The sequence below is a fragment of the Acomys russatus genome, chromosome 11 (genome assembly GCF_903995435.1).
Source record: "Acomys russatus chromosome 11, mAcoRus1.1, whole genome shotgun sequence".
Taxonomy (NCBI): Eukaryota; Metazoa; Chordata; class Mammalia; order Rodentia; family Muridae; genus Acomys; species Acomys russatus.
Window position 1 is genome coordinate 35,106,800 of NC_067147.1, and position 72,089 is coordinate 35,178,888.

At 40.3% G+C, this 72,089-nt stretch overlaps 1 protein-coding gene across 1 annotated transcript; it reads right to left on the reverse strand.

The window, feature by feature from the left end:
- Positions 1-29,362: 29,362 nt before the first annotated feature.
- On the reverse strand, positions 29,363-42,325 carry LOC127195176 (sulfotransferase 1C1). The gene is made up of 7 exons (XM_051152593.1): positions 42,154-42,325; positions 40,165-40,293; positions 38,806-38,903; positions 35,486-35,612; positions 33,957-34,051; positions 30,331-30,511; positions 29,363-30,114 (listed from the first exon to the last, which is right to left on the reverse strand). The coding sequence occupies exons 1-7, from the start codon at positions 42,323-42,325 to the stop codon at positions 30,002-30,004; spliced, it is 915 nt and encodes a 304-aa protein (XP_051008550.1). The 3' UTR covers positions 29,363-30,001.
- Between the last annotated feature and the right edge of the window lie 29,764 nt (positions 42,326-72,089).

Sequence of the window (72,089 nt, forward strand, 5' to 3'; positions counted from 1 at the left end):
ACTCCTCAGTGTGAGCACTTAGATCAGGCAGATGATGGGCTCGGGATTTCTGCTGCTGAGGCTTTTGCCTGAGTTATTCTAAGACTTCGTAAGATGACAGACTGTCTTGAGAAACTGTTGCAGTTCCTGTCCATCCAAGTGCTCGAGGGATACTTTAGTCTGTCATCGATATGTAGACATAAACCATCCAGCTGGATGCTGCTAGCTGCTGTAAGTGGGTCTTTGGAACAAAGTGGTTATTGTTCATAGCGTCTTGTCTCAGGAAGTCGACTGCTTTAGTGTACTCTTGAATTATTTGCTTTTTAAAAGCAAAACCTTCTATTTTTCAATATTAATTAAAAGATAGTGCCTTATTGTATGTCTAGCATGTTCTAGGAATCATTTTTACAATGTCATTTATATCTCTATTAGTCATGTGAGATTGCTGCTATTGCTGCTCCACCCCTTGCCACAAAGACACCAAGGCAGCACATACAGTGAAAAGAGATTGGAACTCCAGGCCCTTCTCTGTCTTTTTGTAGTAAGCAGCTTTCTCACCGAACACTGCAGCTGCACAGGCATAAAGGAAACTTCTACTTTTGATGATTAACCCAACACTTATCTTCTTTGGCAAATGCCTGAATACAATTCTGGCTTCAACCTGTAACCTTCTTCCTCTATGGGCATCACTCTTTTATCCTTGGAATCTCCTGCTGATTGCAGAAGGTCATCTGATGATTAAATACAGGGAACACTTCTCTCTCTCTCTCTCTCTCTCTCTCTCTCTCTCTCTCTCTCTCTCTCTCTCTCTGTGTGTGGTGGTGTGTATCTCTCTCTCTCTCTCTCTCTGTGTGTATGGTATCTCTCTGTGTATATGGTCTCTCTCTCTCTCTCTCTCTCTCTCTCTGTATGGTCTCTCTCTCTCTCTCTGTATGGCGTCTCTCTATCTCTCTCTGTCTCTCTGTCTCTCTCCCTCTCTCTCTCCCTCCCCCCCTCTCTCTGTGTATGATGGGATCTGGACCTCATGTATGCTACTCAAAAATTCTGTCCTTTACTTATATCCCAGAACAGTACCACTTTTAAAAACGATTTTTTGCAAGATGGGGTCAGGGCTAGCTGGAGAGAGGGCTTGGTGGTTAAGAGCACAGGTTGCTCTTACAGAGGGCCTGGGTTCCATGACCAGAAACCAGATGGAGGCTTAGAACAGTCCATAAGTCCAGTTTCAAGGTACCTATACATTTTTCTGGCTTCCCTGGACATAGGAAAAACATTCATACATAAAAGAAACTAAGTCTAAAGCAACAAAAACAACAACAAAACAAACAACATTTTTCTTGTTAGCTAAGATAATTTGAAATTTTTTCTTGTCTACTAAAGAGCCAACACAAGCACTCATCTTTCAAAATTAATAGCCTATTTTCTTATATTTTTAGGTATGATCCTAGCCTTAATGGCTGAGCCATCTATCTCTTAAGCCCTAATAGTGTATTTTCTATTTAGTGTTTAAATCCATTAATTTAAAGGGATAATTAAAGCCAAAGCTATAATCTATCTTTAAGTACTTACAGCTATTGTGCAAACACACTCAGTATCTGCCAGTAACCCATGAAAAGTGCACTTCTTGATTTCTGAAAGAGTCTCTTACCAGGGTCCTCCTTTAGCTTAGCGGGAGTCCTGATCCAAGGTTTACTGGCAGCACAGGAATCCACCCACACTGGCCCACTCCTGGAGGCACAAGCTTGTCTTGGCATGAATGCTTTGGCTTTCTTCAGGAAATCACTTTCCTACATAGCCATATTGTATTCTGATTAATCAGCTTACTTTTGATAATATTGGCCACACCTAGGTTTGAAATCAGGGTTGGATTTTTGTCCTTTGGAGAAAAGGACACAGATGTTGAATTAATTCTCAGTGTGGGAGGAAAGAGACAGAAGCATAAAGAAGAGCAGGTTTCAGGGGAGGACAGTGCAGCATCTTTATGTCTTTTGAGACTTAGAGGGGCCACTGATGGTGGCTAGTGGCTCCTGGCATCATGTTAGAATTAGAAAGCCAAAAGGTGCTGCAAACAGGTAAGGGGAGTGTGGGGATTCTATGAAAAGGTGGAAATAACCTTAGAAAATACTCTTTATAAATAAAAGACAAAGAGATAATTAGATTTTTCTAGTAACTGGTGATATCTACCATTCATTTATTCAATATTGGTTGATCACTAGGAACTGTATTAGACATGGAGTGTGCAAAGAAATAAATCTTTATACAATTTTTTTACTGAGTTTTTTAAAAAATTGAAACCTCTTTATTCTGTTACTGCTCTCAAAGCCTTTTTAAATTTTTTTATTATTAATTTATTCTTGTTACATCTCAATGTTTATCCCATCCCTTGTATCCTCCCATTCCTCCCCCCCATTTTCCCATTATTCCCCTCCCCTATGACTGTTCCTGAGGGGGATTACCTCCCCCTATATATTCTCATAGGGTATCAAGTCTCTTCTTGGCTACTTGCTGTCCTTCCTCTGAGTGCCACAAGGTCTCCCCCTCCAGGGGACATGGTCAAATGTGAGGCATATTTTTACACATATATTTATATTATCACACATATATACAATAAACTACCTACAACAAGAAGAACCACAAGCAACTAGGAATTATATATATGTTACATTCATAATGTTTTGGTTATTTGTATTTGACAGCCTTGAAGAAAACATCTTTCCTTTCTTGGTGCATTAAATTTGTGCATGTAAATCAATCTCCATCACATATTGTCATTATCAACTTAAAACATCTATCTAAACCTAAAAACATCTTAACCTCTAAACAACTAAGTTTAATTGTAAAACTAATCTGTCTGGTCTTCAATCACATCAAAGACTTGAAAAGGAATAAAATTAATTACCTGCGTAGAAAGGGAGTGCAGGTTAGCAGCTTCCCAAATGAGAAGATGATAAAGACTGTTTGCTGCCTGAACAGTCACCCAAAATTCTCTGTGACATTGAAGCATCATCTTCAGCTTCTGGCCCAATATATCTGACAGATATATTTGCAAGACAGGCACTTTTGAGGACTTGCTTACCCTGTCTTGGCAGAGTTCAGCTGTTGACTCTTTCTGCATCCAAGCTTGCCCATTTTAGGCAGAATTCTGTCTGTGGTAGAAACAAGAACATTTTGCCCAGTGGCTTGTTTGCCACATTTGAAGTTAACTCCATAAGGAGGTTCTTTGATGCTAATTATCTTCTTTGAGGTAGGCTGGATGTTGTCAGTACTTACCCTGTGTCATTGTGAATGTATATTTAAAATAATAAAAACATGTTTAAATGCCATATTATGTATGTCTCTGAAGTTTTTGAAGACCATATCTAATTATTTTACCATATCTTTCTATAGAATCAAATCTATCTGTTATACCTAGGATGTATATTCTTGTGATAAAAATAGACTAGTAATTGATATGATCATGATTTGATCAACTAACAATTAACTTGTATAACTCACATATCCTAAATAGCCTGCAATAGCCCTTTCAAAGTATTAGAAGTAAATCTTTTATTATAATTGAGTTATATGGGTACAATACTGCATATTAGAGTAGAAATATATACAAGGTGTGTAAAGAATAGTCTTAAATTTGAATTCTATACCAATGTATCTAAAATTAAACTTATTTTGCATCTATATACAAAATTCCATATGAGTGAATTAAAAATAACCTTGTGAATAACAATTAAGGCATTACAATTCATTAATCTACTTTTTGTCCTATCATCCCTATATATTTCTATATTTCCCCTTCTTTCTTTTCAGTCCCTATCTCCAAACCTACGAATGAAAGATAAGGAAAAGGAGAGACATCCCAGAGTCCAACCTTGTTTTCTCTCTAAATAAGACCAATAATAACTTATAACAAACTCCTAATGAAAACAAACATCTGTTACCCAAGAACGCAATCCAAAACCTACCCAGCTTCATTTAGGGTAAATGGGGCATCATTCTGTTAAGGTCCTCAGAATCTTAATACAAATGTCTCAGAAGCTTCTGTGCTGTGTGTAGTTATGAGCAGAGAGAGTCCATGTTTCCTTTCTAGTCCTCCTGCTCATCTAAAAGACAGGTGGAGCTCTGGAGACAGGTAAGATTGAATACAGCACAGGGCAACATGTTCCCTTTGTTTCTTCCATTTAGATCTACTCTCTGGCTATTAACCATGACTGTCTTTCTGAAAATCTTTAATGGTGGTACCCTCTACATAGCAAGGGTCTTGGTTTGTTTTCTCTCCGTATAACCAAATAGCCTCGACTTGGTAATTTGTCAAGAATAGAGGTCCTCATGCTCGGTCAGGAATGAGACAGAGACATCACACCATGAAGCAGAGCAAATGTTCTGGTCCTTGCCTTATAAAACCACTGTTACCATTCTGTGACTTAACCCTCATATTCTCACCCAATCCCATTTACTTTCCAAAGCCTTTCTAAGAAACATGAGAATGTGAATGTGGGAAGACTCTTTCTAGCTCATGGATTTGGAGATAAGTTTTAAACTTAGCCATGAGGAGCAGACATCCATCTTTGAGGAGGATTATGGCCTTCCTTCACCTGGGTGTAATTGGCCATTGGCCTATGGGGACAAAGGGAACAGAAGCAAGGAACAGGGTTTGGATTGCCATGAGTACTCAGAAAAGACTTCCAGGAGTCAGGCTTCAGAGAGACAGCTCACTTTATTGTTTTAGGGATAAGATATTTAATGGCTCTTAGAGCATGAACAGGAAGGACTGATTGGTTATAAGACAGTAGCTAATTATCAAATGGTCAAGAAAGGCTGATTGGTCATTGTATAGAACCTAATCGTCATATGGGCAGGGGGAAAGAATGGGACTTCTGTGCTGTTACATAGCAAAAGTAAGAGATCCTGTGCAAGGTCATCCTCCAAATAAGTCCAGGAATCTTTGCTGAGAGATACTCCCCAGATAAAGTCAGGCAGAAAAGAGAAAGCCCTGCTGAAAAGGAAGTCCTCCATTTTGCGCTGAGCTCAGAGAGCTATCCAGTCATGGTGGACTGTGTGCCCTTAATAGCAGGTCCTTCAATACTTATGCTAAATATGGTTTACCGATGATATGGTAAATTTTCAACTACACAGTTCTACATTGACTGTGAAAGCAGGCACAGTCCCGCTAATTGGTTGGGCATTACTATTCCAACAAAATATTATTTCCAAATAGAGATAGTGAGCTGTAGTTTGCCCATTCTGGTATACAGACTAAGAAGAAATCCTTGCACTGGAACAACACCTCATCTTGGCAGTAAACATTTCCTTAACCCTCTTTGATGTCTCTGCCACTGTTCTTCTTTGTTACGTGTTGTGTAGCCATCATCTGAAGGCCTTGGTGTTTCTGTCCTTTCTCTATTTTTCTTTTCTTTTCTTTTCTTTCTTTCTTTCTTTCTTTGGACACAAGTTCATGTAGCTGAGGCTATGTAGCCTAGTCTAGCCTTTAACTCCTCTGCTTCCCCTTCTCAAATGCTGGAATGTAAGTGTATTCTATCTCATTTTCATTACCTATTTTTTCTTTTCATAACATTTCATCTGGGTGTGGTTTGGACACCATGTAAATGATGAATGCATGAAATAATGCGATTCAATAAGCCCTAAGGACTTTCCTTTTAAACTTACCTTCATTTTGTCCCATAGATTTGGTATATCATGTTTTCATTTTCATTCAGTTCTAAAAGGTTGTAAATATCCTTCTTGATTTCTGTCCTGACCCAATTTTTATTCAGCAGTGATTTGTTCATTTTCCATGAGTTTGTTTAATTCCTACTATATCTGTTGTTCATGTCCATATTTAATATGTAATGGTTAGATAGGATGCATGATGTTATTTCTATTTTCCTATGTTCATTAAGACTTGATTTATATCCTAATAATGTGTTTAAGTTAGGAGAAAGTTTTATGGTCCATTTGCTTTATGATATATGTAACTCCAGAGTTTTTGTGTTTAGTTTTTGTGAAGGTAACCTGCTTATTGGTCAGAGAGGGTATTGAATCCAGGCCTTATATATGGTTTTAGATATTATAGTGTTTATATTATGAAAGCAGATGTTTTTGTCTTTGGTGCATAAACATTTAGAATTGTGATATCCTATTGGATTCTTCCTTGAATGAGTATGTAGCATCCTCCCCCATGCCTTCTGGTTAGTTGTTGTTTGAGGTATCTTTGTCAAATGTTAAAACACCTGCACCTTCTTGCTTCTGGGTTCCATTTGCTTGAATACATTTTCCATCCTTAAACACCTTGATGAAAAGGTGTGTTTCTTAGAGGCAGCAGAAAGATAAATCCTGTTTTCTCATCCAATCTGTTAGTCTCTGTTTTTTTTTTTTTTAATTGGGGGAAGTAAAAACATTGAAAGTTATTTTTGAGGAGTGTTTATTAATTCATGATATTTTGCTGTGCTGCTTTTTACTTATTAGACCTCTTTTGGTTAACTGTTCTGGGATTATTTATTCTTTGTGTCTTCTTGGGTCTATAACTTGTACCTTGTGTAGAATTGATTGGTGAACATAAATTGCTAAGATATGTTTATGTTTTTATCATAAAATATTTTTCTTTATCCTTTGATTATCTTTGATAGTTTTACTGGGTATAGTAGTTTGAGTTGGCATCTTGTCTTTCAGACCATGTAAGCTATCTATCCAGGACATTTTGACTTTCAGAGTGCCTTTATCATAGAAACATCTGGAGAGATTTTATACATGAAAGCTTTTGAGAAACAAGAAGTAACAACACCTGAAAATCATGGATAGGAAGAGATAATCAAACTCAGGACTCAAATTAATAAGATAGAAACAAACAAAAATCAACACACAAGGAATCAGTGAAATTAAGAACTTTTCCCTTAAAAATATGAACAAGAATGACAAGTTTTGTTTGTAAATAAAATTACCCAAGAAAAAGAAAGGACATTCCCATTAGTAAATTTAAATATAAAAAGGGAGACATAGACATTACAACAGACCACTGATGAAATTCAGAGAATCATAGGGACATACTTTAAAAATTCTTTATTCTACAAAACTGGAAACTCTAAAAGAAATTTATGAATCTTTTGATGTTTACAACTAACCAAAGTTAAACAAAAATGAGATGAACAATTTAAAAATACCCCAACCCTCAGTTAAATATAAGCAATAATTTAAAATCTCCAAACTAAATGAAGCCCAAGGCCAGGTGGATTCAGCTCAGAATTCAGCTAGACATTCAAAGAACTGACACCAATCCTCCCCAAATTATTCTGCAAAATAGAAACTGAAGGAGCATTACCAAACAATTTTTATATGGAGCCAATATTACCCTAATACAAAAACCACAAAAAGACTCAGCCCAAAAGAAAATTATAGACTTTAAGAATATAGATGCAAATGTTCTCAACACAATAATGCCAAAATGATTCTAAGATCACAACAAAAAATTATCTTCTATGATCAAGTTGGCTTTATCCCAAAGATGCAGTGATGATTCAATATATGTTAACCAATAAACAGAATCCACCGCATAAGCAACTAAAAGAAAAAAAAAAAACATGATCATCTCATTAAATACTGAAAAAGCCTTTAACAAAATCCATCATCTGTTTATGATAAAAGTTTTTGGAGAGAGTAGGGATATGGATGAATATCTCAGTATAATAAAAACAATTTACAGAAAGCCCACAGCTAACATCAATTTAGAAGAAAAGAAACTCCAAGCATTTTCACTAAAATCAGAAACAAGGTATGAGTGCTTTCTACTCTTTCCATACCTGTTCAATATAATGTTCCACATCTCAGCTAGAGCAATAATTATAGAAGAATACTGGGATATAAATAGGTAAGAAAGAAGCCAAGCAATCCTTTGGTGTTGTTTTCTTTCTTTCTTTCTTTCTTTCTTTCTTTCTTTCTTTCTTTCTTTCTTTCTTTCTTTCTTTCTTTCTTTTTATCAAGATGAGATATCTCTGTGTATATCCTCGGATGTCCTGGAACCATCTTTGTAGACCAGGCTGGGCTCAGACTCACAGAAAGCCACTTGTCTCTGCCTCCCAAGTGCTGTGATTAAAGGCTTGTACCACCTTGTCTGGCCTTTTTGTTTTGTTTTGTTTTCAAGACAGGAACTCACTTTATAGACCAGGTTGGCATCTAATTTGGAGAGACCTGCCTGCCTCTGCCTCCTGAGTGCTTGGACTAAAGGTATATGCCACCATGGCCAGGCACCAAAGTATCCTTATCTGCAGACATTCCAATCTCAAAGATGTTACCAGGGAACTTCTCTAGCTGAGAAGCACACTCAAGGTAGCAGAATACAAAATTATCACAGAACCGTGAGTAGCCTTCTGATAAACAAAAGACAAACATACTGAGAAAGAAATCAAGAAAACAACACATTTCATGATAGCCTCAGAAATATCTTAGAGCAAATGAAATATATGACAATAGAAATGTTAAGACATTAAAGGACGACATTAAAAAGTATGAAGACCTTCCATGCTTGTGGATTAGTATGACTATGCCATAAAACAAATATCTTAGCAAAAGCAGTTAACAGTTTCAATGAAATCACCGTTAAAATTCCAATACAATTCTCCACAGAAATCTCATAATTCACATGGAAACAAAAAACCATCCAGGATAGCTAAAACAACCTTGGATGATGATGATGATGATGATGATGATGATGGTGATGGTGATGGTGATGATGATGATGATATAAACTGGTGGATCAGAGAACACTGCCTAAGATGGGGTAAACAGACTGTAAGAACTGGAGGAGGAGGGATCTTGCTGTGAGGCTGTGTTTCCCAGTGCCTTTAGAAGCCATCTTACCAATAGTACTCTCCAAACACAAGCTGAACAAGGATAATAGCAGATGTGCCAAAAAGTCCATGGTGTCTCAACTTTACACAAAGAGCGACCGGCTACTAAGGAATGCCGGGTACAGGTGAGATTGTCATTTTGAAGAAAGAAAACATCAATTGGTTGTTCATTAGAAATGGTCAGTCCAGCTAATGTACCTGTGAGTGCCATTGTTCAGACTGAGCAGCTTATGTTTGGGAGTAAATTTGGTTTTTTTATGTGTGCGTTAATTTTTTTTTAAATTTTGTTTTACTTTTATGAGAGAAAAGAATATGAAGCTGGAGAAAATCTGCGAGTATTTGGGGGAACATGATCACAATGTATCGTATGATTTTTAAAAAATGTTCAATTGAGGGATTTTTAGTATGTTCACAGGATTTTGCCGCCGTCCATGTTAAAACATTGTCTTCACTCTGCAAAGAAGTCCTGTGGTCTTCATATATGCTCTGAGTCCTTCCATCCCCAACCTGGCTCTAGGAACCTGTGATTTTTTTTTACACCTATAAATAGATTTGCCAATTCTACATATTTCATGTAAGCACAGCCACTTATTGTGAGTTGTTTTTTTTTGACTGGCTGCTTTTACAATCTCAAATGTACAATTCCAACTTTATAATTTTTTCGAGGTTCAACAGTATCCTGGATAATTTATTTTCAACTTGACAGAAGTTGGAGTTGTTTGGGAAAAGAGATTCTGCATTTAAAAATGCCTCTATGAAATTTGCATGTAGGAAAGTCGGTACAGAATGTTCTTAATTAGTTATTGATGTGGGATGGCACAGCCTATGGTGGGTGGTGTAACCCCTGAACATATGGTCCTGTAAGAGAGCAAGCTGAGCAAACCAGGAAGAGCAAGCCAGGAGGCAGCACTCCCTCAAGGCCTCTGCAGCAGCTCCTGCCTCCAGGTTCATACCCAGTTTGAGTTCCTGCACTGGCTTTCATCAGTCAACTATGACTCAGGATATGTAAATGAAAGAAATGTTCCACTCCAAGTTGCTTTTGTTCTGGTAGTTTCTCAGAGCATTGGAAACCCTAACAAATTCAAGCAGTATTGTAGCTTTATACCTTTCATTTTTCTTTAACCATTAGCCTCAACTTCTAAAACTCATTTGATGAAATCACTCTGTTAATTCCGAGATTCACCAGAGAAGTACCAGTTCCACCATTTTAGGTCAAATTTAAAGCAATCTTTATTAAATATTAAATACTGACCAAAAGATGGGCTTTGGTCAGAACAATTCCCTGGAATCTCCCAGCTGAAATGGCCCTGAGCCATATGTTGCAGGGTTTATAAGGACAAACCTATAGGCCATAGTACTTTCTTATGAGGCTTTGTTATTTTCCTATAACTATAGCTCCCAGCATTCCAGGAAGTTACTTGGTCTTTGGGCTGGTGGGACTCACAGGTTTATTTTGGCCATTCCAACTACATTCCATAGTGCAGGGTTGGGCATCACCATTATCAGTGTGTTAACACTTAGCTTCCTGTTCATATTATATTTTCTTTGTGTAGCAGGATACCTTTGCAGATTGCTTCCCTCTCAAAGTCCACTGCCTGGGTCACTGATTACAGTAGTCTTGATGGATAACATGTTTACTCAATGACGCATGTAACTTGGGCAGGAGAAGATATAATACTTAAGGGCTTGGGACATTATATTAGTGGAGCTGATGTGCTTCGCAGGGGGGCTGAAAAAGCCACAACTTAGACACATGAGCATAGTTGTTGTCAAGTGGTTTTCACAAGCAAGAGAAGATTCAGAATTGTGTCTAGGATGTGATAGTGGCTGCCATCCTCATTTCTGCTGTGGCCTTTTTATTGGCTTCAGAAAATCAGGTCAATCTTTTCTATATTAACACCTTTCTCCTTGTTCTCTTTTATACCTTGAAATATTTTCCCCTCCCACAGATAAACTAAATATGAAAGATTAGTGTGTTTGAATGTTTTTAAACTGAGATATTTTCATTTTTACCATCAAACTCTTTTATATAATCCTCAAACCAGTTCTTCTATCAGATATGGTCCTGTCTTGTTGCTGTTTCTTCTCAATTTTATGCCATTTTTTTCGGTAGTATCTTTGAAGCATATGATTTTTGTGTCTTACAGTTTATTTTAGTTATACATTTTAATTAAAATATAATTATATCACTTTCCCCCTTTTTTTTCTCCCTCCAGCCCCTCCCAAGTGTCTTCCTCGTAACTCCTCCCATGCATCCCACCTCTCAGATTGCTAGCACTTCTTCCCCAGTTATTGTTACATATGCATGTATATTTGTGTAGGTACAAATATGTAACACAACTCACTGAGTCTTTTTTCTTAGGTGTGTGTCTAAGGTGTCAGGGCTAACCACGTTGTCTTGGACAGTCAATTGTTGAGCTTACCCCTGAGGAAGACTGATCTCCTCTCAGCAGGCATTAGCTGACATACTGATCCAGGGATGTCAGGAACTGTAAGGAGCCGAATGTCTTCATGCGTTGTCAGAAGTCATTCAGAAAAAGGAGGTTCAATAGTTTTGTGGAATTTCTGGAAGATAATCTGGTATTTTACAAGGTCTGTACAGGAATACACCCCAGAATTTTTCCAGCCTCTGACAGCTCCTCTTTGTGCTGCTGTATCTTTCAACAATCTGGCATGGTGTGAACAACCACTTTCTTGGTATTTGCCCACTCTGATTGATTGAACAAACCTCCTACAGGATCTTTATGAAGCTGCACTCCTGTTCAGATGAAATAATTCCTGATAATGGAATTCCTGATTTAATTCAAACAATTGCATAAGCAAAAAAGTTAAATAGTTGGTAGAAAGTTTATAGTTGTAATAAGTAGTTTTGTGGACCGCTGGATGAGACAGATTTGTACCTTCAGATAAGCTTTTACTCTGGAAATGGTACCACGAGTCCTGGTATGTACCATAAGTATATACAAGTTCCCATGAACATTCCATGAGCCCAGAAAATCATTGGACTACCAAGAAATGTATAAATTAAACACAAACCTTAATGTCAAAAAATACAAGCTGCTTCGTTATAATTCCTTATTCCTTGTCTGTTTATAACATAAAATATTGTCATTTAAATCTGTTTTGTATCTTGGAATATAAGACAAGATGTAGAAATGTTTAGCTTAGTTCCAAAACATGCAATCACTAATATCTCTCCCATTGTAACAGTTTTATTTGTCTCTATGATAAATCCTTTTGACTATGAGGTAACGTTTTCTCTGATGTAGAGAACTCTTGGTCAGGGTATAGGAAGTATAACCAGGGCTGTAAAGTATATTGAGGCCATTTGCCTCATCCATTTCTCACTCTGTGTGTGTGTGTGTGTGTGTGTGTGTGTGTGTGTGTGTGTGTGTGCATGTGTGTGTGTATGCGTGTGTGTTTTCTATCTCTTTCTTATTTCTTTTTTCTTTTTTAATGTTTAAATTTTACTTTATTAATTTATTCTTATTACATCCCATCCCTTGTATTCTCCCATTCCTCCCTCCCTCCCATTTTCCCCTTACTCCCCTCCCCTATGACTGTGACTGAGAGGGACTTACTCCCCCTGTATATGCTCATAGGGTATCAAGTCTCTTCTTGGTAGCCTGCTATCCTTCCTCTGAGTGCCACCAGGCCTCCCCATCCAGGGGACGTGGTCAAATATGGGGCACCAGAGTATGTGTGAAAGTCAGACCCCACTCTCCACTCAACTGTGGAGAATGTCCTGTCCATTGGCTAGATCTGGGTAGGAGTTTGAAGTTTATGGCCTGTATTGTCCTTGGCTGGTGTCAAATTTTGAGCAAGACCCCTGGGCCCAAATCTGCCTATCATAATGTTCTACTTGTAGGTTTCTAGGACCCTCTGGATCCTTCTACTTTGGTATTCTCCCATGCTTCTCTCATCTAGAGTCCCAATAGAAGGACATCTTTCTTATTTCTTATTCCCCTGTAGATTCACAATCACTGCCAATGCTGAGCTATGTATCTCAGTGGTATTCTGTGGATGCCAGGGATCACCAGCACAGGGGCATGACCTTGTGAGATGTCTCCTTTTCCTCATTAGTGTGGCTTTTAATATTGCTATGTTCAGCTCTGGCTTATGCCACCATTATGATGAGAGACTGCTTCAGTGCAGATTTCTTGGTATTCTGGATCTTGGAGTACCTCTACTGTGATGTTGCCTGATGCACAGAGCAGGAGCTGTGATGCAGAGGTGTCCACTGGCAATAGGATTTCTAAAGCCTGTTGATCTCTGTATTTTTGGATCCAGTTGTTTTCTGTGTGATTTGCTGTAAAGAAAAGCTTCACTGATGATGGGTACTAATTACACTTAGATGTGAGTACAAGAATATGGTTTAAAATGTAATTAATAATTCTGCTGGCCTAGCAAAGTGGTGATACTGGATTCTCTTCTGCAATCCATACATTCAAAAGCCCTAGCTTAGTGTTATAGTTTTCTCTAAGATTGAAACATTCTGTTCTGTGGGGAAGCACCTTAAGCAGGAAGGGCAACAGCTAGTCATAGCTTCAGGAAGACCGTCAAACTGACTAGATAAAAAGTCGTTCACCAAGTTGGTCATTGGTGGTATCTATACATTGGTCTGTCTTTGGCTTTCCCTCTAGGATGAGTAGACATGTGTATATCGTCTCCCCAGGAAAAGTCTTGTCCCACAACACCTAGGAAGTTGACCATGTTTCTAGTACCAAGCACGGCCTTCATCCTCTTGAGTCACCAACATGTAAGTGCTGCCCCTTGTACCTTGCTGGATAGTTGCACTGCTGGTCATTGTTGTGGTTCATGTGTGTCATAGGGGCCAGTACTGTTCACTGTTTCCCTCCCTTGGCAGCTTGCCTCGTATTTTCTGGTAACATAGAAGCTAGACTGCACTAGGGAGCCTTCCACATTATATCCAGCTGTGTCAGCTGAGTCCTCTGTCCTAAATATGTGATATCTGCAGCAACAGGGACACACTGTCACTGGATAGGCAACTGAGAGCAACAATCACAGTATACATTGTTTTAGGAGTTACTATGTTGGTTTAGGAAGACTACCCTCATGAAGTGTTGTAAAGGATATTTCTCGTGCCTGCTACTGGGGTTTTTGTTAGTCTGTGGTTCTTGTGGGACACATTGCCAACACTAATGGCATAATTCCATTTAAGCATGTTCATATACTTGTGTGCAGTACTTATGATTTTAGGTGAATATGAAATAATAAGAATCCTTGATCCTTTTTCTAACAATGTCAATGTTATTTGTCACTCATCCCTCCATCTTCTGTATTGTCCTCCCTCTGCCTGCTCCTAGTTGGAGTCCTCTCTCTTTTTAAAAACTTTTTACTTTACACAATTGTATTTTTCTATTCCACCCTTGAGCTCACACTCACTCTTTATACTTTCCTCATTTTTGTGGCTACTTGATGTGCCATACTCACACCTGAAAAAGTGCACACTCACACCTGAAGGAACTGCAGGTGAGAGGACACATGACATTTATCTTTTGTGGTCTGGGTTACCTCACTCAATATATAACATTTTCAAGTTCTACCCATTCACTGAAAATTGTGTGATGTCATTTTTTTTTTTAACAATTGAATGGACTATCCTTGTTACTATATGTTACTATACTTTTGTTATCTGTTCATATGTTGAATGACATTTAGTCAGTTTTCATTTCTTAGCTAGGGCGAATAAAGGGACAATGAACAAGTCTGAGCAAGTATCTTGTGGAGTGGGATGTTACCCTTTAAGCATATGGCAAGGAGTGGTATATCTGGGTCATATTGCTGTGCCTATGTGGCAGAGCTATGCGATGGAATCCATAAAGTCTCATCATGCAACAGGTCTCACATGGGAGGTGTATTAAGGGAGGGGTTACAGAGACTGTCTCTGGGTGAATGGTGTTGGGAAAGAAGTGGCAGGGAAAAACAGTTCCTTTTATAAGGTGATGCAGCGTATGGGCAGGGTGAAGACATTTGACTTGGGCAACAGTGAAAGTGGTGAGTCCTGTTGTCCCCAAGTCCATGGAGCTGGCAGAGGAGCTACCTGATTGCTAACATTCCTCCCTTTTGGTTGTTATAGAAGAGGAGTAGCTAGAAAAGGACAATGGTGTGGAGGAGATGGGGCAATGTCCATGCTCTTCAGGCTGCTTCCTGCTATCTGAGGATGTCATTCTTGGGGTACAGTGGTCCTCCGCATCAGAGCATGTTGCATAGTCATAGGACATTGTCATTCTCAGAGTACACCAATCCTCCTCATCAGAGCATGTTGGGTAGTCATTAGCATCAGGTTCTGTGACCAGTGATTGGTAATCCTGTAAGGGTAACTGATTAATTGTTTAGTTAGAGATTCTTTGGATTGGTCATTGGAGGAATGCAGAAAAAAGTTGATAAATCAGGGTGCTTTTACAGTAAATAGTATAGGTTAGCCTAAGAAGCCAATAACTAACATAAGGAGACTGAAACATACTTTAAAGCTGCCAGCACTAGCCTGGCAGAATCTAAACGGATACAAATCTACTCGTAAACTAACATAAACTACTCTAAACCTCATAACATATATATATCCGAAGCACTTGCCACTATGATCCTCAGAGACTTCTCTCTCCTTCCCCATCAACTATAAACTGTCTTCTTTCTCTCTCTCAACTGTCAAACTTGGCCCCGCCCCTTCTCCAGGAAGTCCGGCCTTCCACTCCCTGTCCTTCTGCCCAGCTTATTGGCTAACCAGCGCTTTATTGACAGTTGTTACATCCACTCAAGACGTTCTTCCACAATTTCCCCTTTTTAGTCTAATAAAAAAAACTTTTACCTATACATTTATATTATTACACCAGTATACAATATACACACACAAGAACCACAAAACAATTGTTATATTCATTTTATATTCATAATGTTTCACTGTCTTCAACTCCATCAGTTGAAGAAATAAAATTAATTAGCTGAGTAAATAGGAAGTGCAGGTTAGCAGCTTCCAAAATGAAAAAATGGGAGAGACACTTTGCTGTCTGAAGAGTCACTCAAAACTCTTTAGCATATTGGAGCATCTTCTTCAGCCTCTGGCCCAATATATCTGTCAGGCATATTTGTGAAGCAGGAACTATTGAGGGCCTGCCTACACTGTGTTGGCAGAGTTCGGCCTTCAACTCCACCTGCTTCCAAGCTTGCTCATTTCAAGCATAATTCTGTCTGTGACAGAAAACAAGGACATTTTCCCGCCTCCAGTGGCTGGTTTGCCACATCTGAAGCCATATCCATAAGGAGGTTCCTCAATGCTCATTACCTTCTTTGAGGCAAGCTGGGTGTTGCCAGGAGTCAACTTGTCTCAGTTTTCAAAGAATCCTCAAAACAATAATAAATTCTTTAAATGCCATATTCTGTAGGTATCTGAGGTTTTAAAAGACCTTATCTGAATATTTTACCTTATCTATCTATTGAATCTACGATGTATATTCTTGTGATAAAATTGACTAGTACAATGAATTAAAAATAAACTTATTTTTACATCAATATATAATATTCTATACTAATGAATTAAAAATAGGCTTGTGAGTAACAATTAAGGCCTTAAGTTGAAGAGTAGATTCAATAATCTACCTTTTGTCCTATCATTCCTATATATTTCTATATTCTCAGAGAAAAATCCCTGAGTCCAACCCCATTCTCTCTCTGAATAAAACCAATAATAACATAACCAATTCCCAATGAAAATAAACATCCATAGCCTAAAACCTTATTCAATCCTCCTTTAAGGGAAAAGAGACGGTGTTTTCTTTCTAAGGCTTCTTCAGGCTGATTTGGGACAAATAATACCTATGTAGGGGCCCAAATAAAAATGGGAAAATGGTTAAACAAGCTAGAGAAAGCATTTGTGGTCCAGTCTAAATGTTGAGAAATTTAGGCTTAATAAAAGTCCTGTGAAGAACAGTCTGAAATACTGGACCATTAGAACCAGGAGCTTTCTTTGAAGCTGTCCTGGGAGATGTTCTGTTCTGATGATGAACAGCAACCAAAGCACTTGTGGATGGAACATGAGGAATGCAGGATGTCAGCATCTCAGCATGCTGGAGGATAAATCCTGTCGGGTCTTATCCAGCATCAGTATCTAGCACTTTTGTTCTGAAAATATATAATTTCTCACAAGCATTCTAAAACTATAAATGCATGAGGTGTGCAGGATGCACAGAACAATTGAGACTAGTTCTGTAGTTTGAATTCATGTACGTATAGACTGACTTAAGTTAGCAGGGATTTCATCCAGGTCTGTCTTATCTTGACCTCTTTCAAAGAGGAAATATAATGTTACCATTACCAAAGAATATACAATCACTATTTAATTGAAATCAAAACAAGATTGTATAGTTCTAAATGTCCTTCTCTAGGCTCTGTGGCACCTGATGTATAGGCCAGGCTGCTCCCTGTCTCCTGAGAAAATGTATCCCGTTTTAGAGACAAGCTGGTTGCCCTGAGCAAAAGAACAGGCATTAAGCCTTAAATAAACTTATGTATACCCTAGGCATCTTGTACCTGGGATTTTACATTTATTGAAGCTGTTTTTGTCTCATCCCTTCTCTCCATTGGGATGGATGCTTTCACCTTTTAAACTTTATATAAACTTTCATTTTTGAGTTTATGCATATCCTAGGCATCTTGTACCTGAGTTTTTACATTTATTGCAGGTATTTTGCCTCACCCCTTCTCTCCATAGGGGGTGGACACTTCCACCTTTTAAACTACATGTCCTTCTCTAGGCTCTATGGCACCTGATGGATAGGCTAGGCTGCTACCTGCCTCCTGAGAAAATGCATCTCATTTTAGGGATAAGCCAGTATTCCTGAGCAAAAGAAAAGGCATTAAAGTTACCCTTTTAAGTATATGAATTTTAGCCTTTGAGTTTTTGGGACCTAACTAGGCTTATGTGTACTTTGTCACCTGTAAGTCCTTGGTGTCTTTTTGCATCAGTGTGACCATCACCTGGCCCTCCGTGAAAGTAGCTCACGTTTAGAGGGATAAGCCAGCTGCCAGAGCAGTGACACTTCAACTCAGCATACAAAGGCTTTTCAACATGGGAGGCATGCAGTTTGCATGTCTGTTAGGGAAAAGTTTGTTGGTTTAAATCCTAGGCTGTTTTTTCAAGTAACTTATCAGCTGGGGGGGGGGGGGCATACCTTGTGGAGTCCAGCCTGGTCTAGAACTCACAGAGATCTGCCTCTCTTTTTCTCCATTGTGTTAAGATTAAGAGTATGTGTCACCACTGCCCTGCACAAATATTCCATCTCAATTCTAGTCAAAATCTACAAAAATTTCAAGTATTATTCAAGAGCTAACAAAAAATTCTAAGTCTTGGGTCAGTTGTGCCAATTTAGGCTTCAGTAAGCGAAGCCCTGTCCACCATTCTTTTGAATTTAGTTATTGCTAATTTGCATAGGTGAACCCCTTCCAGAGAGAGCTAACAAACACCTTGAAGCTAATAAGCTCTGAATTTCAGCCGTTATCAACTATATGGAAAAGTTTGGTTTCCTTCTTTCCTTCTTATTGTTGGTAACTTAGCCTCATATCTCTCAGCTTTCTGCCTGAGCAAAAGTCAAGAAAAGGCCAAAAAGGACCCAGAAGCCTTCTGCCATAGAGACTTGGAGAGCAACCATAGCAGTCTATTCCCCCCCACCAAACTATAACAAAGTATTCTTTTTCAAGGGTGTGGATACACTAAATACGTTGGGCACCAATTTGTTACAGTAAGTTGTATCGCTTAGGCCTAAGAAGCCAATAACTGACACAGGGAGACTGCTACCAGCACTAGCTGGGCAGAATCTAAACTGATACAAATGTACTCATAAACTAACATAAAATACTCTAAACCTCATAACAAACATATATCCCAAGCACTTGCCACTATGATCCTCAGAGAATTCTCTCTCCTTCCCTGTCAACTGTAAACTGTCTTCTTTCTCTCTCTCTCTCAACTGTCAAACTTGGCTCCACCCTCTCTCTAGGAAGTCCTGCCTTTCACTTCCTGCCCATCTGCCCAGCTTATTGGCTAAACAGCGCTTTATTGACAGTTATTACATCCACTCAAGACATTCCTCCACAGGGTGCAAATAGTAAAAGCAGAAAAATGAGAAGAAGGGACATCAGGAAGGGCAGAATGTACTTCCATGTGGTGTTTTCGAAGGCCCAAGCATTGAAGACCTGGAGTTTGCCCTGTGCTTCTGGGTGTTTGTCTAGAGTTGTCAGATTTTGTTTTTAACTATAACCAATTGGTTGACATAGAAGCAGCATTCCTCTCGGAGGAAAAGGCAAAGTCCACCTTTTTCATCTCTAAGGAGATCCAGTCCTCACCAGTTTTGGAGTATCATATCACAGTTGCCAGGGAGTCCATTTGCCCTTGAAGAGTGAGTATGCTTTGGGCCACTTGTTGGAGGTACTGGATAAACTGGGAAGAAAACTGAGGATACAAGATTAGTGAAGTGGCCAGTCCTGCTGTCCCAGTGCTGACACTTGCGGTTATTCCTGTGACAGCCCGGGGGACATGATCTGAACTGCCCTTTTATTATCCTACGCAGCCATGATAGGAGTCAGTAAGGTCTCCTCCTCATTTATCACCCCCACCTCAGGGAAGAGAAGCACCAGCATGCAAACTACTGACCAGCAGGTAGGTGACGTTAGGCCTGAGCACCACAAAGGATCATCGAGGTGTAATAGACTGTGGGGCATTGGGGCAGAGATGATGTATCAAGGATATGGCTTTGTTGCAGTCTAGGGAACTTAAAACCCCCACAGAATGTGTCCCAGATGCCTTAAGGCACCTTGCCATGCCAAAGAGGGTGATATAAAAAATGTAGGGAATTATGGCAGCACCAGGGTCAGGGCAGTTAGTGAATGGCAAGGTAAGGTCATCTGACAGGATCACTGGAGAATCTGTAAGTGGCAGTTGTGAGCTAGTCCCAGGGGTGATACACAGCCAGCAATCTCCAAAGTGGCCAGGTTGGGTGACTTTAAGGAGCTTGTAAGCTGAGGTGAGAGTCTGAAGAAGGGGATAAAATGACAGTTCGTATTATTCATGAGAAAGGACGCTAAAGAGGCAATTACCATAGGGGAGTGTTCAATTACCTTCTCTGTTTTTTCCATCTCCATCGGTCGGGTAACTGGGGCATTTTTCTCTAGATGTTAATTACATTTATTGGGAGTACAGGTTTGTAGTCTCGATAGAGTTTGCCAATGACACCCATTTCCCATCTGATCTGTGGTCCCATGAGTCTCACATATAGAATAAGAGGGTCTTTTATGTGGATAAATGGAGTAACTTTCTTTTACTATCAGTGAGTGGAGTTGGCAAAACCAGTATGGGTGACTTCCATGCTTGTCTGGCCGCCCCTTACAGTACCTTTCTGTCTAGTCGAAGAGGAAGCAAATGAAACGGTCATGAAATGAAGAAGCAGGGTGGGCATGGAGGTGATGATGATTTGAATCGGCTTCTGACAACCTGCTACAGAGCAAAATTTCAACCCTATTCAGGGTGGCTGTTTGTGATGAATGAGGGTTTCTTGAACCTTGAATCTCCATATGTAAGAGTTACCCTGTTCAGAAACAGACAAGAGGGAGAGGAGAAGAAGTCCATATCCAATCTTGTAGGGTTGAGCATGGCTGCCATAGTGGAGTCTAATTCTTCTGGAACTGGAGACAATGTTGCTGGTTCCAGCGTTCTCTGGAATTTAAGAGAGCAGTGTTGTGTTGGAGTTGATATGCAGGAAAGGAAGTTATCCTGGTTCAGGGGTGGGGGATAAAAGGCTTGAGGTGAGATAGGTAAATGCAATGAGGAAGGACCTCCAGCTGGAGGTCCGGACAGCTGTGGGCGTCACAAGAATTATTTTGAAGGGGCCCTGCCATTTAGGGGAAATGGGTGAGGGACACGGTTCCAGATGGGAGAGGAGGGCCTGATCTCCGATGTTGATAGGAGAGAAACAGGATTTAGTGTGTGGCTGTGGTAGACAATAGCCAGTAAAGTTCCTTAGTAGGGAGCAGAAATGACCGAGTAAGGGAGTAAGTAGGTGATTTGGGAAAGGCACGGGTTTGGGTGAGAGACCAAACAGGAGTTAGAACCAGTCATCTATACATGAGGCCAAAGGATGACTTAGAAAGAGGTCTCTCTCTCTCTCTCTCTCTCTCTCTCTCTCTCTCTCCTTTTTTTTTTTGGTTTTTTGAGACAGGGTTTCTCTGTGTAGCCTTGGCTGTCTTGGACTCCCTTTGTAGACCAGGCTGGCCTCGAACTCAGGTTGATCCTCCTGCCTCTGCCTCCCAAGTGCTGGGTCTCTTGGGGGAGAGCCTGTAGCCTGAAGATGGCCTGTGGCAGTTTTATCCAATCAAAGTGAAGTTCCTGTGACAGTTTAATAAGAATGCTTTTTTAAGGATCGGTCAGTTTGTTCTATCTTTCCTGAGTACTGGTTATAGTATGGGATATGAAGATACTAAAGAATGTTGATGCGGTTAGACAGGGTATGGGAAATCCTGGAGGTGAATTCAGGGCCACTGTCTGAATAGAGGGAGGCAGATTCCAAGAAAAGGGATCATCTGAGGAAGAAGGAGATCAGAGATTGTCTGAGCCCTTTTGTCGGTGGTGGGGAATGACTTCACCCACTCTGAGAATGTGTCCACCAAGACCAGGAGGTACCAGACAAGTTTGACTGTGGACATGTGAGTAAAATCAAGTGGCTAGTCAGTCCCAGGGAGAGGCCCTCTGGCCTGATGGGTAGAAAAAGGGGTGCTCTGATATCTGGAGTTGGGGTCTGATATCTGGCAGGTTTTACAAGAGGAGTAATAGTTCTTAAGAAACCTAAGTCCGCAGGGGTTGGCTTCAGGTAGGTCTTAACAAAGTAAGACAAGGCTCGGCTATTAGGATGAAAGGGCAGGTGCAGATAGGATGGAATTTGATGAGTGTCAGGGGTGATGGCGGATGTGGGTTGAAGTGTTAGGGTGCTGTGGTAGGAGAAATGTATCTAGGTCTCAAAGGGCTGCAACTCTAGTTACTGCATCAGCTCAGTTGTCACCCTTAGAGGCGATGGAATTGTTATTCCAGTGGGACTGACGTATACTAGATTATTTAAGATTTCTTAGAAATCTCCATACCGATTTCCAGAACAGCTGCACCGATTTGCATTGCCCGCAACAGTGAGTGAGGATTCCCTTCCCCCAACAACTTCTTCAGCATTTGATGTTTGTTCTGTTGATCTTAGCCATTCTGGCTAGGGTGAGATGAAATCTCAAACCTGTTTTAATGTGCATTTCCACAAATGCAAGGGTACTGAACACCTTTGAACTGAATTTTTAGCCATTTTAGGCTTTCCTGCTGAAAATTCTCTGTTTAGATTCCTACCTCATTCATTAACTGGATCATGTTTCCTTTGGCTGTTGCTTTGAGTTCTTTATATAGCCTGGACATTACTTCTTTTTGGGGCAAATAACTTGCAAAGATAATGTTCCAGTGTGTGCATTCCTTCTCCACTGAATGTACTGTTTCTTTATCTGTACAGCAGATTTTTAGTTTTATGGGGTTCCACGTGTCAATTCTTGCCCTTAACTCCTGGGTTAATATAGTCCTGTTAATCTTTCAGAAAATCGTTTCCTACACCTAAATCTTCCAGGGTACTGTCCATACTCTCGTCTGCCCATTTCAATGTTCCAGGTTTCACATTGAGGTCTTTGATGTACTTGAGTCTAGTTTTTGCACACGGTGATAAATATGGGTCTACTTTAATCCTTCTGCAGGTGTGTATTCAGTTTTCCTAGCACCATTTGTGGAAGATGCTATTTTTTTTTAGCAGTTTGCCTCTTTATTAAATATTAGATGGATATGTTTATAAATACTCATCATATTTGGGTCTTTTGTTCCATTGACCTACGTGTCTGTTTTTGTTCCAGTATCATATAATTTTAAAAATTTATTATTGTTATTATTATAGCTCTATAATGTGTCTTGAAGTCTTGATTAGTATGCCCTCCAGTACTGTTATTTTTCTCAGGATTGCCTTGGCTTTTTAGGGTCGTTTTTGGTTCCACATGAATTTTAGAATTTTTTTCTATTTCTGTGACAAAAGTTTTGAGTAGGTAGATTGAGATTGCACTGAATTTATAATTGGTTGGATGTCCATTCTCACAATATTTCTTCTACTACTTGCTGGGGTCTTTTTCACTCTCTCCTTACGTGTTTGAAGTTTATATTGTACAGGTCTATTGTCTTTGATGCAATCGTAAATGTGAGTGTATTTATGATCTCTTAGTATATTTGGTGGTGTATACAAATGCTACTGGGTTTCATAGTTGACTTTGTGTACTGCCAACTCTGCTGAAATTGTTTATTATCTAGAAGTTTTCTGGTGGAATACTTAGGATCTCTTATGTGTAATATCATATCACCTGCAAATCAAGATCATTTGACTTCTCTTCCTATCTCTACGTCTTTCTTTCCCCCCTTTTCTTTATGATATTGTTCTGCCTGGTGAGAAACATAATATCTTTAATTTTGGTCAATCTGTATTTTTTCCAAGTAACTTTTCTTTGTCTGTCTTCCGAGGCTCTTCAAGTTTCTAGTTGTGAAGCTATGGCCTCACTTCCCTTTGTAATATGTTCACATGCGTTCTGAGTCCTTTTTGATTGTTTGTTTATTTTCACTTTACTTTTAAGGCTTATGGCTGAAAATCGCTCAGCCTATCTCATAGAGAGTGTTAGTGTTTTCTCAAGACTGTGTCTGCTAGAGAAATGCTCAGTGGTTAAGGGCACTTATTTCTCCTCTAGAGTCCCTAGGTTCATTCAGTTCCCAGCACCTACATGCTAACGCACAACTAAAACAGAGGCGAACAGATCTAAGTTCAAGGTCAGCCTGGTATAGAGAAAGTTACAGATAAAGAAAGGCTTAGATCCCGGCGTGGTGGTGCACACCTTTAATCCCAAACAATGAAGGCAAAGTCAGCTTGTATAAGGAAGCATCCCTGTTTGAAAGTGATGTGTAATTGAATGGCAGAAAAAGAGGTAACGAATTAGAGATTTGACAGAGTAGGATACTCTCAGGTGAAGAGAGAAGCTACTTAAGGGACACTGCAGAGAGAGAGAGGAGGCCCCGTTACGGGGAGAGCACTAGGAAGACAGTCGCAAAAGAGAACAAGCTAGACTTAGGGGCAGAGCAAACGAGCCAGAGAGAGAGACTGGGTCAGGAGATTAGAGCACATTTCCAGGGTTAGTTGGAGGCCAAGAGGAGCAATCCGAGGCCGGGGGAAGAGCCAGATCAGATAAGTTAGCTGTCAAAGGAGTTTGAGCCAGAATGACTGAATTGAACCAGCCAGGCCAGAGTTCAGAAACAAGAAGTAAGGATGTGCTTATGAAGCAGTAAATCTCAGAGGCTGAGAACATTCCAGACCCAGGTTAGATCGTACGGAGGCCAGAAGCCTCCTGGGCTAGGCACAGGTTAGCAGGCAGATGCAGTAAGCCTTGGAGCTGACAGTTATTTCTGGTGAATAAAAGTTTCCTTTACACATATAAAACAAAAGATAAACAAAAACAAGAAAACAAAGCAAGGCTGTGGTTATAAAGGTGGACAGACTTTGATCAGTTCTGGGCCCTCATCACTTCTACCTATATAAAAGAAGTCAAAGCTTTAGACCGTGCCTTTCTTCCAGTGATGTGTTCTGAATAATCTTCTAATGATATCACTAGCAGAAAGTTGTCACCACTTTAGGAGATAATGATTATAATATATCATTTTAAGGAACTTTACTTTTTAAAGTTACTATTTTCTCTCTCTCTCTCTCTCTCTCTCTCTCTCTCTCTCTCTCTCTCTCTCTCTCTTATATACAGTGATGTGCAAGCATGCACATGTGTGCTATGTTGACTAGCTTGCAAAGGTTAATAAGATTGCACTTGTCCGTGCTCTTATGGGTCTTTCAATTGTATAGGTTTAAAATATGTTATATAGGTGGTACATAGGGGCAGGTGATCATGTATTAGAGGTTCTTGATAATAAATAGCATTAATGGAAATACTGAGGTATTTCTATTCTATATTACTGAGGAATATTTGTATTTCAAGTTATAGAAAGGAACCTGAATCTGCACATTGTCAAGTAGCTCAGAACATCACACTGCTAACAGTTTGTTTGTTCTTAGTTAGCTTTTAACCAAGATGTAACACAGATGGGCACTCAGGGGGAATGCAAGACTCAGCAGCCTTGGACATGTGAATCATCCACTATACAGAGAATGGAACATAGCAGAAAAGCAATAATACTATGAATGTCAGAGTCAAGGCTGGTCATCTGACTGGAGGGACAAGACTAACCTTTGGAGTGAATTCCTGCCTTGCTTCTGGTTCTCTGTCAAGTGTGCTAGCTGGAGTTGATCCATACAAGGGAAATTTAGGGACAATGCTTTACTGGTTTCCCAGAATGCTGGATCTTTGAATGAAGTGCAGTTTAAAGAATCACTTTCTGTCTTTGTTCATTGGTTTCTATAGTAGCAGGCAAGACTGATCACTGTATGTCAGTATAATAGCAACCATAAGGGAATGGGATTGCTCATAGAACTGAGAGAAAAAAAAAAAAAAAAACAACAACAACAAAAAAAAACAAGGCCAATGAAAGAGGCAGTTGTGGGAACCCCTAAAAGCCATCACCAACGCACTTCTCATGAGTTGAGTGGATACCAAATATATTTAGTTTGCTTATAATTAAAATCTGAGAGCTGAGTATCTGGCCTACCTAGCTCAGCCATGTGTGTACATTTTGGTCCAGAAAGAGTGGCACCCCTTGATTGATAGTCTCATAAATCTGTGTACATTTAGGGAGTGATACTTCCCCAAAGGAAAATCAGGGATAGCAGAAGGGTGAATTGGATTTTGAAAGGCAAAAACATATAAGAACATGAAAAGAAGATGAATGCATGACTAGAAATGGTGGTAGGAGACATGCATAAGGACAGTAACAGGGATATTAATAAAGCAAGTTGAAGGTTCTAAAGGAAAATAGAAAGAGGGAAGGAGTGGAGGAGAGGAGGGAATTCATAATGTCTTACTTAAAACTACAAAAAGGAAATGACATTTAACTTTCTTCTTCTAGGGAGATAATATCTTTTAACATGGATTATGTGAACAATGAATATGAGGCAGAAGAATATCAGATGATTAGGATACCAGGTAAAGTTAGGAGTTAGATAAAGGATATCAGATAAAGTTAGGAGACTGGATTTTTGGGCAACACACACTGTAAAATATATATTTTTTCTATCCGAATAATGACATAGAGACCTATTACATTTACTAATAAGCTTCAAAGCACTACAGCTAGGAGGCTGTCACCGTCTATGCTCATCTGGACTATTTCCCAGTCATGTTCCCTGTAATTTGCCATCCAGTCTCTCCCTGGTTGCTCCTGCTCCATCTGTGTCCTCATCATGGCTCTCCAGAGGCAACAACCTCCTCATGCCGCCTCTTCATGGACACCTTCTCTTTGACCTTCTGCTCAACTCTCTTGTTCTCTCTCTTTTCTGCCTGGAACACATCGCTGGGATTCAAAGTCCTTCCTGAACTTCTCCTCTCCTGCCCAGCTACTGGTTCTTTAGCTATTTATTCACCCATGAGAGGTGATGGAGAACAAGTTTTGTTTTGCACAATATTGGGACAGGAGATTCTTCAACAGTAATGACATTGCCCATGTTTTGACACAACCAGATCTCTGGGCACAGAAATCAGCATTCAAGTGCACACTGCACAAAGCCATGCCCCAACAACACACTCATTTTGTTTTTTTTTAAGACTGGGCAGCAGTTTCCAAATTATCCTTTGGCAATCTTTGTAGAAACTGAGATCCCATCAAAGTTTCTACAAAGTTAGAAACATTTTCCTAATAGTGAAATGATACCTATTTCTCATATTAACTCTCTGGGGAGAGTTATCTCATCATCCAGACATTATTTTGATGCTGAGTGGAATTAGTAAAGCTTAGTCTTGAGCTTAACAGTTTCTCAGTTTTAATTTACAACGTAGAAAACACAATTTACAATATAGAAAAGTTATAACCCACATGAACAAAATCTCTTTAGGACTCTGTGATTCTAATATTTGAATATTTGAAAATCACTTGTGTTTAAAATATGTATAGAAAGGTGGTCATAATACCATGCATCAATCTACCCACGTGTTAAGGTCTGTATCATTATCTGATAGTGATCTTCAAAGGGTTTTTGGCATGAGAATGCCATACATGGTGTTGCTTTTCAAGAATAATCTGGAAGTAGAGAACAATAAAGGTTAAAGAAACAGGAGAAGACAGTGGGCAACAGATTACAGGGCTCCTATACAATCCTAGCTGAGGGAAATTGTTGTATGACACTTTTCACAGGGAGTACTGAACAAATGTCTATTCACCCCATATCAGGAACCAATAATGGATCAAAGTAGTAATAACAACAATGTCCAACTTGGTGAAACAGTAAGTTTATTGGTTTTACTTATAGAAACATAAACAACCCAAAGACAGCGACATCATTAAAGTCTACAACAGTATGTATGACAATGCATGAAAACTGCAACCCAGAAGGTCTCTGGATAGCTTGTAGGCATTTTGACACATTGAGGGAATGTCCTCAGCAGTTTTTAATTGTTTATGTATCCCTGGAGAAAGAGGATCTTTGTACGTCTGCTATGTTTCATGGACTTCCTGAACCTTTGAGTTGTTCCGTCTTCTGTCTTAATGTGTTTCCCACTGGTATGGAATGTTCTACATGGAGCAAATAGCTATAGAACAAGCACATATTCCTAAAGAAAGAAAGAGGCTAGAAAAGGCCAAAGAGGCACCCAAACTCTTCTGGACGTGGTTCTTACTAAACTTACTACATGAACATGGACGTTTCTGGAATGTAAGGTATTAACCTTGAGTGGTTTTGACATTTAAGCTTTGCTGCTTATTATAATTAATTTTATATGGCAAATTGACTGGACCATGGAGTGCCTAAATATTTGGTTAAACATTACCTTGGCTATTTTTGTGAAGATTGATTCTGAAAATGATTAATAGTTAAATTGGTAGATTGAATAAAAAGATTATGTTCTGTAATGTGTATGGGCCTCATCCAATCGGCTGAATCCCTGAAATAATTAGCTATTATGAGTGACTAACACTCTCTTGATTAACCCTTACCTGATTTTTTAGTGATCAGGATCAGACACAGCACCCTATGCCTGCTACACAAGTGCTATAGTAGTGAGACACTTCATAGCACCCTGCTTCCCACAGCCTTTCACTCTTTTTCCTATGAAGTCTGCTGGCCTTTAAACTAAAGCTGGAACATAAGCTCTGTAAATGTTGCACTTTCTACCTTCTATGATTGTGTAAGCTATTGTGTTCCTAGGTGTACATATGTACGTGTACATAGTACATGTAAATGTACTATTGCTTCTACTTTTTAAGATAGTAGTTAATCTTAAGAAGAAATTTTCTGATTGAGTTATTTGTCAGAAATCAACTCTTTAATATAGTTAGTCATAAGAGATCCATGATTTTATTTATAATAGTAAAAAGAGCAACAGTAGTACATGGCTGGATCTGGCAGTAGAAAAGCATAGCTCCTATCTATGTTAATCAAACATTTGTATTTTATATATAGTGTAAGTTTACCTGCTTGCTGATAACATGAGTTCCAAGACAGAAACTCCCTCCTCAAAATGCACATTACTTAACCTGAAAGCCATGTTTGCGTGAGAGCAATTCTCTTACCTGTGCAGTGCTATTGTAGAAAATGGAATACATAATTTCTTTGTTCAAATGCTCAATGATAATGAACTTCAAGCCTGAAATGGTGTCTACTGTTAAAGTAAGAGCATCAACTCAGAAGGAACAGACAGTGTAAATTGAAATTGAGATAATATATAGTGATTGATGGAGATGGGGGCATTAACTACTTAAATTCTGATGTATATATTGCCTAAAGTTTATCTAACCATTTGGAAAAATTAACCCTGCATTGCTTGAACAAAAACGATAGCCCCACATTACTAAGGGCATGCTCTTTCAGGACAGATCCAACTCAGATCTTCTGGTTTGTATGTATGATCCAAAGTGCATGGTGGCACCAGAAGTAGAGACTTAGCCTTTTGCCTTTGGGAGGCAACTGAGGGTAACAGTTTTTGAGTTCTGTTGGACAACCTTGAGAATTCAAAAAGCAAAGTTTTATGCCTAGTGTTGGGGTTTTTGTGTCTATGGCTCTTGGAGTGGGGATTTTCATTCTTGAACCACTGCTGTAGTTTGAACATATAGCAATGTTCATGTATTGGAAACTGAGTCACCAGTGTAGTGGAGTTAGGCATAAGCACATCATCGTGGGAATGAGTTATTTATCACAGGTTCTTGGCAAAATCATGAATTTGACCCCCTTCCCAACTGCTCTTTACCTTCCAGATTCCATCATGGGAGCAGGCAATAAGAAGGCTCTTGCCAGGTTGGTCAGATGCCTCAATGGCTAAGAACACTGGCTGCTCCTCCAGGGGTCTTAGATTCAATTTCCAGAAACCACATGGTAGCTTATGACCAGCTATAAAGGGATCTGGTGCCCTCTTCTGGCATACAGGTATTCAATCAGACAGAGAACCTCTACCTTAGAAAAAGAGGGAGTCTTGCCAATGTGGTCCCTTTTCTTTAGTTACTCAGCCTTCAAAATAGTAAGAAAAATACTTTTTACTCTGTATGAACGAACTAGGTGTTTTGTTATAGTATCATACAATTGACAATGACAGTTGTTAAGGAAACCAGCTATCCTATTATGCTCAGTGTTCACTTCTCATTCTCTGCCTTTTAAATTTGCTTTCTTATGTTGAAATCCTGTTCTCATGTGTGGTGCTCTATTCATGAGTTTTGCCTCTAAGAGACAACTGTAGGATATGGTGTTCCATTTCCCCCCTAATGTGCAGGAAAGTACATGGTTGTGGGGTAGGTATCAATAGGAATAATCATACAATGTAACTGAAATCATACTGTACAGGGTCTGATAACATTTTGATGAAATAGTATATAGGACCCACAGAACCATGCAATAGCCCGGCAATGGGATTAAGGTGTTAAATATACTTTAACATGAGGCTCATTTGGCTAAAGAGTAGTCAGGAAATCTAGGGTGCCCCCTCTACCCCATTTGCTCTCAGATCTCTGTGCGGAAAGTGAGAGTACTCCCTGCCATCTTCTTCCTGTAGTCTTCATCAAAAGCCTCACTTTGGGCAACAGTAAAGTAGTTCTTCCAGTCTCCAGGCATTCCTGAAACAAAGTGAAATCTCAGGGATTGCTGCAGGTACGGGGGAGGAGTGATCATTCACCGCTACGACCTGCACCAAGATGAACAGGTACTCAAGCCACCTCTCCAGCTCTACAGCTGTTAGCTAAGTCAGGTAGCATGGGACATCAGTGGAAAATATTAGTAGGCTACAGGACCACAAGACTTATTTGACACCCCAGGATGCCAGTCTTACCTACCTTTCCTCATGAAAGGAGAGATGGAGTGGTCCATGATGCTGGAGGGTAGAGTGGTGTAGTTGGCCATTGGGTTTTGCTTCATTACATCAAAAGAGGTATGATAGATTATTTTATTTAGAACATCCTGTGATATGTCTTTTTCCAGAAATTTTATTATCTTCACAATTTCCCGCTTAGGGTCCTGTATATGGAACAGTTACACAAAATAAATAATTTTGGTCTTCCTTCAGAGATGCTGTCTAGTCAGTATTGACAAACAATATTTGGAAAAGGATGTATCAAGGGGCTGACTGAAATTTATTTTAAGTAGTTTTAGTGCAGGGCACTGACTATCCCAAGTTCAAATTCTGCCTTCCAGGAGATTCACTTGTAACAGGGGGTCAAATGTCCCCAGAGATAGGACCTGAAGCCTTGGGAGGAAAGCTATGCTGTATCCTGGGTACCAGGGATTGTATGGAAATCACAGGAAGCAGTGGCTCTGGTGACTTGTGTGACTAATGTTGGAATAATACAGATAGCAAAGAGAGGTTGTGAGTTATGAGACATCTAATGAGAGAATAAATAAAAGCGTTATTAAGTTGACTCAGACAAGGGTGTAAAGGCTTACAGCTTGCCTCATTCTGATAAAAGATAAGGAATGAAAGCTTCTGGTAAGAACACACTGGACTTCTTAGCTCTGGTATAGATGGGGGATTTGTAACACAACACACCAATCCACAGGCCTGTGAGTATAGGTCTGTACTCTGTTAATTCTGAGATTTGCCAGAAAAAAAAAAAACCCAAACAACTCTACCTCTTTAGGCCAAATTTTAAGCAAGCTTCATTAAATATTAAATACTGACCAAGAGATGGACTTTGGTCAGGACAATTCCCAGGAATTTCCTAGCTGGAATGGCATCAAGCCTTGCGTTTCAGAGCTTTTTAAGTATAAACTAATAGGCCACTTTATTTTCCCATGATGCTATGTTATTTTCTAAGAACTACAATTCCACAGGCAAGTGGGTCTTCCACTCTACTCATTCACACTGAAGCAAGGAGAGAGGTCACTCCAGTGTCCCACTGTGTGTGTCTTTACTACTAGTATTCACATAGACTAGAGTTTAGTTAATGTTGGACTTTAGGGGTGTGGAAGATGAAGAAGCTAATCATTTTGTACTCAGCAACTATGACTGAATAAATCGCTACCGTGCCTTATGAAATAGACAACATGTTTTTTAAGATAATGAAACATGGCTTAGCGGTGTCTGTAAACTTGATTTGACTGTAAAATTTGTTCTGTTTTCTGAGGAAGAAAGATACTGTGAAAACTAGGAGTAGAAAGAAACCAAACCAAAACAAAACTTAGAAGCCAAACAAGTAGTTACAGCTTCTAAAGAAAAATTGAGTTGCGGAGTTTCTAGGGGAAAACTGAATTGCCAAGTGTCATGGATGTGAGAATGTCCTTAAGAGTATTCTGCAACTGTGTGGGACATTCTCCACAGTTGAGTGGAGAGTGGGGTCTGACTTTCACATGAACTCTGGTGCCCCATATTTGACCATGTCCCCTGGATGGGGAGGCCTGGAGGCACTCAGAGGAAGGATAGCAGGCTACCAAGAAGAGACTTGATACCCTATGAGCATACACAGGGGGAGGAAGTCCCCCTCAGTCACAGTCATAGGGGAGGGGAGTAAGGGGAAAAATGGGAGGGAGAGAGAAAAGGGAGGATACACGGGATGGGGTAACAATTGAGATGTAATATGAATAAATTAATAAAATATATTTTAAAAAGTATTCTGCAAGGGTGGGGGCGGGTCCCTGTGGTGTCTGCGCAGTTCAAAAGATGAGGTCCTCATTACATTCTGAGGAGGAGGATTGTGTTCCAGAGCTACACAGAAATGTTCACCCCTAGGAGTGGCCTGATTGGGAGGAAACACTTAATGCAATGTATTAGAAATACCCAAGCTGAGATCATCCAAGATGGCATCGATTTCACACTGTGTCTGATCCGCAGAACAGCAGTGACTGCACAGCCACCTGAGGACCATACTGAGAGCTTCAAACCACAGTGGTGGTATCTCTCAGAAAGAAGGAAATCCTGTCATGTGGATCGTTCCATGCCCTCCCACCACAGGAACATGGAACCACGCTCCAGTGAGCTCCCAGGGACCCCAGGGCACAGCAGCTCAGTGCAATGCTGCCAAGAAGATGGCATTGGAGGACGGGGTGCTGTTCGAGTGGAGCCTCAGCAAGGACTGTACCACTCATACCACAGGCTTCACAGGTCTCCTTTCACAGGCCTTGGGGCTCAGTGAAGAGAACTGGATCATGCAGAGGTGGTTACTAGGGGCAGCTCTGAGGCGGGGCCCATGGTGGATGGAGCATGCCATGGAACCAGAGACTCATTCGGGAGGTGCAAATCAACAGAGCCACAAGTTCCCCAGACAAGAAGCTGAGCTGGGCCAACATCAGTGGTTTCTGCGAGCTACTGAACAAAGACTTTGAGGGCCACCATTTGCCACCTGCTTGATGGCCCACAAGATCCAGTACCCACAGGAGTAGGAGGCCATCCAGGCCTTGTCGGTCAGCAACAATCTAGCAAACTGAACAGGAGCAGGAGAGCTGGCCCTGAGGACATGGAAGCAAGAGAGCTGACCCTAAGGACTTAAGAACAGGAGAGCTGGCCCTGAGGATGCAGGAGCAGGTGAGCCAACCCTGGGGACATGGGAGCTTGAGAGCTGGCCCTGCCTTGAGGACACAGGAGCTGGAGTGCTGGCCCTGCCCTGACGATATGAAAGTGGTTATCCAGCCCTTCTCTGATGGCATGGGAGCGCATTAGCCAGCCCTGCCCTAAGAACATGGTAGCAGGAGAGCTGGCCCTGCCATGATAACAGCTGGCCCTGCCACGATGACACAAGAGCAGGAGAGCGGGTCCTGCCCTGAGGACATGGGAGTGGGTGAGCCAGCCTTGCCCTGACGACTCAGGAGCGGGTGAACTGGCCCTGCCCTGCAGACATGGGAGCAGGAGAGCAGACCCTGCCCTGAGGACATGGGAGCAGGAGAGCCAGCACTGCCATGATAACAGCTGGCCCTGCCATGATGAGACTGGAGTGGGAGAGCAGGTCCTGCCCTGAGGACATGGGAGCAGGAGAGCTGGCCCTGCCATGATGACATAGGAGTGAGAGAGTGGTCCCTTCCCTGAGGAAAAGGGAGCTGGCCCTGATCCAGGGCTCTGAGTGGAACTCACCCCAACATCTACCCCATGTATGATCTGCTGGAACACATGAAGGGATTTGCAGATTCAAAGATTAAGAATTTCCTTGGCACACCAACAATGGGATATCTGACAGTGTAGGACTCAAACCAGACCCCATGACTCATAGCAATGAATATTTGAACGTAAACGTATGTGGACAAAAAGCTATTCTGCATAATACACAACAGCTTCTATGACAAGAATTTTTTTGTTTTCCTGTTTGTTTTATTTTACTTGGGGGAGGAGAGGGACTTGGGTGCATGATGTGTAAATCATAGAAATTCAATAACAGTAAAAAAAGTATTCTGCATGCAATCTTACATCCCAGAGTGTCACTGAGCTATTTGAATATGAGACTGTGGAAAAACGCAATGGAGATGACTCTGTCCTCACCTCTTTCATGTCTTCATAGAAGAGGTACAGAATACGATGTTGGTCTTTCACATCCCACCATCCCTTTACATGGTCATACCAGGAGCCCCACAGCACTGAGGAGGAAAGAGAGGGTGTCACTGTCACCTTAAAATGTATCAAGTAAGGATGGCTGTGTCAAATAAGAGAGGGAAATTAATAAATACAAACAAAATGCAAAGTTTCTGAATAGAATTCTAACTTTCATAAGATAGATTAGATAGACTCACACACACACACACACACACACACACACACACACACGAGAATTTGTCAGTTCAGTCCTCTTCCCCAAGTCTTACCAGATGTAGAACTCCTTCTCTTCCCACCCAACTTTGTGTCTTTTTATTCCCATCAAGGATAATTTGTACTCCCCAAATGTTCTTGGATATAGTGTCTTCCACTGGAGTATAGAGAAAACTGATTCATTATCTTCCAGCCAGTAGCTCATTTGTTAGGTGAGGAATTTTATACTCAACTCCTCTCTTAATGTTAAGATTTGGTATGGGTTGGGCTTTCACTGCGCTTATGAATACTCTCTGAATTGTAATATATGTACAGACCCTTTAGTGTGGCCAGAAGTTAGTTTCCTTGTAATCATTCAGTGTTCCTGGCTCTTAGATGCTTTTGATCCCTCTTCCTTTTGTAAGAGTTTTGAGGGAGATGACAAGGTACATTCTTAATTCCTGGTTCCTTATTCCCATCATTTAACTTTCTCTGATGTGCAGGATTGTTTTATGATTGAGTTCAAAACCTTTTTCTTGCCTCATCCATGGCACGTGGGCAATTATAATAATTATATATAATATTATTTTAATGTAATATATTATCTCCTAGCAGGATGATTTTGAAAAAAACTTGAGGAAATATCTTACTACCAGGTGTATAGACAACTTGGCTCTCTGAGATGGAGAGTGGTAAGATGTATGCTGGGCATTTTTTTTTTTTTTTGAGACAGGGTTTCTCTGTGTAGCCTTGGCTATCCTAGACTCACTTCATAGATTGGGCTGGCCTTGAATTTGCAGAGATCTGCCTGCCTCTGTCTCCTGAGTGTTGGGATTAAAGGTGTGGGCTGCTTCACCTGACACTGATCATCTTTTACTGGCTCTGTCAACCATGCCCCAAAAGTGGAACTTAGCTTATGGTTGGACTTCATTCAAAGAGGCATTGGAAGTTTTTTTGAGGATGGTGCATCTATTTCCTTAGTGTACTTTCTGTTGGTCACTATGGTTGACTGCTGCTACTGTCAAAGCTCTCAGTTACTAGTAAGGGTCCCTCTGATAGCTACAGGGGCTAGTGTACCCAAGAAACCCCAAGATTCCTTGCTGACACTCAAAAATTCTGCTCACATCTGTCAATCAGCTCTTTGCTAAAGTTGTTATAAATAACCTTGACAGAGTTTACCATCTACTTCCTTGAATGACCTTAGGGGATGCAAATATCTACTGAAAATCTTGTCTGTTGTCATCAAATGGGATAGGAAATAGGATGGCTCCATTTTTTTTACTCACCTTTTCCATCTTTGAATGTTTCAATGTATTCTTCCAGGGTACCTGGGTCAGGCAGCATTTTATTCATTCTTGAGAAATGATAGTAGGATACCAGGCAATCCTTGGCATTTCTGGCCACATAGATAATCTAGATTTGTCAAGTAAAGGGAATAGGAAAGAGAGAGGAAACAAGAGAGAAAATTACCCTTATTCAGTATGGATACTCATGTTCTTTGAAACATTTGTATACAACAGGTTAACATGTTGGAGGAATTGGGTATGTATGTGTTCTTATCATCAACATGACTATCTTTTATAATTTGCTCACAAACCATTCCAATTTATAGCTATAGTCTTTTCTTAAAGGATTTATTTATTATATATACAGTGCTTTGCCTGAATGTACACCTGCATACCAGAAGGGGGCACCAGATTCCATTACAGATAGTTGTGAGCCTCCATGTGATTGCTGGGAATTGAACTCAGGACCTTTGGAAGAGTAACCAGTGCTATTAACTTCTGAGCCATCTCTCCAGCCCTATAGCTGTAGTCTTAACATTATTACTATTTATATTCCTTTTTAATCTTAAAGGTGTTGTGGTTTGTGAGATAAACGGTACTGTTCCCCTAAACTAACTTGGAGAGTAAGGAAGCTACCTGTGCAGCCTTACTTAAGTCATACTGCTGCAAGAAAATTCTGCAGGCTGGGCACCTTATACACAACAGAAATTAATGTCTCACGGTTCCAGAGGCTGAAGAATGTAAAATAAAGGGATCATTGTCTGCAGTAAGGCCTGCTTCCTCACAGATCTTACGTAAGCGTCCCCACATTATTCACAGGGCCTCACATTCACAACATGATCACTAAAGACCTACCTCCTAATCTCATCAACATATGAGTTAGAATTTCAAGATAAGAATTTTGAGAACAGAACATTGAGGCCATGGACTATGGTGTTTCTCACCACAGGAAAGGCCTCTCTAGTTTTTGCTTAACAAAGAACCTAAATAGGATACAGCGTGGGAGAAGCCCAGGCTGCGAGCTACCCACTTCTTATCTATAAGATGAATGCCAACCTTACATACGAATTTGTTTCTTTGCTTTTCATTCTCTTGTGACAGTGTTAAGTCCCCCTTGGAGAGACTCATGAGGCTATCTTTGTGTAAAGAAGACAATGGTGTAATCTGACAAAGGGAGGTAACCCCTTGTCTTCTTGTCTTTCCCCTTTCTTTCCTTATTACCTGACTCTATTTCTAGTGTGTGGCTGTATATGTTTTCACCAGTGTTAGTGGAGAGAGAGACTGCTACGGACAGAGATGAGTAGCATACCCCCCAAATGGCCAGATGTAGACTTGATCTCCAGGGTAGTGCTACAAGGAGGTACTGTGGCCATTTCAGAGACAGGGCTCGAAGGGAGATCCACAGAGGATTTGGGCTGTACAGTCCAAAGATACTGTGGACCTCTCCTTTCCTCTCCCTCTTTCTTTCCGACCTTCCCCTGTCTTTTATTTGTACTTTGAGATTCAACCTCTCACTTTGGACTCCATTTCTACAGCATATGCTACTCTTACTCGAGGCTCAATCAATAGGCTGCCTAATCTTAAAATTGAACCTCCAGAAAAATAGACCTTTCCTTACCTCATCAGTACCTTGTGCCAGGCATTTTGCTGTATGTAATACTGCAAAGCGTCTTGTCTGATAGGAGCATACTGGTGTTTTCTTAAGCACGTTTGTCTGTTGCCTCAATCATCAGTTTTCTGTCTGATGAATTACCAGGGTGTGTGTTTTCCAACTGCATTTCTTGCCAGTACACTCAGTCCTGCTTTACTGTTTCTCTACTCCCATTCTTGACACCACATTTCTATCCAATGTTTATGAAAGAACTTAGGAACCCCAGAAGTGTGATGTACTACATTTATCATATATATATATATATATATGAGAAATATTTTTTTCAGGGCCTCCTGTATTCCAGACAAAGCTTCCTGATTTAATCATCAGCCCTTGTTTTATATAATGTTTGTGTGTTGGGTATTGTATCCACCATCTGAGAGACTCGATACGAGAGAAAGCCTAGGCACAGGGCATATAACGCAAGGGAGCTTACAATATGGGGTCCAAAGTCAAATATAATTTATAAGAGCATGATGACGTATGTCAGCTTCTAGCTGGTTCTGTAACAAATTACTGTACATGTAGTGGGTGATAAAAATCATATGTATTATCTTGGATGTCTGGAGGCCATGTTTGATTGGCCAAAAGTAAAGCTGTCATCAGAGTTGTTTCCTTTTGTTGACTCTAGGGGAAAAGCATTTTCTTATCATTCTAGCATTGAAAATTACCTGTATTTCTTATCTGCTGACCCTTTATTAGGATCACTTTTTCTTCTTACTTTGGTTGCTATATTTGCTGTTCCTACTTGCTTCTTTTATATATGCTTCTATGGTAAAAATCTAGGGCCCAGACAATTTACGTTCTTCATTACATCCTTAATCGCACCTGCAAGGCCCATTTGGCAATAGCAACGTTCCCAAGTTCTGTTGCCTAGATACAGTAGCTTGGAGTAGCCATAGTTATACCTGCAATGCCATCATGAAATGAAGAGTTAAGACAAAGATATTAGAAGTCATTTACTATTCACATCTAAGTGGATAAAGAAAGGGGCTGCCATCAAGGAAGCTTTCAGTATGTATCAGACTGATTTTACAAAGAGTGTTAGTGTTATGAAGTTGGGTCTACAAGGTCAGATAGCCTTGGCTGACTAATTACCATGTTCTGGACAAGGCCATATATAAAAAAAAGATACTATTGGCTAAGGAGTTGGCTCAGTAGAAATCTGAGGCAGGTAAGGCTCTCTGATCATTGGATTTAGCAAGATTCTTAAAAGCTTTGTTGAATATTGCCTGGTGCTACAGTACAACCTATGTTTTCAGAATCCTTCTGGCCTTTTCTTTGTAGGGTCCCAACAATTCCCAGATGCATTGTCTTGTTTCACTTTTCCCATGCAGATTTTCCCAGATAGACTGCTCTTTCATTTATATCTTTTTGTCCCCTACTTCATAGGGGTTCCAAACTAAAATTCTACCTTCAACCAGAACCCCCCTGTTTTGTATAATTGATTTTTCTCACTTAGCACAGGTTAGTGGGCAGATGATCAGAGTCCTCTATGAACACTTCAGATGGTACCCAGCAATAATATTCTGAAGGGAAGGTGGGTGTAAAAGTAAATCCATAGGTTTTGGGGTAATGCCATCACCTGTCCTATAGTTTCGACTGGTTGTTTCTGGTTTGTTTGTTTGTTTGTTTCTGTTTTCAATGAATGAAATTGAGGTGGTCTTACCTTTGAGTTTTCTTTCCAGAAGGAAGGTGGCACCATCTGGACGGGCAGATGAGTCTTCAAGGTTCTAGGGGAAGGCATTTTGTTAGCCAGATCCAGACCTAGGAAGTAAGATCACACTGTTTAGCTAGATTTTTCTCCCCAGCTATGTGGATCCAATGTTGTGTTAAACATTAGAAATTGTATTGGGCAAATGATTGACTATAGTCTTACATATATAAGATTTATTGGGGCTGGAAAGATGGCTCAGAGGTTAAAAGCACTGACTGCTTTTCCAGAGGTCCTGAATTCAATTCCCAGCAACCACATGGTGGCTCACAAACATCTGTAATGAGATCTGGTGCCCTCTTCTGGCCTGCAGGCACACATGCAAGCAGAACACTGTAAACATAATAAATGAATAAATCTTAAAAAAAAAAAAAAAAGATTTATGTCTCCCTTCCTTTTCAGGGCAGCTTTCCAGTTAATTCTAGAAGGTCCTACACAATGACAGATGGAACTACACCATCCGTCTACTTAGGTATACATACCTCTTGCCCTTTACCTAAACTTTAGATTCCATGTCAGGATCCTGAAGGTGGACTGGGGTAGTCACTAGAACTTCTTATTTATTTTTTAGTGGGCATTGAACTATAGTTATGCCATCCTGTGAAAGTAGCCTAAGAATACTTTAAGTGCTAAAGCTACATTGAGTAAACTGGTCTATGGACCAGCCATAAAGTCCTATACAGTGTGTTCCTGACCTCAAAGCTATAAGAAATGCCTGAGCTCTAAACTGCTGTCCCTCCACTTCTGTAAACAATGCTTCCTTGCCATATACATAACAATTGCAGTTTTTGCCTTTGAAAACTCAAACGTGTTGGGGTTTGTGGCTGCTTCTTGCCACTCTGTCTGGGTTAGCCCTGCTGGTAGTAAGTAAAGGCACCATATAATTTGACCTAATCAGACCTCTCAGGTTTTTGTTTTTGTTTTTTAATTTCAAAGCCCATAACATTTGGAAATACCACTAAAATCCCTGAGGAAAAGATCCCTGGTCCTTAAGGTGGGTGACTTCTAGTTAAGAATAAGAGCTGTTAGTCCTAGGGAGGCCACTGAGAGAATGTCCCTCAGCTCCAGGAATTGATTACCCCACCTACGAACTTGTCCCCCTTCACTGAGCATGTTACATAGGCATGGCACTTCAGACGCTTGCACACCATGAGCTATCTGCCTTGTGTTGACCTAGGCTGCTTTCAGACTGCTTTCTGGTACCATTTGAAAGTACATTTTAGAACGAAGACTATAGAAATGATCTTCCTCTGGGATGAAAACCGGTGCTGCCCAATGATTACAGTCCCCTGCACCCAAGTTGGGGGAACTTACCTGAGTTAAGGGGTGGAGGCAAAGTCCACTCAAGGAAAGGGTGGCGGTCATAGGTGTTGGCCCGCTGGCACTTTTGCACATCCCCATTGTTTTGGATCATGTCTACAATTTCCTGTGTCCAGGTGGTACCTAGAAGCATCAGTTATGTTCAGTTCTGCCAACTTATGGCACAATTCAATCCTTTTTTAATCAATTGCATATATACACAGCTGCACTCAGATTTGCTGGGTTCTAGATATAACTGACTCACCCGTTACATTCTCTGAATGTTGTGTGAGTGTGTGTGTGGCGTTGGGTCATGTGCTGCTTGCCACCGTGTGCTTGTAGTGTATACTTTCTTATGGCCTCTCTGTGTTCTTAACTCCCTGGCATTCAGTAAAGTAAGTTGTCCTCCATAAATGGAGTTTGAGTGAATAAATATGGGGCCAGGCAAATGTGGATTGAATCAGAGTGCAATTGCTCCTAATAAGCTGATGTTCCTTTTGGAGGAGACATAACAGAGACTCCTTCTTGCCTGCTCACTCTTCTTTCAAATTAAGAGATACTTCCATTTTCAAGGTTACAGATTTTAGTCTTTCTTGCACCAAGATACAGTAACTACTTTTAGTGTGACTGTTATTAAGAGATACATCCAACACACTAGGCATACACATAGCCAAAAGATAGCATTGCCACAGCAAGACTGGAGAGGGGACAATGTGCTGGAGGAGTGCACAGGAGGGTTGCTTACTTATTGCTGAAAGGCCAGAGAGATGCAATTGGGTAGAAATATGGCAGTTTGGCCATAAAGAGTGGAAGTAAGAATAGAATGTCACCTGCCCTAAGAATTAAATATGGTCTGGAGGAGACCAGGGCAGGTTTCTCACACCTGGGAGTGTATGTAGGGTTAGAGATGCTGAAAGAAATACTGCAGTAAAGCCAGAGACAGAGGGGGAGAGAGAGGAGAGAGAAGAGAAAGGAAGAGGGAGACGGGGGAGAAGGAGAGAGACAGACCATTGTCCAGATAGCCTTGCAGATAACTTCATGATTTTCATGTGGGCACATCCAAAATTTCTGTTCTAAGAAAAAGTGCATGTTTAAGTTCAGTATGGGGAAGCCACATGTCCAGTGAAAGCCAGACAGAGAGCCTATAGCACCCAGAGGCTATGTTTAGAAACTTCTAAACTAGATATTAACCCAGTGAGTAACAGGAGTGGAGATGCCAACCAATATGGAGCACTTTAAGGGCCCTTTCCCAAAATTTAGCTACATTTTGATGTCAAAAGTCCCTGTTACTAAATCAAATGTCCAAACTCTTAATCCCATCACATTGTGTGGGGTGATAAAAACAAATGATATGGGGGAGGGAAAGCCCCCACTAGTTATTCACCAATGTTTTCCTGGTGGGGGGGGGGAGGAGAAACAAATTGGCAGATTTCTCCATGCTTATCTTAGGTTCCGGAGTTTTCTTCCCTGAGCAGGCCCCTGGCATGCTTTGTCTTTCTGATCCTTTCTCCATAGAGCCAGCTTTATTCCCTAGGATTCTAATAAAACTTTTCTGTTTAACCACAATAGATGTGCAAGGGCTCTTAGCAGTACTTATGGGCTGCAAGTGCCCAAGTCCTTGCCAATCTAGGCCATTAGAAAGAGCAGGTTAGGTGCTGGAGAGGTGTATAGAGAAAGGAGGCCTGGGGGCAAAATTTACCTAAGAATTTCCATCTTATTTCCCAGAGTAGGTGCTTTGTCATGTTTGTGTCAACACTTTGTAATTTCCCTCTGTCTTTGGGGGCATGTGATGGTTGAGCCATCTCTTTCCTTCAAGAGCTTAATGAAAGGAGGATGCTGTAGCCTGGGGCATTGACACTTAGAAGTTGGGCTGGTTGTTTAGTTTTGTTTCCCGGGACTTGCCCAGATAAAGCCCCACACATCCTTTTCCAGTCAAGATGTCCACTTCAGGAAGCATTTGCTCCGTGTATATGGTTTTTTTCTGGGACCATTCCTTGCACCCACCTGCCTTTGCATAGGTTGCAATGAGGAGGTCATCCGGCTTTGCTTGGAAGTTCCAGATTTTGTCCCAGTTATCACTCATCATCTTGGACATGAGGATGCCATTCACTTCTTTGGTCTCAGGCTTGAGGTGTTGCTCGTCAAGGTGGAGGTCTTTCATTTTTTCTAAGGACATCTTAGAATGGGGACTTGACAGATGCTGTAAGAATGTGAACTTATGTTAATTTCAATACTTAAGCTTAACCATGAAAGCAATCTGTCAAGTGGTCAGAAGAGTTACTGACATCTTTTGTGTTCATTGAGCAAGAAAAGTAAAATTGTAGGCATATGGAGCATTTGGAGTAACTTGGTTTAAAGAAACAATCATCTCTGAGGGGACAGCTACCAGGAGGAAGACAACTATGGAGGAATCTGTCAGTGTGTGTTGGCTACTTGGAAGCAGCCAGTCTGAGGCCATAGAAACAGGCAAAGACATGGTTTGTGCCATAGCTCGTGGCTTCCTGTGAGTTTCAGGGAACATGAAATGGAATAGATGCAAATAATTGCCAAAGTAGGTGGAGGTGGGATCATTAAATAGTTCATAGTGTACAGACATGAGTGCATGAACTATCTTGTTACATTCCCTTTCTATGGAACTGTGTTCATTGAAGGGCCATGGCATTGCAGTCTGGCTGACAGAAGTCTTTCTGAAATCTGTAGTGATAAGTGTTTTAGCAGTGGTAGGGCTCAGCTGAAGAGCAACCACCACCTAAAACTATCTAATCTTTCTTGGGGAACAAACCCAATGGTGTTGGAGCAATCTACCCTCACATATATTGAATGAACTGCTGTGAATGTGTGCCCCTGTATTTCAGTTGTGCCAGGTGCTGGCAGCTATAGGAATTGTACTGGCAGGGTGTGCAGTATTGTAATTTCTGTAGCTCCACAAGACCTGCTTCCTATATGTAAATGTTTGTTGCTTCTTCACCTTCCCCAAAAGATGTAAACAGTGATCAATAATTCTCTAAAATGGACATATTCAAATCAAGCTGCCCTTAGAGAGGTCATCTAGCTCTCAATCTGGCCAAAGGCAGCAAAGGTTCATATTTTCACCCACACTTTGCAGTGTTCCGCATGAGTTTAAGATAGTAATGGTAATGGTCACTCTGTTTATAAGAGGTAGATGTTCTCTGAGAACTCTGCTGTAATTTATAGCACACAGAGTGATCCGGCAGCAAAGGCTAGAGCATGCTGTGCTTTTGTATGGCTACAAAAGGCATACTGATTAGTTCAGAGGGAGTAAGCTGTAGAATGTTTCTCACTATGCTCTTAAGCCTTTTTTGTGTGCAAAAGGAGAGAGCTTTAGTCGAATAAAGAGCTGGAGGCTGGTGCTTGGAGGGGAATTGGAGCAGAGCAGTGAGGGAGAGCAAGATCAAAAAGAGCCAGTGGGTAGGGGTAGAGATGCAGTGGCAAGTGAGTTGGGTTGAGCCTAGATGGCTAGCCGAGGGACTGCCCCCAGGAAAAAGGCTAACAGATGTCTCCAGGCCTTTATCATTAACCTCCAAGCAGGATCACAAAAGTGTCCATAATAGAATGGCTTGAGACATATTTCTGTGATGAACAACTTTGTTTTGATTTCTTGAAATCTTAGAATTAAATTTGCATCAATTTATGTGTACGTTATATAACTGTAGATATTCCAAGCTCTTGGAGGCTGAAGGAAGAGGACTTTGAATTTGAGGGCAGTCTGGACTACATAGACACACACACTCACACCCTCCTTATATAAAATTATAGAACTGTAACATGTCAGCCATAGCATTTCTGATTTTGTTCTAAGTTCATAAGAATGATATTGGCATGTTTAGCAAATGCTTATGTGGCTAAGGGTTTGATACACAGAAAAATCTAACAGGTGAAACTTGCAGCCAGAGTTTAATGTATTAGTGAGGAAGTTTGTATGTGGATTCAGTTTTATCAGGTATGTAAATGAGAAATTGAAGTTACCATACTGATAAACTTAGCTTACAAGATTTCAGATGATTTTTGATGTAGGATAGTTATCTGCAGAATGAGGGTTCACACTGTCACCCATAGTTCTCAATGTTGCATATGAGTTTATCAAAGTAATGGTAATAGTCACACCATTTATAAGAGAAGTATGTTCTCTGAAAACTCTTCTGTCATTTATAGCACACAAAGGGACCCAGCAGCACAGGCGAGAGCATGCTGTACTGTAGCCTGACAGCTGTTTCCTGTCATAGTGCAGTTGTGTGGTTCTACACTGAGATATCTAGCCTTCCTCTTCCTCCTGGTGAAGTTTATTGCCTTGCTTTCCATTCCTAATACTAGCATACAGGTGGTCCCACTAGCCTGATTTCAGGGGCCTGGCAACATCTAATGTCATCACCTATGGCTGCCACCAGTAAAAAGTGCATGCCAGCCACCCCATGCTCTCTTACTCCTCTTTCTCTTATTCTCTTGGTTTGTCTCTGTCTCTCTTTATTTCTCTCTGTCATGGGCTTCCTTACCTTTCCTCCCCCTTTCCCCTTTCCCGCAATAAATCTCCTTTATCCAGGTCTGTTGCATGGCATCTTAATCTTAACATCCAAGGCCAGGCATTTAGTTGTTTATAGGCAGCTACAGGTATGTCTGGGAATGTGGGAGGGATAGTGCCCTGGTTCCTGCATCAGTGGGCTCGGCTGGGCCGGCTGTTCTGGACTCAGCAGCATTTTGTGACTTGAGAAGGTCCATTTAAGGTATCGTCTATTTGAGGCTTCCAAACTAGAAAGGGCTCTGGGATAAAGAAAGCACACATGGCAGCTATCTTTTAAGAACATGTTCTCTCCTGTTTGAGGACCCTTCTGTTTGAGGTTGCAGTCCTCACAGTCCGGATAGCCTTTCTGAGCTTGGTGATTGATGGAGGACTCCCTCTCTCCAGAAGGACCTCCTACACTTTTCTTGACCTCATCTGGAGAGCACTTTAAGGCACAGATGTCCCTGACCACATCTGATATATGGCCTTTGCCGTAGTTCCCTTCTAGCTCTCCTCTTCCTGCGCCTATAGGATAATCAGGTACTGTGTTCCAAATCATATGATAGGAGAGTGATGCCAAACGCAAATCAGGCATCTTTGGAATTCCTGGTTCTAACCATATAGGTATGCCTATCTAGGAGCCCCCACCCACTCCCCAAGGACTATAAATTATTTTTTCACCCCAAATAAAGTTGGACTATCTTGCTGAAATAGTTCCCAGAAGTCATTTCCACTGTGCTCTGAGTCTTTTGAGCCCTGCCCCTCACCTTCTGCTCCTCCTGCCCTCGTGGGCTGTTGACCAACAGTTCCCCTCCCAAAGAACTGGAGGCCCGCACTCCCCTTCCATTCTGGAGTGACCAACATACTGGTAATGTGTTGAGATTTTTCCAGGAATTTATTTCACGAAGGTCAGGAGGGCTGCAGGTAACTCTTGAAGCAGGTCAAGGTAAGAATGTTTTCTGAAATTTTGCTTTTATCTCCAAAGACTAAATGGAAAATGACACTCTGTGAAGTAACAGTAAGACATGTGGAAAACCTCAACACCCACTAACAAATACAAGAACCCTGTGTGAAAGTGGGCCATACTAGGTGATTTCTACTATGTGGTTTTATCAAGAAAGTGAAACTATGGAGACACTGGAGGCCAATGGGATCTCCAGCTCAGCAGGAAGATAAATAGAGCATGGGGGAGTGGAAATGGCTGCATGAAAGTATGATAGCGAATGCTCGTCTTTATACAAACTTCGTAAGGTGTGTTGTGTGAAGAGCCACCCAGGCATAGAGGGATATACTTGTATCATTCCAGAACTGAGATGGAAGGAAGATCAAGGTTACCCTCAGCTACATAGTGAGTTTGAGGACAGCCACGGGGGAGGGGGTGATGGGGAGGGAGGGAGGGAGGGAGAGAGAGAGACAGAGAGAGAGAGACAGAGAGAGAGAGAGAGAGAGAGAGAGAGACAGACAGACAGACAGACAGACAGACAGACAGAGATATAGATCACACCAGAAAAACCAAAAGAAGACAAGCACACAAGCACACTATCACCACCAACACCACAATTAAAAGGAACTATCATTGATCACTAATGTCCATCAACATCAGTGGTCTCAATTTTCCAGTATTCCAATACAAAGACACAGGCTAACAGAATGGCTTGTGTAAACAGTATCCAACATTCTGCTACATACAAGAAACACCTCAGCAACAAGAATAGACATTACCTCAGAGTACAGGGATGGAAAAAAATTTTCCAAGCAAATAGACCCAAGAAACAAGCTGCAGTAGCCATTGTAGTATCTAATAAAATAGAAGCATGGGAAGGACACTTCGTATTCATCAAGGGAAAAATGCACCAAAAAGACATCTAAATCCTGAACATCTAAGCCCCAAATACACACACTCATGAATGGACAGATCATCAAAACAAACTAATTAGAGAAATAATGACACTAACAGAGGTCATGAATTAAATGGTCCTAATAGATGTCTACAGAACTTTTCACCCATACACAAAATAATATACTTACTTCTCCACACTGTACAGAACATTCTCCAAAATCAACCATATAGTTGGTCACAAAGAAAAACTTCAACTGATATAAGAAAATTGAAGTAACCCATTGTTATTTAACTTGCCACATAGACCTCAGCAACAACAGAAATAATGAAGAGCCTGTACACACATGGAAACAGAACAACTCCCTGCTCAATGACAATGGGCCAAGGAAGAAAGAAATGAAAGACTTTCTAAAATTCAAAGAAAATGAAGACACAATAATACCCATACTGATGACACACCATGAAAGCAGTGCATTCATAAAGAAATTGGAGAGATCCCATACTAGAAACTTGACAGCTCACCTGAAAGCTTTAGAAAGAAAAGAGGGAAACACAGCCTAGAGGAACAGATGGCAGGAAATAATTAAACTCAAGACAAATCAATAAATAAGTGAAAAGAATAATCCAAAGAATCAATGAAAATGAGAGCTGGTTCTTTGAGAGTATCAAGAAGATTGACAAACCTCTAGCCAACCTAACTGAAAGGCAGAGAGACAGTACCCAACATTAACAAAATCAGAAATGAAAAGAGGGGCACAGCAGACACTGAGGAAATCCAAAGAATCATTAGGTCTTACTTCAAAAGCCTGTATTCACCAAAATTGGAAAGTCTAAAAGAAATGGATGGATTTTTGATAGATTTTATCTACCAAAGTTAAATCAAGATCAGGTAAACAATTTAAACAGTCCTATATTCCGTAGGGAAATTGAAGTAGTCAACAAAAGTCTGTCAACCAAAAATATACCAGCACTAGATAGTTTTAGTGAAGAATTCTGCCAGACTTTCAAAGAAGAGCTAATACCAATATTCCTTAAACTGCTCCACAAAATAGAAGCTGAAGGAATATTGCCAAACTCATTCTATGATGCCACAGTCACCCTGATACCCAAACGATACAAAGACTCAACAAAGAAAGAGAATTTCTGACCAATTTCTCTTATGAACATTGATGCAAAAATACTTCATAAAATACTATTAACCTGAATACAAGAACACATCAAATTCATCATCCACCATGATCAAATAGGTTTCATCCCACAGATGCAGGGATGTTTCAACATATGAAAACCCATCAATGTAATCTACCACATAACAAACTGAAAGAAAGCAATCACATGATCATCTCATTAGATGCAGAAAAAGCCCTTGACAAAATCCAACACCCCTTTATGATAAAAGTCTTGGAGAGACCAGAGATACAAGGCACTTACCTAAACATCGTAAAAGCTACATACATCAAGCCAAAGCTAACATCAAATTAAATGGAGAGAAACTCAAAGCAATTCCACTAGAATTAGGAACAAAACAAGGTGGCCCACTCGCTCCCTGTCTCTTCAACACAGTACTAATTAGTTCCATCTAGAGCAATAAAACAGCTAAAGGAGATCAAAAGGATAAAATTCAGAAAGGAAGAAGTCAAACTATTGCTATTTGCAGATGATGTGATTGTATACATAAGCAGCCCCAAAAATTCCACCAGAGAACTCCTACAGCTAAAAAATCCCTTCAGGAAAGTAGCTGGAAAAAAAGATTAATTAAAAAAAAATCAGTAGCCCTACTGTACACAAACAACAAAGAAGCTGAGAAAAAAATTAAGGAAACCACACCATTCATAATAGCCACAAATAATAAAACTATCTTGATGTAACTCTAACCAAGTGAGTCAAAGACCTATATGACAAGAATTTTAAGGCTCTGGAAAAAGAAACTGAAGAAGATATCAGAAGATGGAAAGATCACCCATGCTCATGGACTGGTAGGATTAATATAGTGAAAATGGTCATCTTGCCAAAAGCAGTCTAAAGATTCAATGCAATTCCCAACACAATTTTTTAAAGACATTGAAAACAATTCTCAACTTCATAGGGAAAAACAAAACATCCGGAATAGCTAAAACAATTACATACAATAAAAGAAATTCTGGAGACATCTCCATCCTTGACTTCAAGTTATATTATAGATCACTAGTAATAAAAACTCCATGGTATTGCCATAGAAATAGACTGATTGATCATTGGAATCAAATCAAAGACCCAGAAATAAACTCACACACTTACCTACACTTGATTTTTGACAAAGGAGCCAAAACCATACAATGAAAAAAGACAGTACTTTCAACAAATGGTGCAGTTCTAACTGGATGTCTACATGTAGAAAAATACAAATAGATCCATATTTGTCACCCTGAAGAAAACTGAAGTCCAAGTAGATGAAAGACCTCAACATAAGACCAGATACACTAAATCTATTAGAAGAGTAAGTAGGGAAAGGCCAGAACCCGTTGGCACAGGAGACAACTTCCTGAACAGAAAACCAACAGCTTAAGGCCCTAAGGTCAATAATTAATAAATGGGATGTCATAAAACTGAAAAGCTTCTGTAAGCCAAAGGACACTGTCACTGTAATGAAAGAGCAATCTACAGATTGGGAAAGGATCTTCTTCAGTCCTACATCCAATAAAGGACTAATATCCAATGTATATAAAGAACTCAAAATATTAAACACTAACAAACAAAATAACTCAATTAAAAAATTTACACAGAGCTGAACAGAATTTTCAACAAATGAAATCTCAAATGGCTGAAAAAGACGTAAAGAAATCCTCAATATCCCTACTTACGAGGGAAATTCAAATCAAGCAGATTCTGAGATTCCATCTTATACCTGTCAGAATGGCTAAGATCAAAAACTCAAGAGAAATAACATGCTGGTGAGGCTATGCAGAAAAGACAATGTTCCTCCATTGCTGGTGGCAGTGCAAACTTGTACAAATTACAAACTTGGAAATGCATCTGGCACTTTCTCAGAAAATTGGTAGTAGCTCTACTTCAAGACCCAGCTATACCACTCCAGGGTATAAACCCAAAAGATGCTCCACCATATAAGGGCACTTGCTCAACTATGTTCATAGTAGTTCTATGCCTAACAGCCTGAATCTGTAAACAACCTAGATGTCCCTCAACTGAAGAATGGGTAAAGAAACTGTGGTACATTTACACAATAGAATAATATTCAGCTATTAAAAACAAAGATACTATGAAATTTGCAGGCAAATGGAAGGATCTAGAAAATATCATCCTGAGTGAGTTAACCCAGTCCCATAAAGACACACATAAGTATGTACTCACTTATAAGTAGATTTTAGCCATACAGGACAGCAATAACATACTGCATTGTATAGCCCCAAAGAAGAAAATTAACAAGGAGGATCCAAGAGAGGATGCTTAAATCTCACTCAGATAGGGAAATAGATTAGACAGAGGCAATGGTTAAAGAGAGAGAACAAGACAGGAGAGAGGGAAAAAGGACAGGAGAAGGAACACGAAGAGATATGAAGGTGGAGATCAGACTTCAGGAGAGCAGGAGTGGAAGGACAGAAGGCCTGTAGAGAAAAGTGTAACTAACTGTGGGTAGGAGCATCTCTTTGACAAGCTGGAGACCTAAGTCAAGGCAGGCTCCTGGGAGGATATGAGGAGGACTCTAGCAGAGACTTCTAGTAGCAGGGGCCATAGAGACTGTAAAGGACTTGCTCTAACTAGACAAGACTCCTAGTAGGGAGAGGGGTACACCAACCCATCCACAAAAATTTTGACTCAGACTGTCTCCTGCATACAAGATGTGCAGGAATAAAGATAGAACAGATAGAATAGAGATCGAGGGAAGGTCTATCCAATGCCTGGCCCATACCAAGACACTCCTGCCCCCATGAGAGGGAGCCAGCCCTGACACTATCAATGATACTCTGCTATGCTTGCAGACAGGAATCTAGCAGAGTTGCTTCTGAGAGGCTCCACCCAGCAGCCCCTCAAAACAGATACCGAGACTCAATGCCAAACATCAGGTGATAGATAGGGAGTCCTGGGGGGAAATGGGGAAGGAACTGGAGGTGACAGGAGCTTCACAAGAAGACCAACATAGCCAACTAACCAGGGCCCAGATGGGCTTGCTGAGACTGAAGAATGAACCAAGGACCGTGCATGGACTGGATCTAGGACCCCAGCACAGATATAGCTGACAGGCAGCTCAGACTTCATGTAGGCCCTCTAATAATGGAGCAGGGCCTGTCTCTGGTATGGACTCTGTTGCCAGCTTTTTGATCACTTCCCCGTGGTAGGACTATTTTGCCAGGTCACAGGGTTAGAGGACGTAATCAGTCCTGATGCAGCCTGATGAGCCAGGGTGGATGGAAAGTGGGGCTTCCTTTTTCTGAGGAACAGAATGGGAAATGGGGAGAGGGAGGTTGGGACTGAGGGGAGAAGAGGGATGGGGCTATAACTAAGATGTAAAGTGAATAAATGAATATATATAACAACAAATTTCAAGTTGAGCTAAAAAGATATAGTAATAAAAGCAGCACGGTATTGCCATAAAACAGACATATTCATGAGTGGAGTAAAACTGAAAACAAAGAAATAAATTGGCACACCTATGGACTCTTGATTTTTTATAAAAAAAAATTAAGAAAAAAATTTGTCATTTCATATTTTTCTGTCTCATTCTTCCCTTTGCCATTATGAATATGCATTCTTAAATATGCTTTCTTTTTTTAGCCAGAATAAATAGAATAAATCCTAATACTCAGGCATTAAAGAAATACCAAGGCAGGATATTCATACAGTTTCAGATTTCTAAGATGAAATGTCTCATAAGATGAAGAGATCTGGATGGAACACACGTTAAGTATGTATTCTGAATTAGGATCAGTAGCAACAGGAGTCCTTGACATTATGTCTGCTGCAGCATAGCCAAATGTCAATACCATGACCTGAGAAACATTCTAATGACATTCAACCCAAATATCATCATGAAGACAGACACACCTAGATGCGTCCTGAGTATTGAGCATAATATGGGACAACTGACTTGGATCCCACAAATGTATCAGCATTATGTATCAATAGACAATGATAAAACAGAATGATTTTGTGATCATTATAAGAGATTGATGAAGAATTTGGTTCTGAATTAGGCCCACATGTATGTGGAAAGTTCTGTATCCCTCCGTGACTGTAGTGAAAGCTCTGGACAAAGCCTGCTGGTACTTTGGAGTTCCACAATGCCCAATGGTTTTCTTGAAAGCTGAAGATTCATGGTAGAGAGCAGAACTGACCATGGGTTAGGCCCGCAGGCATGTGTAGAGTTTCACAAATCACAGATAAAGCACGGGACCCAGACAGGCCCTAACTGACACAGGACAATACCAAACCTCTGAAGAGGACTTGAGGTAGAGCATCCCACCAGAAAGTCTTTCAGAAAGAAAGGACATCTCAAACCTACTATGATTTAGCCCTCTAGTGAACAATGCAAATGCCACCCCTAAAAAAAAAGAGATGTAACAAGAATAAATTAATAAAAAAAGGAAAAAAAAAGAGACACTTAAAAAATTTTAAAAGAAACACTACAAATGAAAGAGCTTCATTTACATGCACCAAGATAGGAAAGATGTCTTCTTCAAGGCTGTCAAATACAAATAGCCAAAATACTAAGAATGTAACATTTATATAATTTTTGATTATGTCACAGTTCTTCTTGCTAGAGGTAATCTATTGTATATATGTATAATAATATAAATGTATATGTACAAAAATAAAATAATTAAAAAAAAGAAAGAGCTTCATGACATTAAAACCCCGGTTGGTAAGGAATACTAAAATCCCCAACTGGATTTGCAATATAAGTGGTTAACCCTGACATTAAACAAGTAACTAGGCTGATTGTTTTTATATATTTAGAAATCTCTCTCTCTCTCTCTCTCTCTCTCTCTCTCTCTCTCTCTCTCTCTGTCTCTGTCTGTCTGTCTGTTTCTCTCTCTCTCTCTCTCTCTCTCTCTCTCTCTCTCTCTGTGTGTGTGTGTGTGTATGTGTGTTTGGGGTTTTTTTTTGGTGTTCTTGTAAAAGAGGTCATGAATTTAAGAAAGAGCAAGGAAGTGTACATGGGAGGGACTGGAGGGAGGAAAGTGAAGGTGGAAATTATGTGACTATTTTATAATTTAAAGACATTACAAAAGTAGTTTCAGTTGGCATTTCCCCATGTTCCCTGTGGTGTAGCTGTTTAGCCTGCTATGCTCACAGCTGCAGCCTTGTTGCTGGAGACCCTGAAGTGTTCTTTGCCACCATACCCAGGTTTGGGTTAGTTAATAAGATGTTTGCTGCACGTACCCAGTTTCATAGTGTCTGTTGTAGGAGGACTTTTCAAGCTCTGATAAAAAAAATAAACCAGAACTAGAAGTGCCTTAATCTCTTATTTGTGGCTTAAATAAAAACCCTATATTTTGTAAACTGGCAAAACAAAACAAAATGAAACAAAACAAAACAAAACACCAAAACGCTTCAGGATATATGCACTTTTTAAAAGTTTTCTTTCAAGTTCATGTACTAAGACAAAAATAAATCATATTTTCATAGAGAAATAAACTCTAAAACTGATAGTGGATGTAAGCACATTCAACTTAGCAAACATAATTTCAATGACATATAAACACAGTGATACTTAAGTAAAATTTGCTACTGAAATCTATAAATAAGCTGGTTTCTGCCTTTTGGCCCCTAGAACTATGTCTGTACAGCTTAACATTGCTAGTGCAACAATGCCATATAATGGAGGCCTGCTTCCTGCTCTGGCTGGTAAGAAACTCACATCAAGTATCTACTCTTGACATTTAAAGGCATAAAAGGATTTTCCCCCTTGAGTTATAGCTTGCTTCCAGCCTAGTCTCACTCAGCCTGCATTTATTACTACAGACATAGCTTGGCCTGTGAATTCTCTGTGGGAGAATGACCCTGGCACAGAGACAGCTCTCTTGTGCTTTTGGAGGGGGAGGCGTTCACCCGCAACTACTCTGGGAGTTTTATAACCCCAACGGATACTCGGTAGCTACAGCCACTTAAGAGGCTCTGACCCAGGAACTCCTGCAGACTGCTGGTTCCAAGTCATCTTCCTGTGGCCATGTGAATGCTTTCCACCAGGCCGTAGAAGGCTTCTTTCTTAATCTACTTACTATGCCATTATTCTCTTGTGTGTGGCTCTATGCCGGGGTGAAAAACCCAAAAGCCTCTTTGCGGTGGCCCAGCACAGTGATTTCAAGGAGATCAGGGAAGGTTCCCTTCAATTTTATTACCATAGTCCAGGAAGGGCCAGTGTTCAGTTCTGAAGGTGCCAGGAAGTCATAAGACGATCTTGTCAGTTAATTAAGTCCTGCTTCCATGAGTCAAATGCCTCAGCGTCTCTAACAGATACCGGTGCTTTCAGTAGTCAACCTGTCTCTGAGGTGAAGGAGGATGCTTTTAGGGAGTCTAAGATCCAGGTACTTCTGGAAAATATCCCTTCAGTTTCCCTGTGTCCCTGCAATGTCATAACCTTTCAAGGCTTCAGCATCCCGAGGGGCTGGGAGGTACATGTCCTCATATTATCCTTGGGAAAGAACTGTGCACACTGACCTGTGAACCCAGATGGCCAGATGCAAGTGTCTGCAGCAAAGGCCCGAGTTCCTTCTGAGGAGAACAAAAAGAAAGCTACCCTTTTATCAGGAGAAAGCAGAAAAGGTTTAGCTTGGACAGCCAGTCAGATTGTGTGGGCTTTCCAGGTCAGGCCACACTTTGGTTCCTTTCAGAACAGCTAGTACATGGTGTCTCCTCAGACAGAACATGGACAGAATTTGTGCTGGTTTCGTACACTGAGGAGATCTTGGCCCTGCTTTATGACACATGCATTTAACCTTGGTGTCTTTCTGCAGGGAAAAAAATTCTTGACTGTTTTTGGTCAAGGTGATTTCTGCCAATCCTTCAGCTATGCCTCACTCTTGCATCTAACAATAAGACCAAAAACCCAGAACTTGAAAAATTTGGGGCTAGAGGCACAACATACTTTTCTCCTTTATCATGAAAAGTTAGGGTCCTGGAAACCTACAAGAAGAACATTATGACGGGCAGATCTGGGTCCTGGGGCCCTTCCTGCTCGAACTATGGCACCAGCCAAGGAAAATATAGGCAGTAAACTTCGAACCCCTACCCAGGCCTAGCTGATGGACAGGACATTCTCCACCGTTGAGTGGAGAATGAGATCTGACTTTCATACAAACTCCCCCCTTGAGGGGGAGGCCTGGTGGCACTCAGAGGAAGGATAGCAGGCTACCAAGAAGAGACTTGATACCCTATGAACATATACAAGGGGAGGAGGTCCCCCTCAGTCACAGACATAGGGGAGTGGAGTAGGGGGAAAGCGAGAGGGAGGGAGGAATGGGAGAATACAAGGGATGGGATAACTATTGAGATGTAATATAAATACATTAATTAAAAAATTAAAATAAAAAATAAAGTATATGTACAGATATTAAAGAAAAGAAAAGAAAAGAAAAGTTAGTGCTATGTTCTGCACCGGAAACAGTGACTATCCCTTGCTCTTTTCCTGACTTTGACGTCTGTTCCTTGAGGCAGTCCTGCCTGGGACTCAGGAAGATAGTTGTTAATACTCACAGGATTCCAGGTGAAGTTCTTTCTATATCTTGATCTTTGATCCCTGTTGGTTGACAGCTGATGACTTCACTGTCTTTAGATTGCTCTTCTAGGGTAGCTGTTGAGTTCTGCTGCCTAATGCATGCCACCTGCAGGGGAGTTTGTGGGCAGTTTCTGAATTAATCCTGTTCTCTCCTTCCTTAAATATAGGAGCCTGCTTAGGGCGGGGCATAGATCCGGCTACACCAGTTTTGCAGAGTAATGCAAAGGTAAAGAAAGAAACAAGGGCATGCCTACCATTGTATGAATACTACCAGACTCCCTGATAGCTCCACATGCCCTTGGAGCTGGTGTTCTGTTCCTTTGTTAGGCAGCTAGTCAGACAGTAGCAGGCATGGGGCCCCTAGAAGGTGGACCCCACTAATTTGTTTTGGGCTCCACCTCCTCATCCTGGTAACACACCAATCTTAGGAAAGGAAAACATCACATTTGTCTTCTTAGGATTTGGAATACTACGTGAAAGAAGCAGGGAAGCAACTTTCACAAAATTTAAAATACTGAATGAAAGGAAGTCTAGCAGAGGTAGCAGGGCTTCCAGGAGGCCCCTGAAACGAAGGCTATTTCCTCTCAATAAAGCAGGGCTGCTTTTCACACATTTAGTTTACTTTTATTAAATGCTTTTATCTGCACTATTGCATGATTTTGTTTTTTAATCAAAAGATTGGGATATGAATTGTCATGTGGCTCTGGAAGAATATATGACATTAAGAAGCCACACTTTCTACTGAACTTTCTGCAAGGCAAATTAACTGTTTAGGACTTCAGTGATGGTAGTGCGGTTGGAATTTTGCAGGTCCTGAGGCTAATTACAAGTTATATTGGACACCTTAAATAGCCACTCCTTGCCCACCTCTATGTCATACCTAACATCCAGTGAGTAACAGATAAAACCCTGTGGGGTGTATTAACATAAGAAATCACCCAACTTTCACCAACCAAATGGCTAAGGATGCCATCAGATAGCATCTTAGGTCTACAACAGAGATTTCTTCCCCTTGCATTTCCATCAACATATTTCAAATTTTGTTTGTTTATTTATTCACTTTATATCTTGATCGTAGCCTCCTTATTCCTCTCCTCCTAGTCTCGTCCTTTCTCTGTCTCCTTCCTCTACTCCTCAGAAAAGGGGAACCCACCCCACCAACTCACTCCAGTCACATCAGGACTGAATGCATCCTCTTCCCAGCTCCGCTAGGAGAGAAGGGATCAAAGTCAGGCAAAGAGTCCATGTTAGAGAAATCTCCTGCTCCACTTATTAGGAGATCCACATGAAGACTGAGCTGCCCATTGGCTACATCTGTATTGGGAGCCTAGGTGCTTCAGTTTCTGCAAGTAAGTTGGCTTTGTTAGTTTTCTTGTAGAGCTCCTGTCCCACCCAGGTCCTTTTTTTTTTTTTTTAATTAATTTATTCTTGTTACATCTCAATGGTTATCCCATCCCTTGTATCCTCCCATTCTTCCCTCCCTCCCATTTTTCCCTTACTCCCCTCCCCTATGACTGTGACTGAGGGGGGCCTCCTCCCCCTGTATATGCTCATAGGGTATCAAGTCTCTTCTTGGTAGCCTGCTATCCTTCCTCTGAGTGCCACCAGGTCTCCCCCTCCAAGGGACATGGTCAAATATGAGGCACCAGAGTATGTGTGAAAGTCATACCCCACTCTTCACTCAACTGTGAAGAATGTCCTGTCCATTGGCTAGATCTGGGTAGGGGTTTGAAGTTTACTGCCTGTATTGTCCTTGGCTGGTGCCATAGTTTGAGGGGGGCCCCTGGCCCAAATCTGCATATCCACCCAGGTCCTTCTATCCTTCCTCTCCCCACTTCTCCAGAAGACTCCCTACACTTTGCCCAATGTTTGGCTTTGAGTCTCAGCATCTGTTTTCACCCATTGCTGGATGGAGCCTTTCAGACAACAGCTATGCTAGGCTCCTGTCTGCAAGTATAGCTGAGTGTCATTAATAGTGTCAGGGGTTGGCTCTCTCCCATGGGCTGTGTGTCAGGTTGGGCCAGGCATTGGTTGGACATTACCTTAATCTCTGCTCTATCTTTATCCCTGCACATCTTGTAAGCAAGGAAATTTTGGGTCAAAGTTTCTGTGGGTGAGTTGGTGTGTTCCCCTCCCTCCACTAAGAATCCTGTTTAGTTAGAAGGTGTCCTCTTCAGTCTCCATGACCCCTGCTACCATGAGTCTCAGCTAAAGTCACCTCCATATCCTCCCAGTAGCCTGCCCTATTTTCAGGCCTTTAGCTTGCCACAGAGATGGCCAAGCCACGGTTTCTTTTCTCTCTGCAGTCCCTTTCTCCTCCTGCCCAGACCCGCTCTATCCCGGTCTGATCTCTACCCTCGTTTCTCTTTGATCCTTCCACTGTCTTGATCATTCTCTTCTGCCTCATCTGCTGTCTATTCTATTTCCCCGTAGGTGGGAGATTTAAGCATCCTCCCTTGGGGTCTGCTTGTTTTTTATCTTCTTTAGGTCTGTGAATTGTAGTGTGTTTACCCTGTAGTATGTGGCAAATATCCACTTGTAAGTGAGTACATACCACGCGTGACTTTCTGGGCCTGGGTTAGCTCACTCAGGATCTTCTACTCTAGTTTCATCTATTTTCCTGCAAATTTTATGATTTCTCTGTTTTTAATAGCTGAGTAGTATGACATTGTGGAAATGTTCCACATTTCCTTAATCCATTCTTCAGTTGAGGGACATCTAGTTTGTTTCCACATTCTGTCTATTATGAATAAAGCTGCTATGAACATAGTTGAGCGAGTGTTCTTGTTGTATGGCGGAGCCTCTTTGCATATGTGCCCAGGAATGTGGGTGAGTATAGCTGAGTCTTGAAGTAGAAGTATTCCCAATATCATGAGGAAGTGCCTGATTGATTTTCAAAGTGGTTGTACAAGTTTGCACTCCCACCAGCAATGGAGGAGTGTTGCCTTATCTTCACATCCTCACCAGCTTGTACTGTCACTTGATTTTTTTTTTTTTATGATAAAGTAGTTTTACTTTTCTTTTTGTTTTAATTTTTTATTAAATTTTATTAAATATTTTATTAAATATTTTTTATTTTTTACACATACATTTATATTATTTCACAGATATACAAGAAACTACCTATAGCAAGGATTATATAAATGTTACATTCTTAGTGTTTTGGCTATTTGTATTTGACTGCGTTGAAGAAAACATCTTTCCTATCTTGATATGTCTAAAATTATGGATGTAAATCAGTATCTATCATATCTCATCATTATCAACTTGAAACATCTATCTAGACCTAAAAACATCTTAACCTCTAAACAACTAATCTTAATTGTAAAACTAAACTATCTGGTCTTCAACCCTAGCAGAGACTTAAGAAGGAATAAAATTGATTACCTGAGTATACCGGGAGTGCAGGTTAGTAACTTTCCAAATGAGAGGATGACAGAGACAGTTTGCTTCCCGAAGAGTCACCCAAAACTCTAACATTGGAGCATCTCTTTCAGCCTTCTCGTCCAATATATCTGACAGACATATAAGTGAGGCAGGAACTACTGAGGACTTGTTTACCCTGTCTTGGCAGAGTTTGGCCATCGACTCTGCCTGCTTCCAAGCTTGTCCTTTTTAGGCAGAATCCTGTCCTTGGTATAAATAGGACATTTTTCCCAGTGGCTGGTTTGCCACATTTGAAGCCATCTTCATAAGGATGTTCTTTGGTGCTCATCATCCTCTTTGAGGTAGGATGGGTGCTGCCAGGAGTTTAACCTGTCTCATTGTCAGTGCTATCTTTAAAATAACAAAAACATTTTTAAATGCCATATTCTGTATGTCTCTGAGGTTTTCTGAAGACTTAAAAAAAAGACTTTATCTAATTACGTTACCTTATCTCTTTATAGAATCAAATTGGCATGGCCATGATTTGATCAGCTAACAATTAACTTGTATATCTTATTTATCCTAAGCAGCCTGCAATAGCACTTTCAAAATATTGGAAGTAAACTTTGTATTTTAATTGAGTTATGTCGGTGTGATACCTAATATTAGATTAGAAATATATATATGTATATATATGTATATATATCTTTAATTTGTGTGAAGAATATTCTTACATTTGAATTCTATACCAATGTATCTTTTTTTTTATACCAATGTGTCTTAAACTTATTTTGCATTTATATACAAAATCCTATACTAGTGAGTTAAAAATAACATTGTGAGTGACAATTGAGGTATTAAGTTGAGGAGTAGATTCACTAATCTACTTTTTTGTTCTATCTTCTCTATATATTTCTATATTCCCCCTTCTTTCTTTTCAACCCCTATCTCCAAACCAAAGAATGTAAGATAAAGGAAAAGAGAGACATCCCTGAGTCCAACCTTGTTTTCTCTCTAAATAAGACTAATAATAACTTGTAACCAACTCCCACTGAAAATAACCCTCTATAGCCCAAGAAAGCAACCATAAACATACCTGACCCCCATAAATGAAAATGGGGCTAAGGTTTCTTCCAGCTGACTTGGGATGAATACCACCTTTGTTGGGGCCCAAATAAATTTGGGGAAATGGTTAAACAAGCTAGTAATAGCATTTGTGGTCCAGTTTCTAAATGCTGGGAAATTCCACGCTTAATTAGAGTCTGAAATGCTGAAACAATTGTCATTGGAAGCTTTCTTTGAAGGTGTCCTGGGAGCTGTCTTGTTCTGATGAGGAACAGCAATTGAAGCGCTTGGTGCTGGAACATGAAGGATGCAGGATGTTACTGTCCAGCCTGCTGAGAGGAATGTTTACTAAGCATGTTTAGCATTTCTTTAAGTGCTTCTTGACCATTCAAGATTCCTCTGTTGAAAATTTTCTCTTTAGCTCTGTACCCCATTTTTAAAAAATTGGGTTATTTCACTTGTGTTGATTTTTTGCATTATATGCATATGCATATATATTTTGTATATTAGCCCTTTGTCAGATGTAGTGTTTGTGAAGATCTTTTTCCAATCTGTAGGTTGTTGTTTTGTTTGTTGGCAGTGTCCTTTGCCTAACAGAAGGCTTTTACTTTCAAGAGGTTCTATTTATTAATTGTTGTCCTTAGAACCTGAGCTGTTGGTGTTCTGTTCAGGAAGTTGTCTCCTGTGCAAATGAATTCTAGGCTCTTCCCCACTTTCCCTTCTAATATATTTAGTGCATCTCTTTTTATGTTGAAGTCTTTCATGCAGGGTGATAAATATGGCCTTATTCATAATAGCTAGAACATGGAAACAGTCTAAGTGTCCCTCAGTAGAAGAATGGATAAAGAAACTATGGTACATTTACCCTATGGAATACTACTCAGCTATAAAAAGCAAGGAATTCCCCAAATTTGTGGACAAATGGATTGAACTAGAAAGGATCATAATGAGTGAGTTAACCCAGAAGCAGAAAGACTCAAATGGTGTATACGTACTTATATCTGGACAGTAGCCCAAAGGGCACATCCCATGAAAGTGGGATAGAAGGAGTATGAGAGAATTAGGAAATAGAAGGATCCAGAGGGTCCTAGAAACCTACAAGAAGAACATTATGATGGGAGGATTTGGGTCCAGGGGTTCTGCTCAAACTATGGCACCAGCCAAGGACAATATGTGCAGTAAACTTCAAACCCTGAACCAGATCTAACCAATGGACAGGACAGTCTCCACTCAGGCGACCGACTTTCATACAAACTCGGGTACATCATATTTGACAACATCCCCTTGAAGGGGATACCTGGTGGCCCTCAGAGGAAGGATAGCAGGCTACCAAGAAGAGACTTGATACTCTATGAGCATATACAGGGGGAGGAGGTCCCCCTCAGTCACAGTCATAGGGGAGGGGCGTAGGGGGTAAGCGGGAGGGAGGGAGGAAGGGGAGGATACAAGGGATGGGGTAACAATTGAGATGTAGTATGAATGAGTTAATAAAAAAAGATATTAAGAAAAGCTGGGGCTCCTTTCTTTTTAACCTAATTTTAGTTTAAGGAGGATTTTGCCTGTACAACTTTAATCTGTACACACTAAATAAACCATTCAAAGCCTCTATACCATAGCTAGCATTTTGAAAACGACTTTTTAAAAAACACTGCATACTTTGCAAAGTAGAAAATATTTTATGTGCTAGTAACAACTGCCTTCTTTGAAAATTATTCTATGTAAGTATCAGAACATATTTATTTCTCTTCTTATTTTAATTTTCTATTTTGAGTATGCATTAGAAAAGTAAAAATCACATATAAACTCTCAATGATTATATTTCTAAAGTCAAGATAATTGATTACCTCCTGTGTTTAATTTCTACAATGGCTAATTTTTAAAATTCAACATTGACACTCATGTAATTTTAAAACTGCACTGTGAAATGCCTATGTATTGATGGCAACAACATAAAGGATAAAATGAATGTATAGAACATGAAAGTATAAAATATTAAGGCTCCATTAATACAAAAAAGTCTGCATTGACTCCAAATGCAGACTTCATTTTCTGTAAGTCTGACCAGAAGCCTCAAAGCACATCCAGATTATCAGACTATACAGGCCTGAAGCAGATGTGCTGGACAAGGGCTTACTTCAGGACCCTGTATGCTCCTCTTGGCCAGCGCTCTTCACAGCAGGATTGGTAGAACCATGAACCAAAGGATATGACCATGTCTCTGTTATTCATGAGCTGTCCTTGGTGAGGTGTGAGGACAGGTGTCTGGATGCTGAGCTGTGCTGGAGCTATGCCTTTCTGGAACTCAAAAGTCATGTTCAGGTATGTGGAAGGCACTGGGTGCCAGGAGTCTAACACCATGTGTCTCTTGGACCTCAGAGCCATCCATGGGGGCCAGCAACTGTACACCCCTAGCTTCTTGGATGGAACCTCTCATCTGGAAAACAGAGATGTTGGTTTTTTGGAGTCAGCACCAGGTCACTCACTTGTTCCACAGTCTCTGATCTTCTGCTACTCAGGTACCATAAGTGCTAGGTGCCACCATCTTCTCCATCAACATTTTAAAGAAGTGAATTGATTTACAATGTTGCTTTGTCTGTTACATAAAAATTTTATTCAACTGTACTGCATTGGACCATGGAATTCAAGATAACCCAAATCGGTGGTCTAGACTCCAAAGCACCAACATCTGCTCATGTTTCCCCAGAGAGAGGAGAAGATTCCTGCTTCTAGAGACACATGGAAGCATCCTGGGGTTGGCTGGCTACTCCCACCATCCTGAGGATGACTCAAGATTGAAAAAAAGGGAAGACCCTGCCTACAGTTCACAGATTTACTAGTTGTCTTGAAGAGACCTGGAGTGTTCCAGTACTATGGACACTCTTATTTGACTAGAGAGTAGATTATTACTTATTTTCTTTGGGAGTTGTGTTTGAAAGCTTATATAATTAGAAGCGTATCACTGTCCACCTTTTAAAAGAATTAATCTATGGGAACTTGTCAATCATCTGGATAATGACATTCCTCAACATTTTGTAACTTCAAGAAATATGATACACCTAAAATCATGAAGAATCTATAAGGGACTATCATTTATTGATAATTTCACATACACACCATGGAAGTCCTTCCTCAGAAATAATTGCTTACAGATTATTGTAGGCAGTGTCATTGGCAAACCTGTGTAGTTCATTTTCTAAACCCACTATTTTATTTATGTCATAGGCTGTATATACTATTATTACTAAGTTGATGTTCCATTTTCATTTTAAATCACATAAAAAGTTTAAAAATTAGAATTTCTGCATTATCTTGTTTATTTTTATTGTCATTACCATTCAAAGAACTTGTCAGCTTCCAATGAAATAAGCCAAATGATAACACTCATTAAGCACAGATCTACACTGACTCTGATTTCTGAATGCTTTGTTATCTTACTATAACTTAAAAGTCTTTACTAAAGTTTGCCTACTATGTGTCCTAATGTTTTAGGTAAGGAATCTAAAGTCATGAGAACTTTAAAACCCCACATGAAGTTGGGCAGCTGGCTCAGGATCAGAATTCAGATGCATGAGGCCTAAAATTTCCTTTTAAATTAAATTATATATTTAAATTATATATTCACTTTACATCCCCATCATAGCCCCCTCCCTCCTCTCCTGTTCTCTCCCTCTCACCATCTTCCCCCTGTCCCCTCTCCCCTTTTCCTCAGAAAAAAGGGGAGAGAAAGGGGAGCCCCCTTGCCCAACAAAACCACCCTCACATCAAGTCACATCAGAACTGAGCTCATACTGATCCATTGAGGACCAGCAATACAGCCCGGTTAGGGCAAAGTAATAGAAAGTGGTCAAAAGAGTTCATGACATAGAGAGCACCTGCTTAACTTACTAGGGGACCCGTGTGAAGATCAAACTGCCCATTGGTTACATATGTGTAGGGGGCCTTGGTCTAGTCCATGCATGTTCTTTGTTTGGTGCTTCTGTCTATGGGTCTGTTGGTCTTCTTGCAGCATTCTTGTCTCCTCCAAAAATGATTTTTGGTTTTTTGTTTTGTTTTGTTGGTTTTTCAAGACAGGGTTTCTCTGTGTAGCACTGGTTGTCTTGGACTTGCTTTGTAAACCAGGGAGGCCACAAACTCACAGAGATCAACCTGCCTCTGCCTCCCAACTGCTGGGATTAAAAGCGTGTGCCACCACCATGTGGCAAGGTCCATAGTTTCTCAGCAAGTATAGTTGTCTCTCTAACATTATCACAGATCTGAGCATCTCCATGTTTTATGCTAAATATATAAAAGCTAATATCCTTGATCTACTGGACAAAATTAGATTAGTTAAAAATAATTATCTAAATGAACTATACTTCAAAATTTTACATTTAAATTAAATTTAAACTAATAATCTTTGGAACCTGCCAAATTATATTTAAACATTTTAAAATGTCAAATATCTTATAAAAGTATTTGCTTAAAGCATCAAGATTCTGAATGCATGTGTCTGGTCCCAGTTGACTCTGAGATTGTATTTGTTCTGGAAGGAAAGTAGAAGAAACAGTACACTGTTTCTTTTTTGATTATCTCTGCAAGCTGTTCTGGATGTTCAGTGACACCGTTAATATTGATGAACACTTAAAATTCTAAAATGTGATTAAAGACATGCCTTAATTGTGAGCTCTAATTTCTGTGTACAAATGCCTTAGAGCATCTCACTGCACTTATCAATATGATGTAGAGTGAATTCTTAGAAAGAAAAGACCAGAAAAGCTAGACTGCCATTCTCATCTGGACACATTTGAAAAGGAGCAGCTGGTGAGGTTCGGGAAGTAGAGAGACTGGGACTTATTCAGATGGTTCAAAACCATAGGGCAATTCTGTTTTAGTAAATGCCATAGACATGAGCTCTTCATAAACACTTCTCATCCAAATGCCCTCCATATATCACTGGAGGCTTGTACCGATGAACGAATACTTACCATGGCCTAGACATGGCATGAGTGTTGATGTCATGATGCAATGCTTCTATTCCAATGCAAAGACACAGGTAACAACATAAGATTGTAGCTGGTACTATGCTGTGTGAAAATCTATGGAGAGTTAGTGAGTAAAGAGTTTGATGGGTAAAGTCAGAGAAACTCTCTGAGACTTGAGATGCCTTGATGGTGAAAGCTTTGGCAGAGGGGATGTAGGCAGAAGGAGCTATAGATGGTAAACCCTGGGGCCTGACCCGAGGCTGGATTCAGAGAAAGCTTAACCATGGTCAGTCATAAGGGGTTGGTGATGCATGCTAGAAAGGGAGTTAGGGGCACTTTGAGATAATTTGGGTTTTGTTCTAAATCAGTAAGTTTTCATTGAAGGATTCAGATTCTATGCTTAAAATTGGGGCTTAGCTTTCTGTAGAACAGAGAGCGTATTGAGTGCTGCTGAAGAATCATTCATAAGGGACAGATGTGCAATGGTAAGGTCAACTCAGAAACTCTTCTGTAGTCAAATAATTGCATAGGAGCACTTTTCATCCTCTGAGACATTTTTTCATAGATATGCTCTGCATTTAATGTTTTGGCAAGGGCTATGGGAATATGTGAAATGACTAATATTATTTAACATTATTATAGATTGGCATTGTCCACAAGCAAGAATAAATCTCATATTGCATTTACCTTGCCTGTTGACTTCTTTTCAGTGCAAACACCTGTTGGGATGGATAGATTTACTTCTTGGACACCTGCAGGGACTTCTTGCTGCTCTCACCATGGGAAATGTTTCCAATGTAAGGCAGACTCACTTGTTTGGGGACCTACAGGATTTCTTTATTTGTGGAGATAAGCCGTATCGTGTGCAGTCACAAGAGGATTAAGGAATTGTTTACCAGCTCATAAAGAGGTATAACAGGATCAGAGCCTGTGATTATGGCCCAAAGGAAGAGAGCTAGGTGTGTATTTCCAATTATTTCCTCCTTTCCCACCAAATGAAAAGAGAAAAATGCAGTTGTGTGAAATGAACTTCTCAGAAAGCATCATAACTATAATTGTAGGTGAGGATAAGAGCCAAACAAACAATACAAATTAGTCTAGAGGCAATTGTAAACATTCTGAAGTAGTAGCCCCATACTCAAAGGTTTGATAGAATTTCCTGTGAAGACTGAGGGTTCTGACATGAGGAGCAGCATTTTGCCTGTAAATTCGTTGTGCTGATTATGTGTGAGATTTTGGAGTGAATATTACCGAGCATGTCTAAGGAAAAAAGCACCATAAGATGTAGGGATGTGAAAGGGATGGGATTATCTCAAGGTGGCTAGCTGGGCAAAGGCACTTTGATCTAGGAATCCAGAGCAAGGTGGGAACCAATTGGCTTTGGCTAGTCGGACACTCATGATGGAGACACAGGCTTTTCCGTGTCGCTCCACAGGCATGGCTCCAAAGAAAAGTGTAGCATCTACAGAAGAAAGACAAAAATGGACACTGACTCCTGTGAGGGCGGGGGCCAGGGAGAGTAGTGGGGAGGTATTTCACTTTTAGCTGTCAACCTCACCTGGCATGTTGAGCAGGAAACTACTGGTAAACTCAGACATTACACCTTTGTCCAAGATCAAAAAGAAGTTCTGGTTGAGGTGCAGTCTTGGTGAGAAGCCATTTTGTTTAGCCTTAACCACCCCAAGTTTCCAGTCAGATAAGGTCTTGTATGTAAAATTTGCTCTGTGGGGTAACGACTTAGTTATGTGTTTAGATCCTCATACCGTGTACCTCGGAACCTCACTGTGTTTGGAAAGAAGACACTTAAGAGATCTTTATGTTAAAGCAATGCCTTTAGAGACGCGGTTCTCAACCTTCCTGATGCTGGGACATTTTAATACTGTTCCTCATGCTTTGATGACCCCAACCATAACATTATTATTGTTGCCATTTCATAAGTGTAATTTTGCCATTGATATGAATAATAATGCAAATATCTGTGTTTTCTCATTATCTTTTTGGGGTTGTAACCCACAGCTAGAGAGAGTTCTAGTCTAATGGGACAAACTGACATGGAGAGGGCATCTACCAGGCAAGGAAAGTGAAAGAGAAACTAGCTATGTGCACACCTTGATTGTGGACTGCTAGCTTTCAGGATGATAAGACAAAAAAAAAAAAAAAAAAAAAAAAAAAATCCCTTTTGTTTAAGCTGCCCAACCTTGATTTTGATTCTATTACTCCTAAGAGATTGATACAAACCTGTTTATTACATAATATTCAGCTAGCAGATGTAACTGAAGAATGGATAAGGAAACTGTGGTATATTTACACAATGGAATACTGGTTAGCTATTAAAAACAAGGAACTCATGAGGTCCCATTTATTAATTGTTGACATTAAGGCCTGGGCTGTTGGTGTACTGTTCAGGAAGTTGTCTCCTGTGCCTATGTGTCCCAGGCTCTTCCCCACTTTTTCCTCAAACTGAATTAATGTCTCTGGTTTTAAGTTGAGGGCTTTAATCCACTTGGACCTGAGTTTTGTGCATGGTGACAAATAAGGGTCTAATTGCATTTTTCTACATGTAGACATCCAGTTAGACCAGCACCATTTGTTGAAGATGCTATCATTTTTCCATTGAATAGATTTGGCTTCTTTGTCAAAAATCAAGTGAGCAAATGTGTGTGGATTCATCTCTGGGTCTTCAATTCGATTCTATTGATCCACCAGCCTATTGCTTTGCCGGTACCATGCTGTTTTAATTATTGTTGCTCTGTAGTACAGCTTGAGATCAGGTATGGAGATTCCTCCGGAGGATCTTTTGTTGTATAGGATTGTTTTTGCTATTCTGGGTTTTTTATTTCTCCATATGAATTTGAGAATTGATCTTTCAATATCTTCAAAATATTTTGTGAGTATTTTGATGGGGATTGCGTTGAATCTGTAAATTGCTTTTGGTAAGATGGCCATTTTTACTATGTTGATTCTCCCAATCCACGAACAAGGTAAATCCCTCCATCTTCTGATGTCATCTTCAATCTCTTTCTTCAGAGGTTTGAAGTTTTTTTTTGAATAAGTCCTTCACTTGCTTGGTTAGAGTTACTCCTCAATATTTTATATTGTTTGTGGCTATTGTGAAGGGAGTAGATTTTCTAATTTCTCCCTCTCCAAGTATTCAAGGCAAATACTGATTATTCCAACTAGTCCTTTGACCTCCTTGTGTGTGCTTTAGCATGAGTGCAAATGTACATACACCACTAAAAACTTAAAAAAAGCATAGCAACCCAAATAAATATATTTTTGTAGTCTAAAAATTTTGTTAGCATTACATAAATATTGACAGAAATAAAGTTTTAAAAGACATGGGCAAAATAAAAAAAAAAAGAAAACAGACAAAAAGACATGTGCATCTTTCCCATGACCATACATCAGTAGTATGTAAGATTATGTCTTTGATGTATATATTTTCTTTTTATTATTTATTTATTTTTAAAAAAACTTCTTATTGGTTCTTTGAATTCATGTCATACACCCTAATTCTACTTATCTCCCCACGCCTTCATGCCTTCATATCTGCCCTCTGCCATTTGTACTGCCTCCCTGAAAGAAAACAAACACATAATAAGCAAACATTCAAACAAAACATCTTTTGACAGAAGCTGCAATATCTCATACAGTATACACTTTTTTCCAAACAGCTTTACTTGCAAATGTTCATTTCAATGAGTCATTAGTCTGGTTTGAGGCCCCTGGCTTCTGCTTTGTTACCAATACCGGATCCTCACAGGTCTCCTCTGGGAAATCCTGTTATTTCTCTGTGTCATGGAGATCCTAAAGCTTTGGATTTGTAAGGCCAGCCCTTTCATGCATTCTAACCGTTCATTGATAGGGTAGTTTTGGTTTTGGCCAATTCAAAGCCTTGGATCTGGGTCTGAGAGGAATCTGACTTGGAAACAAAATAATCTAAATATCTCTACTTTAGGTGAGTTCTTTGTTTTTTGTTTTTTGAAACAGGGACTTGTTATGTACTTGTTCCTAGATGAACTTCCAATCTTATTGTCTAAGCCACTGAATAATACAAATATTTGCAACAAAGATATGAGCACATTTCTAGATTTCCACTAGTCCTGCCAACATAGACCCACTCAAATTCATGTCCTCTGTAGTGCTGTGTCTATGTTTATATGCAGCCAGCACTGCAGACACATGTGTCTAAATTCTGATCATTGTATATAATTGATTCCCAGGCTAGAAGAAGGCTGAGCACTGAAGCTGCACATGAGAAGTAGATAAATTAGCTGGCCCCTCATGCTCCCTGTGGGATAATAAAAATACGTGTTGAGGAGTGATGCTCGGGCTGCTAGTTGATGTTCACTAGCATCTAGGATTCAATGGTTTCCTAATAAGAATGAGGAACCTATTAGTTTTTTTTTTTTTTTTTTTTTTTGAGAAAAGTAGGAAATACTAGTGAAAAAGCTGTTTGGTTTGGACAACTTGCAATAATTTCAGAATTAAGAACTTGCCTAGTGCTCCCTAGCCAAGATTTTAAGTTCACATATGTGTCAATGTCTGTGTAATACATTGTCCTACATTTCCTACAGAGGCCAGAAGAGTTAGAAATCCCTTCAGTTGGAATTATGGGGGGTTGTGATCAGCCTCATGTGTGCGTTGGTAATAAAATTGGGTACTTCTGAAAGAGACTGAAAAAAATGTGGCCTTCATTGTTTCAGAAATGACTGAGTCTTATGGCAGTTCTGACTGTAGAGTCCCTAGTTACATCAGAATATACATATAAGGGTGGTTTCTCTTTTAGTCATGGTTCTATTGTGATGAAGAGAGATCATGACCAAGGCAACTCATATATAAAATTCTTTAATTTGAGACTTGCTCATAGTTTCAGGTATTATTGTATTATTTTCATAGCAGGGAACACAGTAATAGGCAGGCATGGTACAACTATCTAAAATCTATATCTTGATCTCTGTGCTAACAGAGAGAGCCTGGGCCTGGCATGGGCTTTTGAAACCTCAAAACACATACATCGCCCAACAAGGCCACACCTACCCACTCTAGACTACTTCTCCTTCTCAAATATGTTATTCCTTGATGACTAAGCCTTAAAATTTATGAGCCTATGGGGGACATTCTCATTCAAATCACCCCCACTTGCAAATGTTAGAATTATAATAGTACAGTTGCACCAACAGTTTACACTTATATTACTGTGTTTTTCCCATTAGCTTACTTATAAAAACCAAACCTAAGTACTTTAATTTTAAAAGTTAGATTTGTGCCAAATACTTATATTTGCTGACTTTGAGACACACAATTCCCTAAGATCAGAATTGAAGAAAGTAAATACATTTTCTTGTGTTCTTTTTTTTATGTTAATACTTCTGGATTAAAACACCAAGATCAAAAGCAACCTTAGTGAGGGTAGTTTTATTTGCTTATAGTTGTAGATGAAGAATAAGGAAGGAACCTGGAGGCAGGAGCTGAACTTAGAGGCCATGAAGAAAGGCTGCTTAATGGCTTGGTCTGTCTGGCTCGCTCAGTTACCTTTCTTTGTTTACTTTTTACCTTTAAATTTATTCACTTTACATCCTGGTTATAGCCCCCTCCCTCATTTCCTCCCAGTCCCACCCTCCCTCCTTCATCCCCCTTCCCCCACCCCTAGTCCTCAGAAAGGGGGAGCACTCCTCCTCTATCATCTGTAGCCAGCCTATCAAGCCTCATCAGGACTGCATGCATCCTCTTCCTCTGTGGCCTGTCAAGGCCACCATGCCAGAGGGAAGTGATCAACGAATGGGCACCAGAGTCCAGGACAGTGGTAACCCCTATTCCTCATTTGATGGGACCCATGGCGAGACTGTGCTGCCTATCAGTCTCTGTAGTACCCCACCACCAAGGTCCATTGGTCTCCTTGTGGAGCTCCTGTCCCATGCAGGTCCTTCCATCACAAAACTCTTCCATAAGACTCCATGCGTGCAACCCTAAAGTTTGGCTGTGGGTCTCAGCATCTGCTTTGATCCCCTGCTGGTCTTTTAGAGGACCTCTATGGTGGGCTTCTGTCCTGTTCCTTCTCTTCAACCACTTGAGCTGTCTATTCTAGCTGCCCTTCCGAATGAGAATTAAGCATCCTCTCTGGGTCCTCCTTGTAATTTAGCTTCTTTAGGTCTGTGTACTATAGTTTGGTTATTCTGTGTCATGTGGACTCATATCCGCTTATGAATGAGTGTATACCATGTGTGTCTTTCTGAGTCTGGGTTACCTCACTCATGATGATCTTTTCTAGCTCCATCAATTTGCCTACAAATGTCAAGATTTCCTTGTCTTTAATAGCTGAGTAGTATTCTATTGTGTAGATGTACCACAGTTTCTTTATGCATTCTTCAGTTGAGGGACGCCTATCACAAATATAGCTGTTATGAACATAGTTGAAAAAATGTCCTTGTTGTATGGTGGAGCATCTTTTGGGTGTATGTCCAGGAGTGGTATAGCTGGGTCTTGAGCTAGTACTGTTCCCAATGTTCTGAGAAAATGCCAGATTAATTTCTAAAGTAGTTGTACTAGTTCACACTCACGTCAGCAGTGAAGGAGTGTTCTCATTTCTCCATGTCCTCACCAGCATGTGCTGTCACTTAGGGTTTGGATTTTAGCCTTTCTGATGAGTGTGAGAAGGAATCTCAGAGCCACTCTGATTTGCCTTTCTGGATGTGGGTTCTGTCATTCAGTAGAATCTTTACCTTATTCATCCGTTTACCCAGAAAGTTGGCTCAATAAGAAAGAGTGCTGCTGTGCTAAGTGTCTGAAACTAGGCTTGGGATTTTGCAGTTGGTGACAAATTATAGGACCGATTTCTTTACTAATGACTAATGCAGGAGACCTAGGCCCACTATGGATGGCTCCACCCCTATAAATTGGCCCTTAGTTGTATAAAAAAGTGAACTCAGCGAGCCATGAAGACCAAGCCAGTAACCAGCCTCTCTTCATGTTTTTGGCCTCTGCCCTCTGCCCGAGTTCCTGCCACAGGTTCCCTAAATGATGTACTTTGATCAGGACATGTAAGTCAAATAAACTTCCTTCCCAACATTGATTTTTATTACAGTGTCTATCAGGAATGGAAAGTACACTAGGACAATATCCCAGACTGGCCTCAATCGTGGGATCCTACTGCCTCTACCTCCTGAGTGCTGGGATACAGGTATGCACTAAAACATTAAATAGATCTACAGAAATGTTAAGATGAGATAGATGTCATGTAAAGGCCCAGGAAAATACAATTCCAGTGAGGGTATTTTTTAACAAATAGAATAATAGAAAATATCTTCAAGCAGATGGATGAGACAGATGTTATGATAAGGAAAAAAAAAACTGACAAGAGATGTGGCCTAAGAAGTATTCAGGGCTGGGAGGAGCTCGAGGGGTTGGTTGCTAATGCTTTGAGAAACCATCAGAGGGTAGGAAAAGAGGAGTAGCATCATCTGACTTGAGATAGTTAAT

Bases quoted from the DNA above. Each gene is read 5' to 3' on its own strand.
- LOC127195176 (XM_051152593.1), bottom strand. From the start codon at position 42,325: ATGTCCTTAGAAAAAATGAAAGACCTCCACCTTGACGAGCAACACCTC. The intron at 40,294-42,153 runs GTGGGTGCAAGG...TGATGCTTCTAG, and splicing joins TGCAACCTATGCAAAGGCAG to GTACCACCTGGACACAGGAA. The intron at 34,052-35,485 runs GTGAGTAAAAAA...TTTCCTCCTCAG, and splicing joins AACATTCAAAGATGGAAAAG to TGCTGTGGGGCTCCTGGTAT.